Below are 72,089 nucleotides of genomic sequence, written 5' to 3'. Positions count from 1 at the left end.
CCTCTCCCAATTCGTATATATTTTCAAGGCAGGTCTTCCTTTAGTACCAGATCCACAGCCACATGGATGCCCTTCCGTATCAACCACCAACACCACATTTCCTAAACAGAACTATATCCTCTCCTAATTCCTTGTCCATCCTTCCCTTTGCTGCTCCTCACCACAGCCAGAAGCTCAGAGGCTTCCTAAACTGAGTCCCTCACAACACACACACATAATCCAGTTCATCACCAAAATGATAAAAAGCGCTTTGCTGGGTAGTCAGCTGCAGCCTCAGTCCGTTTGTTCTCAACCGTGCCAGTTTTCACCTTCTTCCTCCCCTCTCCCAGCCATCTGCTTCTCTGATAGAGTGGATTTGCCCAACTCAAATGGAGCCATGCCACTGACTTTTACAATCTGCATGAGGGGAGGCTGCGTCAGAGTGAGTGGGGTGGAAATGCCCCCCCCCCATCGTGCCCTCCACAGAGGGCACAGACCAGGTACCAGCATTGCTTTCCAGCTCTCATGGCCCATCACCAGCTAGTTCCTCAGCCCAGGCTCATGATGTCAGAGTCGTGTCTCAGGATTCTAAGTTAGTATCCTCCAGGTCTCAGATCACGCTAGGCTTCCCCATGGTGTGTGCTAGCTAGCCCTCTGCCTAGCCCCGAGGTACCTAGCCTAAGCTATTGACTAAATGTCCCTTGGGGAGTAGAATAGGGCCTTGTCTTGGAGCGTCCTAGTCTTCCTCCACCATAACTTATGTGACCGACTTCAGAAGTGACCAGTCTGTCAACCTCTTGTCTCTTCAGCCTTGTTAGCCTGCTGGCAACATAGTGATTTGGAGGGCTTCATCCTGGGAGCCACCTTGTCTGTCATCTGTGGTGAAGCATTCTTCCCGCCTAGGAAGGTCTTCGGTGTAACTCCTGTTCAGAAGTTGGTTTTGGATGAGGGAATCATTACTCTCATCCGATGACTCCTCTTCTAGAAGCAATCTCATAAAGCCCACACTGACCTCAAAGTCACTATGTAACCAAGGATGACCTCAAACTTCGGTTTTTCCTGCCTCGACCTCCTCAGCGCTAGAATTACAGGCTGGTACCACCACACATAGTTTATGGGGTACTAGGGGTCAATCCTAGGCTTCGTGCATTGCATGCTAGCCAGGCACTCTACCAGCCGAGCTCCACCTCTGTTCTTTCTGCCGAACTCTTAGTGTCCTAGTAAATCTCTTCTTTACCTCATAATCGTCTACACAGGACCCTACCCACCAGCACCCAGCATATCGTCTATCAGTGCCAGTCAAGTAACGACGTTTATAAATACCTGTTGGATAAAAGCATCCTTGCTTGCCAGGCAGTAGGTGCATGCCCTTAATCCCAGTACTCAGGTGTCAGAGGCAGGTAGATTTCTGTGAGTTTGAGGTCAGCCTGGTCTACAAGAACTAGTTCCAGGATAGGCTCCAAAATTACAGAGGAAAACAAAACATAAATGCTTGCTCTATCTTGAAGCTTCTTCTAGAATCAGAAGGATGAGGCTCAGGCCTGTGCCCAGGAATCTAGTGATCTAATTCACCCCCATGTAGTTCTATATATCAGCCCAGCTCTGTGTTCTCTCAACCATGTCTGCCATACCCACCCACTCAACAAGAGGTTGTCACTCAGAACTAGAGACAGATGAAAACTTACTTCTCTTCCAGTGTACCACTGCCTGCACTACCGATCTTGGGCACAGAATCCTGAGGTGGGTTAAGGACAAGGTGTTTTCTCCCCAGTCTCTCCCAGTACAGGAACTCACTATGCAGCATGCCTACGACTACGAGCTGAAATGTAAGCGTCATTTATTCATTAGGGGCAAAGATATTATTGGATCCAGAAGAAGTGTGCAAGCTCTGGTGAAGGGTACAGTGTTCAAGGAATGGGGTGGTTAATATGCATCCCTTAGTCCCGACAGCCTGGAGGAGAGGATGATGCTTAATTCATATTCACGTTGGACGGCCAACTCTCTGCTTGAATACCAGAGTAAGGACCCAGAGCTTGTGGTTTTTTCTTGTTGTTTCTTTTTTATTTTGTTTTTGTTTGTTTGTTTTTTCAAGACAGGGTCTCTCCATGTAACAGCCCTGGCTGTCCTGGCACTTCCTTTGTAGACCAGACTGGCCTCAAACTCACAGAGATCCTCCTACCTCTGCTTCCCAAGTGCTAGGACAGCCACCACCACAGCCACCACCTCCACCACGGCCTTCCCAGGGCTTGGTTTGAATAACCAAGCCAGGAGCAGAAAAGCACAGGGTCCAGATGCTCTGCGGAGGTCAGTGATGTTGAGAGACGATGAGCTGCTCTCCTCCAGCATCTTCCGTGGAAGCCCTGGACAGTAGACCTGGCCCCAAGCCTGTTTTCTCCACCAGAGTCAGGAAACAGTAGCAGCTGCAGTTGCCGCAGCAGAGCAGCCTCTGGGGAGCTGAGAGAGTCAGGAGGGGGCGGGGTGGCAGGAAGGAGGTCACGAAATTGACCTTGCTCCGGGGCTGCCGGTGTTTGGCTCGTCCAGAGAACTTCGGCAAAGGGTAACAGAGCAGGCTTTTTGTGACAGCCCTGACAAACATGAAGATGGCCAAAGGAGTCTGAAAAGCAACTGTTGTCATTTATTGAAGGAGAATTTGCCAGATTCCATGTTTTTTTCCTACAACTTTCCTAGTCCCATAACTTTGCCTCTGATAGTATACAGAGGGAGGGGCTTGGACTTTTTGAATTTATTGCCAAGCACATATATTGTTTGGAATTTCTTTGTTTTTGTTTGTTAACTTTTTAAATTTTTGAGAAATATGTCAGACAGAAAAACAGCTACACAGCAATAAAATGCTAGTGCAAACAAACTCTCCAAAAGGTTTTGACACAGGGGCTGGAAAGATGACTCCTCGATTAAAGGCCAAAAGACAAAAGGTAAGGAGGTTTTTCTTCATTCACAAAGAATTAAAGCATAGGTCGAAGAGGGGACATTCCATTTCCCTCCTCTTTCCTCTCTTCTCCCTTCCCTCCTTTCCTGTCCATCCTCTCCTTTCTCCTTCTCTCCCCTCTCTTCCTTTCTCCTTTTCTCTGCTCTTATGCATGCCAGACTAATTTCAAACTCACTGTATAGCAGAAGTTGCCCTTAAACTCCTGACCCTCTGTCTCTACTTCCCAGCTTCCACCACCACACTCAGCTGGGTATAGTGCTCAGTTTTGAGCCCAGACCTCTATCCATGCAAGGTGAGAACACTGCCAACTAAGCTACACTTTCAGACCCCAAACGAGCGCTTCTGAGGCATGAAACAGAGAGGAACTTTCAGAACAGCTCTCTTGCTGCCAGCCAAGGACCTTGGACTTGGATCCTGTTTGCTGACCCTTCTTCTAAGTTCCCCGGTCCATAACTCTGGTCCAAAGTCTAGAGGAACGGTGGCCTTCTAATTGCTCAATTCAGAGGACATTTTTTGAGTCTCTCTTTAGCAATGAGGGCTCCTCTTGTGAGTTTCCAGTGGTGTCCCTCTCTTCTGGTCATCTCCACCTTCTCATCTACTTTCTAGATCTTTCTGGGTGGTACCCTCTTTCTTCATTAGCCATGGAGCAGCTGCCTTGGCCAAGATTGTGTGGTTGTACAGGAGCTTTGTGTACCTGCCCTTTCCCAGCTGTCCTCTGTCACTCACAGAGGGCAAGCTTACTGACCCGTCCATCCAACCAAGGCCATGAATAATTAAGATACCCCACCCCACCCCCAAGGTCACAGAGAGTGTGAGAAGCAAGACTGGAATCCCAATTCAGGCCTCTGAATCTAAAACCAAGATTCAGCTATTCAGCTAGACCTTCTTAGGCGATGCTCCCTTGCACTGAAGTATTCTGTAGGGTCTGTGTGCTTGGCTCATTTTCCTTTTTTGCGCTTGAATTCCCATAGCTTAGCCACAGAGCTTGCCCTCAGTTATCTCTTGCATGATGTGTCATCGTGTCCTTATTTACTCCATTTCCATTTTTCTGTGCTTACGTGTGAACAACACCTTGTAGAAGTGGAGCCATAGACCCCAGGACTGTTGTTATATTCTTGATGACTCACATCTGACTCTTCCAGTAAGACACAGAGAGGAAATTTTTCGAAGACTGACTAGAGAAAGTTTTTCTCCTTCCTGAAAGGACACATGTCTCTTCAGGTATGTTCCTTGTGACAGAGGACTAGTGACACTGTTTACATCCTTAAATTGTCACAAACAAGAGAAGGATGGGATGGGGTTGTTGACGGCCAACACGTTAAATAAGGTATTTTCTCACGATTTGCATAGGGTTTTTGTAGTGATATTCTGTTTGTGATCTAACAAATAAAGCTTGCCTGAAAATCAGAGTGCAGAGTTAAGTCACTAGTTCCTCATAGAGGCCAGGTATGGTGGCACACCCCTTTAATCCCAGCACTCTGGGGACAGAGGCAGAGGGATTTCTGTGAGTTCAAGGCCACCCTGGGCTACACTAGATTGATCCAGTCTTAAAGAGAAACAGCCAGCCAGTAGTTTAATCCATTTAATCCCAGGATTTGGGAGTCACTTACCTTTAATCCTAACACCAGGGAGGTGGATGGATATATCCTAACACAGGAAAGGATATGGCTGAGGACTATGAGGCAGGAGGAGACAGGAGCTTAGATGCAGTCTGAGGCAGCAGTTTGGAGCAGTCAGTTGGAAGATGCAGTCTGAGGATTGATAGAGACAGGATTGGTCCTTTAGTCTGAGAATTCGGTAGGGTAGAGGTCAAAGGTCTCTCTAGTGGCTAGTTACACTGCTTCTCTGATCTCTCAGCTTTCACTCCCTAATATCTGACTCTGGGTTTTTATTTATTAAGCCCAATTAGAATTTGTGCTACAGGTTTTTTTGGTGGTGGGGGGGAGTGTCATTTTTATTATGTTATTATCATGCTGTTGTCGCTTGCTGTTGTCCTTCTAAACGACGACACATCAAACTGTGGTGTGGTGTGCCTTCCATTTGAACCCAGGGCTTATTGTGTTAAGCAAATGCTCTAGCACAGCCCCAAGGCCAAATCAAAGTTGCCATCCCAGCGATTCACCTCATAGTCTCCCTCTCTAACACCTTCTCCTCTGATTCTATTTCTGTTAATCCCACCATGACCCGCCCCGAAGTCACCCTTCTCCTCCCCTTGTGTTACCCCTGAAACTTAACCTTGAATCAATCTAAGAGATTTTCGGCATGAACCCGACATCCTCCTTTTCCGTTCTTTGCCTTTTTTTTTTTAACCGATTTTCTGTTTGCTTTTACACACTGACCCTCACACCGCTAGCATCTAGCCACATGCTATCAAAGAGACTTTGAAAACTCAGTGCGCACCTCCACCGATCTTAACTGTGAGTGGTCTGCCATCGCCCTCACCGTGGAATCGAGCCGATGTCATGGCTCATAGAACGTTCCGAGGCTGACTGCCCTGCTCACTCTTCCACGCCACACGACACGTGCCGGGTTCCTGCACACAGATCGCCTTGCACTGCCAAGCGACTGCTCTGTGTCACCACACTGTACATGCTGTGGGGCTGGCCTGCCCATGCTGACACGCCTCTGTGGGTCACTCCGCCTGGTCTTATTCGCATTCCTTTCCTCTGTTACAGCCCTAGTAGTTACGAAATCCCATTTGCTAGGGATATGTCTTCCCTTATCGGTCTCTTGATTTTTATTGTGACCTCAATTCCGATTCAGTCCCTGTGTGAGAGGAGTGTCTACCTGGTGTCAGGGCATCTGTTCATCACACACTGCCATAGAGGTTAAGGGTGAGTTTCTTGCCCCTTAAGAACCTGAGAGTGGTCTCAGCAGAGCCCACTCCCCCACTCCCTCTCCTCCCCACTCCCACCCCCCTATCCCGGGCAGAGCTTTTCTGCAAGCCTTTGTGTTCTTCTGGTACCCTGCTCCTGGGTCTCCTGGTTAGCTGACTGCCTCCCCTGGCTCCGCCTCTTGCGCTCCCTGCTTTACCCCCTTCCCTAGTCCCCGGGAGTTATTTTGTCTGCCAAAGGCCCTTCCTTCTTCTCAGCACTTGTTGGTTGTCCACCCCCCTCCTCTCTGTGGTGGTGATGGGGGAGGGGATGATGAACTGGACTTTAGAGTTACACAACCCTAGGGGTCAAGGCTGAAGCCTCCCTCCCCCCCCCCCACCATGCTGTTCTGTGACTGGGGAGAAGGCAATCGGCTAGGTGAGAGGGAAATTCCAGAGGCGCCGCCACCACCTTCAACTGGTGGCCACCCAGCTGTTTCTTTCAATCTGCCCACAGGCCAGTTTAGCTCACCCTGCTAGGTCCAGCTACCCTACCCGGGTCTGCTGCAGCACACTTTATCCAGGCGCTGTCAGCCCCTGGCGTGCGAGCATGCCGCGAAAGCTCGAACTAAAAGTGAGCAGGAAGTGAGTGCCACGGAGTCGTGGCCTGAGTGAGGCCCTGCTTGTGTGGTCTAGGGCTAGATTTTAAAGTCTCACCCTTGGCACGGAGTTCGATCGTAGGACCCATGTATGTTTCTTAGGGCCGTAGGGGATACAAGCAGCCAAGTGCTCTTCAAAGCCCTGTGCTTGGTGCCGTCTCCCCTTTCAAGCCTTCCCAGATTCAGGCTCAGTTGTCTCTTCTCCCCCTGTAAACCTGTCGAGGTTTACATGGATCTCTAGGTTGTGTGTGCGCGGGCACGTGTGCTCGTGAGTGCACACACACCCATGCATCTGTGTGTATGTGTGGCCCACATGTGGAGGTCAGAGGACAATTTTGTGGATTGTTTTCTCCTTCCCCCTTTAAGTGGGTTCTGGGGATTGAACTCTGGTCACCAGGCCTGAATAGCAAGCACCTTTACCCACTGAGCCATCTCTCCATCCCCTGGTTCAGGATTTTTGCTCTTGTTCCTCCTGTTGGGTCTTTCTCCTTCCTCCAACTAACCACAGGTAGCATTCTTGAGTTCCAGAGCTCTGGTGTGTAGTGACTTCAGAGAACTTGAAATTCTGGTTCCACCACACCCTGGTCGGCTGCAGGGATGTGGGACACCAGAGTCTGAGCCCTCCAGTTCCTCGTCTGAGTTATGAGCAGGGAAAGACCACAGTTAACTTACTAGAACCTCCAGAGCCCAGGCAACAGGGTTCAGCTCCCAGCCTAGTTACTTTCAGAATGTGTGAGCCAAGATAAGTGATCCTTTCTCCCTTCTTCCTCCCCACTCCCTCCATTTATTTTAGCCTTCGTTCATTTCCTTATTTATAACAAGGGCATCATAATAGAATCTGCCTCACAGGGTTATTGTTAGTATTCACTGTGCTAAAAACACCCTAAGTATGCTGGACTTGGTAGTGTGTTCCTGATTCCAGCTCTAGAGAGCCTGAGGCAGGGGGATCAAGGTTCTAAGTCCAGAGGCTGGAGAGTTGGTTCAGCAGCAGTTAAGAGCACTTACTGCTCCATCATGAGGACTAGATAGAGTTCAGACCCTAAGACCTAGGTCAGGTGGCTCGCAAATCCTATTAGTTCCAGTGCCGAGGGATCTGAAGTCCTCCTCTGATCTCTGAGGGTACCCAAACCGAACACCTATGCACAACATTCACATAGACACATACACATATACACGAAGATAAAATATAAAAAGATTTGACTCCCCGGGACCAGCTATACAGCCTGGTGGGTTTCCAGGTGTGGAGGCACACACCTTTAATCTCAGCATTTGGTAGACAGAGGCAGGCAGAGCTCTGTGAGTTCAAGTCAGCCGAGTTTACAGTTGGAGCTATACACAGAGAAACCCTGTCCTGAAATACAAAAAACAAAAACAAAACAAAACAGAAAAAGATAGCTCCGTGGGTGAAGACACTTGCTGACAAACCTGAAAACGTGAGATCCCTCCCCAGGAGGCAAGAACACATTCCGGCGAGTCGTCCTGTGACGCTTGCCCTAGCACACCTGTGCCCACACGCAGCTAACACAGACAAACACAGTTAATTTTTAAAAAGGATTTAAAGCCCAGCTTGGACTATACAGAGAGAATCTGCTAAAGTAAAACAAAAAACAAACACCGTGTGCTTAGTGCCTGGCTGAGCACCCTTATCACCTATGTGGGTTATTAACTCCAGGAGCATCTCTACCCACGAATGCAGAGCAGAGGTGCTAATTCGCTGGAATTACTGTAATAGAACACCACAGTCTAAATGCTAAGGAACAGAAATGGATTTTTTTTTTTCTCAGAATTGGAGTGGGAAGTCTAGGGTGAGGACGTTTGGCAGATCTGAGTTCTCATGGGCCGCTTTCCCAAACTTGTGGATGGCTGCCTCTGGTGAAAATGTCCTCACAAGGCCATTCCTTCATGCGTAGACTTTTAAGATCTCTGAGTGTGTTCAGATGTTTCCTCCTCATCCTCATTCTCTTCCCCTTTCATACAGTTCTCCTCCCCCTCCCCTTTCTCCTCCTCCTCCCCCCTCCTCCTCTTCCTTTTAGCCTCCACATCATCTTGCCTCTACAACTCCTCTTCCTTCCCATCTTCCTCCTCTTCCATGTCTTCCTCCTCAGTTTCTTCCTTCTCTCCCTCACCTTCCCTTTCTTTCTTTTTTGGTTTTATTTCCTTGAAACAGACTCTTGTTATGTTACCCAGACCTGGAGCTCACTATTGTTAGGAATAGTCTTAAGACAAGCCTCTCTACCTATGCAAATAATTCCAATCAGACCAAATTAGACCAAATCAATGCCCATGTTTACTGCAGTGTTCTCTAAAGAGAGACAGGGAGTACCCAGCAAAACCTGGAGACCACGTGTTCCTCCCCTGGGCAGCAGCCTAAATAGTTTGTGGGAGTGGTCCTGACCTTCCCTGGTGAGGGGTCAGCTCTTGGTGGGCTTTTCCAGAGATGGAGTCCGAACCAAGGCAACTCCCAGGGGTGATGCTTCCAATTATCCCAGGCTCCTTGGATATAGGGGTATCAGAGGGTTGGGGTCTCACTTTTTTTTTTTTTTTTTTTGGTTTTTTGAGATAGGGTTTCTCTGTGGCTTTGGAGCCTGTCCTGGAATTAGCTCTTGTAGACCAGGCTGGCCTCAATTCACAGATATCTGCCTGCCTCTGCCTCCCGAGTGTTGGGATTAAAGGCATGCGTCACCACCACCGGGCTTCACCTTTTTTTTTAACTTTATTTTATGTGCATTGGCATCAGATCTCCTGGAACTGGAGTTACAGACAGGTATGAGCTGCCATATGGATGCTGGGAATTGAACCCAGGTCCTCCGGAAGAGCAGCCAATGTTCTCAACCACTGGGCCATCTCTCCAGTCCCTGAGGTCTCACTTTTAATCAAACAACTATGTGCTGAGATTTTAGGCATGTGCTACCATGCCCGACTTTGAATTTTTTTAAGAGATACTGTATGTGTGTGTGTGTGTGTACACCTTTAATCCTAGCATTCAGTATAGCAGAGGCAGGCAGTTCTCAGTGAGTTTAAGGTCAGCATGTCTAGTTCTAGTCCAGACCAGTCAAGGCTATACAATGAGACTCTGGCTCAAAAAAATTTAAGAATGGGGAGGGTATTACGAGGGTATTACAGGTTCCACCTTATTGTCTCTGTTTTAATTTAGTCACCTCTAAAGATCCCATCTCCAAATACATAACATTCTGGGGTAGCAAGGGTGAGGTCTTCACCATAAGGATCTGGAGGAGATGAACACCCTGTGACATATAAACATATCCCAATATTAGATGTTTATAATTTTTTATTTATCATCGTGTATACATGTGCATATGTGTACCAGGAGCAGGCATGCTACAATGTACATGTGGAAACCAGTTCTTGGAGTCGGTTCTCCTTTCTATCTCTTGTTGGCTTCAAGGAACTGAACTCAGGTCACCAGATTTGAACAGAAAAGTCCCTTTGCTGGCTGAGTCATCTCAGCATCTCACTGATCCAACCTCAGCTGTTTTAATGAGCAAGATATGTTAGTGAATGGCAGGATGCTTGATTTATAGGGTTTCCATTCTGTTCCGGAAGAGTCAGCAACCAGAAAGCAGGATACCGTCAGCCTGGGTATAAACTCAGGCCAGTGGAGGTTTTCTTGTTTAAATTCACATACACTGTTCGAGCTAGCTGTCTTCAACCAGAGAGAGCACATTGGGTGTTCACAGAGGAGGTGACTGTGCGGATCAGGGTGATGTGAGCAACAGTCCCAACTCCTTTCTGCACACTGGCTTTTCCCTCCGAACTAAGAGAATTGTCCTCAGAGTATGGTGACTCTGATTCTAAGGTAAGGGAAATCAAGTGTCAGCGGGAGAAGGGAATGCTGGGGTTTGGGTCTTGGGACCAGGCACCCCTTCTGCACATCACAGGCCCAAACAAGTAGCACTAAGTGCCTTATTCATTCTGTGGGGTCCAGCACAAGTGGTTGCTCTTCACAGGCAAAAGCTAACATTCGGACAGGCTCACAAACCCAGGTCTACCAGGATCAGAAAACCTTAGTGTATATAAGATTTATTTTAAATAGTGCAATGCGCATGTCTGCATGTGGGTATTGGTCCTCTGCAAGAGCAATGCTTACTCTTAAACAGCCGAGCCAGCTCTTCTAGCCTCAATATTTGTGGTTTTACCCTGAAGAGGAGGACAGCTGAGACCTTGCATGGGTTAGAGACTGACCTAACTGGAGCATCAGGGAATGGAGAAATGACAAACTCACAGACACACATACAGGCTTCTCTGTCAGAAAGGGTCCACAGGACTTTGGCATGTGTCTATACCCGCTCAGGGACCCTTCAAAACAAGCTGGCTCTTTGTGATGCTTCTGAAGGGACAAGATAACAGAGCTGGGGATCAGAGGCTGTGTGGAATTTAGACTCTGTCCTGACTTGAAGCAAATTAGTTTGTTCAACTATCTAAGGAAGTGATGGGGCAGTTCTTATTTTCTTTTAAATTTTGGTATGAGAAGGGAAGGAGAAGAAGAGGCAGAGAGAAAGGGAGAGAGAGCGCGCAAGGGAAAGAGAAAAACAAAGAGAGAGAGACAGACAGACAGAGAGACACACACAGAGGGAGAGGGACAGACAGACACAGAGAGACAGATGGGGGAGGGAGGGGGAGAGAGAGAGAGAGAGAGAGAGAGAGAGAGAGAGAGAGAGAGCAGGAGAGTACAGAGACACTACAAACAAGCGGCCATCAGAGAACACTTTTTCAGGAATCCATTATCCATTATCTCCTTCCACATTGTTTTTGAGGCGGGTTCTCTCTTGTTATTTTCGAGCTAACACATGAGAGAACATCCAGCTGATTCTTTTATCTCCACCTCCCATCTCCATATGCTGGAGTGACTGATGGGAGCCATTATGTATGTCTTTTATGTGGGTTCTGGGGATCTACTTCAGATCCACAGACTGGCCAGGCAAGTGCTTTTGCCTGCTGAACCACCTCTATGGCTCCGTAATGGTGAGATTCTCTCATTGGATCATTTGAGGCTTTGAGAGGGGGATAGATGTAAACACGTTTTTGTCTTGACTTCAATTATTACTATCTACTGGCCATGGGGACCTTTTTGTTCTAGTCTAGACACTACCGATAGAGACTGAAGAAAGGAGAGCTGTTGCTCCCCTAGATATTAAGTCCTAGTCAATCCCCGGCAGACGGGCGGGCGGGCGGGCGGTCATCAATTTTGGTGGAAGTTGCTGTGCGAAGGCTCATGCTTAATCATCTAAGGGTGTTGGTGACTTGAGCTCACGCTATCGATGTAGGATGTTTAAGCACTTTTGAAGAGGGATGTTTAGCAGGCACTAGGATACCAGGTAGCTGGGAGCTATGGAGAGATCCATGGGCAAACAGGCAGAAGGGCCTTAGGAGGCCTGCGCTTGGCAGAAAACAAGGCACCTGCATGCCCAGAGTCATGCTAGGGGCTGAAGAAGCTGTATGAGTACGAAGATAAGGAGGCTGGAGGACCACAGACAAGATTCCGGGTCTTAAGCTAAGTGTCATAAGAAGTCCTAGTAGCATTCTGAGCAAGGCAGTGCCTGTCACAGACAGAAATAAGGATGCCCCTCAGCTTGTTTAAGCAGTACCCCCTGCCCCCCAGAGCCAGAAGGTGAACAGCCAAATGTTTCCTGCTGTTCATCTCTGAGGCACATGGGGATTGTCTTTCCCACTGATGGCTGTGGCTATGGAACTCTGGCCATTAAACTGGGAGTACGGGTCACCCACGTCACTTTAAGGTCCTCCAGAACGTCTTTTCAATAACCACCAGTCCTCAAAGAGAAGGCACCTCATAAAGCTGATCAATTGGCCTTCATCTGATCACTGAATCTTAAAGAAATCGTTTCGTTTTACCTTTTCCAGAAAAACCTCATCAAGTGGAACCACATGGTAAATCATCTTTGCAGACTGGCTTCTTGTCCTTAGAATAAAGCATTTGCTATTTGTCCTATTGCCTGGGCAGTAGCTTGCCCTTTTACCAGCCGAGTAGTATTCCACGCTGTAGATGTACCACAATGTGTTAATGATCCACCAGCTCAGGGCATTTGGAGTGCCGCCAGATTTCGGTGCCAATGAAAGAGCAGCTTTAAGTATCTAAATATAATGTTTTGTGTGAACATATGCCTCCCCGTCTCTTGGTAAATCTCTAGGAGTGGGATTGCTGGCTCACACGGCAAGTGTATGTTTAACTTGGTAAGAAACTGCCAATCTGTTTTTTCCAGAGGAAATGTACCATATTGCACTCCCACTGGTAATGGAGGAGGGTAGTGCCACATCCTCCCCTGCACTTGGCATTGTTAGATTTTTTTGACTTAAGCCACTCTGAGGCTGAGGGGTATACTGTGTGGGTTCCCTACTGAATCCTGATGTTGGACACGTGTGTTGTGCTATCTCTGGACCTCCTGGTGAAATGTCTGCCTGTATCTTCTGCTCATATTCTCATTAGCTGCATAAGGAAAAGTGAGCCATATTTTTGGATGCAAGTCCTTTACCATCTATATATTCTGTAAATATTAGCCCCTAATCTTTGACTTAGTTTTCAGGTCTGTCTTTTCCTTTTGTGTATGCACGATTTATTCTTCTTCTCCTCCTCCTCTTTTTGGACATAACATCTCATACAGCCCAGGCTGGCTTTGAACATAGTTGAAGAGGTCTTTGGATTTCTGATCCCCCTGCCTCACATCCACAGTGCTGGGTTTATAGGCTTGAGCCATTATGTCAGATCTATGCAATATAGGAGATTGAATCCAGGGCCCTAGGCAATCACACTACCAGCTGAGCTACGTTCCTGGTCTTCTTTTCATTTTCTCAACAGCACCTTTCAAAGAGAAGGTAACTTAATTTATTTATTGTTTAGAGACAGGGTCTCAAGTAGCACAGGCTGCCTTAGAATTCATTGTGTAGCTGGGGATGATCACTCTCCTCCACCTCTCGAATATTGGGGTTCCAGGTGTGCTACTGTGCCTGATTTACTCAGTATGGAGGATGGAACCTAGGGCTCCTGCATGCTGTGGGGGATGGAACCTAGAACTTACTGCATGCTGTGGGAGATAGAACCCAGGTCTCCTGCATGCTGTGGGGGATGGAACGTGGGGCTTGCTGCATGCTGTGGGGGATAGAACCCAGGATTCTTACATGCTGTGGGGGATAGAACCTAGGGCTCCTGCATGCTGTGGGGGATGGAACGTAGGGCTTGCTGCATGCTGTGGGGGATAGAACTCAGGGTTACTGCATGCTGTGGGGGATGGAACTCAGGATTTGATGCATGTTGTGAGGGATGGAGCCCAGGGCTACTGCATGCTGTGGGGGATAGAACTCAGGGTTACTGCATGCTGTTGGGGATAGAGCCCAGGATTCTTACATGCTGTGGGGGGATAGAACCTAGGGCTCCTGCATGCTGTAGGGGATGGAGCCCAGGGCTCCTGCATGCTGTGGGGGGTGGAAACCAGGACTTGCTGCATGCTGCAGGGGAGGGAGCCTAGGGCTATTACATGCTGTGGGGGATAGAACCCAAGGCTTCTGCGTGCTGGTGAACCACTCTACCAAACCAGTTGCAACTCCAAGTCCTGAACCCTTGTTTCCCACACATTGTGTAAAGAATCTTTATATACTGCTAGGAGACTTTCCTATTTATACTTTCTTCTGGATATTTTAGACATTTATTCTTTTTTGCTTGTTTTGTGTTGAGACAGAGGCTCTCTACATAGCCCTGGATTTCCTGGAACTTACTCTGTAGACTAAGTTGGCCTAAAATTCACGAAGCTCTGCCTGCCTTTGCCTCCATTCGAGGGCTGGGATTAAAGGCGTGCACCACCACTGCCAGGCTAGGAAGAACTATTTCTTTTTTTTTTATTTTATTTTATTTTTGTTTTTTTGTTTTTCGAGACAGGGTTTCTCTGTGGTTTTGGAGCCTGTCCTGGAATTAATTTTGAGACAGGGTTTCTCCGTAGCTTTTGGTTCCTGTCCTGAAACTAGCTGGAACTAGACCAGGCTGGCCTCGAACTCACAGAGATCTGCCTGCCTCTGCCTCCCGAGTGCTGGGATTAAAGGCGTGCGCCACCATCGCCCGGCTGGAAGAACTATTTTTTATTTGAGATTATTTTCTTGACATTTTTCTTTTCGTAGATGGTTAGTTCATTTCAGTATCCCTTCTTTGTTGTTTTGTCTTTGTTGAGTAGAGAGTGTTAGTTTGTTTTTCCAAGTAGGGTCTCATGTAGCTCAAGTTGGCCTAGAACTCATGGGCCTCCTAACACCATATCTCAACTGCTGAGATCATAGAGAGACATGTGCCCCACTCCTGCTTATCCTGACTTTAACAGACTAACGACAATAGTATATGGTACTAGTTTTCTTACAGTTTTCTTAAGAATGCACTCAGGTGCCCACCAGTTCCACCCAATGCTAGGTTCCTTTCCTAACTCCCCAGTGATTTTATCCGGGAAAGCTGCAGGGTACTGAGGTCTCAATGACTTTACTGAACCTTTCAGGGCCAGTGGGATTGAAGGGAAGAGGAGTGGGGGGTGGGGGAACAGCATCAACAGGTGACTGGAAAAGCCAACCAAGAAGGGCAGAGATTTGGGAGGTTAAGATTTCAGTTGTGACCTGGTGGTGCTAGCGCACGCCTTTGAGCCCAACACACCGAAGGCAGAGGCAGGCGTTTCTCTGTGAGTTCGAGTTTCTGTGGTCTACAGACTGAGTTCCAGCACAGCCTTCAAAGCTACACAGAGAAATTCTGTCTCGAGACCTGCTCCTCAAATAAAATAGATCTTCCTAAGAACCATCTATTGGCGGTAGTTTCCTGGGGCATAACAAAGTGTTTTCACATTTAGCCTGCACTACTCTCAGTTCACTGTAGACTGATGCAAACCCTAACCTAGACTGTAGCTGGAGACTCAGACCAGCAGAGTGATACGTGACGGCCTGGGGCAAGCCTGGAGGTACTTGGAGATGGCTTACCTCTCTCACGTTTACCACGTCTTTATTAGGCATTCCTCAGGTCCAAGGTTCCATTATTCATGAGCATTCAGGCTAAACCAGCTTGAGGGGAGCAGTAGCAAACTTAAAGATAGGAGCAAGCTATACTGACAACTTTCCAGACCCTTCTTTTGGCATATACCAGTGCTCTTTCTCCCTCTCCACTTCCTTTTCTTCTTTTCTTTTCTCTTCTCTCCTTCTTCTTCTTTTTTTGACAGGGTCTAGGTTGCCCTGGCTGCCTTGGAACTCACTATAGATCCTAGCTAGCTTTATTTCAAGACCCACACACCTCTGCTGCTGGGGTTAAACTTGAGCTGCACCACGCTCGCTTTCCCTCCTTTCTTTTTCTTTTTTCTTTTTGGTTTTTTGAGACAGAGTTTCTCTGTGGCTTTGGAGCCTGTCCTGGAACTAGCTCTGTAGACCAGGCTGGTCTCGAACTCACAGAGATCACAGAGATCCGCCTGCCTCTGCCTCCCAAGTGCTGGGATTAAAGGCGTGCGCCACCATCGCCCAGCTCCCTCCTTTCTTGAGCAAAAGTACAAGACAGGAACCAGATGACCAGGGAGGGCAGTTGCCTCACTTGCAACACTTGGAGGAAGGTCTGCCTGCCATCTAGCTCTAGTTGAAGTGCCTTCTGCCTAGAGCCATCCTGCCATGGGTCATGGCCTCCAAAATCTAGGGGTAGGGTGTCCCATGCACTCCTGACCAGAAAGACACTGGCAGCATCTCATTTCCCGCTACTGACTAAAATCAAAATTCCTGAACCTGCTGTCTCCGAGTAAGTTCCTAGAAACGAGCTCTTTATTCTGGAAACTCTCCTTTAAAACAAGCTTTCAAGAAACAGTCTCTCTCTCTCTCTTGAAAAGGTACCACTGGACAAATGCATATATGTGAAAAGACATCCTGGAAAATGTAAATGTCCTATGGATAAATGATTGTGTGGCTGCAATGGGAGTCTACAAGATTAAGCAAAGAAAGGAATGTGAACTTGGATGTAGGCAACAGAATGGACAATCAAAGATTGTCTGCTGAGTAAGAAGTGCCAGTCAGGGGCTTCCTAAGTCTATCACTCAGTAGCAGTACTTGCCTACCAACAAGGCCATGGGTTCCATCTCTACCAAGGGGAGGAAGAAGTTCCACCTCAGACGGACTATATGGCCCCAGGGGTAGTTCATGAAGAGTCCGAGCTAACCTTGGCTGACTTAAATTGAAGACCTGGGGTTGGGGCTGGGTTGCACAGAGCTGGTGAAAAACCTTGGCACACCTTCACCTCCGTGGTGCACCATGACTCTATTACTGAGGGGCAAAAAAGGTTTGCGACTTTCTTCTTCTACATAAATCTACCTACCTTCTCGATGTGGTTTGCAGAGGGATTGCTTATTCTTTTACCCATTCTTTGTGTATTTACGGAGTGCTTGGGGATCTAATCCAGGATCTTTTCTCTAGGCAGGAACTGAGCTGCAGCCCTTCAGCGGTTCCCTGCCTCCCCCTCCATAGGGACTTGTTTTTTTAATGCACCAGGGGCAGAGTGCTGGAAGCGTGCCAGGCCGACCCTAGAGGCCAGATCTTCTGGCCCTGGGCCATGCCTTAACATGCACATTCCTTGGCTATCTTTGGCCTCTCTGACCCTGGGATCCTTCCTACTTCAACTACAAAAAAGTAGTAAGTGGCCCAGTTCTGGGAGGTTGTTGACCCTTGATGACGGGTGTAGCTTGGCCCTTCTGAGTGTGCCTGTATGGAGGACATCTAGCGCTGATCAAGCTTATCTTGGTCACAGAGCCTCCCTCTTATTCTCTCCCTTCAGATCCCAAGACTTCCTGCTTCCCGCTCTCCTGTAGCTTCAGCGGGTTTCCAGCTCTGCTCTTCTCCCAAGAACCAGGCCTGATAAGAACCTACTTTGAGTTTGCGCATCTTATCTGTCCTCCACACCCCAGCCCTGCCCCCACCTTTTAGCATCACCCACTGATACAGTCCCTCCCCGACCTGGGGCTTACTTTAACCTTCAGACATTGCCCCCCCCCCTTGGTTCCTTGCCAGTGCCGGGGGGGGGGGGGCAGGACGGACGGATAGAGGGCCAGAACACACAACAAAAGCACTCTTGGAACAGGGCAGAAAGTGAGGGGTACCGATCTTTCCCACCTCCCAACCACTGACGCCGGAGGGAATGGAGTCGGGCCCTGGCACTTCCTAAGTGCAGGGTACAGGACAGCGTCCTTTCCATCCACGGTGCCCTTCCTGGGAAGAGCGTTAGGAGCCTCATTTCTCGGGGGCAGGAGCCGCGGCACGAGGTTGGAAAGCAGGCACGTGGTCGCCTGGATCTGAACAGCAACTTCCCGGGGGAAACGCCCTAATTCGGCTGCGGGGGCCCGCGGCTCCGCCACACCCTCTCCAGAGTTCCCTCCGGCGCCCGGGCCCAGAAGGGTGCGGGGCTGGCTGTCGCCGGGGAGGGTCACTCGGGGGAGGAGACCACAAAGCCCCGCACGGCAAAAGCGGCAGTGCCAGAGACGCGGGCCTCGAGGCGCAGCCCCCCGCGGCGCGCGCAAACTGCGCGGAACTACTTCAGCGGAGCGTTTGCGGGGCGAGAGTCCCAGCAGCGGCCGCACAGGGCTCCGAAGCGAGTAGGGGCCGCCACAGAGCCGCGGGGACCCGCAGCCACGGCCACGTGCTCCCCGCCGGGATCGCACGCTCAGACGCGCCGGGGCCGCGGGGGCCACCGGCAGGCACGCGCGCCCCCCGCGCGCACACACTCCCGGGCACGCACGCCGGCCGCCCCGCCCCCCGCCGCGCCCCGCCCTCCCGCGCGCCCCGCCCCGCCCCCACGGCGCCGGTCGTCGCCCTCCTATTGGCTGACTGGCGCATGACGCGCGGCGCCCGGCCCCGCCCCTCGTCAGTCACTCGGCGGAGGCGGCGCTGGCGGGGACTAGTCTCGTCCGGAGACTGGCGGCGGCAGCGGCGGCGGCGGCGGCCAGAGCTCAAGCCCATCGGCGGAGGGCGGGCGGGCGGCGCGGGAGGGCGGGGGCCGCTCCGCGACGCTGCGGACCGCGCTTCTCCTCTGAGCGGCGGCGCGCGCAGCTGTGGGGCGCCGGGGGCCAGCCCGTCCATGACCATGGGCGACAAGAAGAGCCCGACCAGGTACCTGCCGGGCGCCGAGGGGGCGGAAGGGGAGGGCGGCCGCGGCGGGCGGGGACGCCGGCGACTAGGCCGGAGCGGCCGCGCGGGGGAGGCGCGCTAAGATGGAGACCCGGGGGCGGAGGGAGGCGGTGTCGCTCCGCTCGGGCCGGCGGCCGTGCGCGCCGCAACCATGGCGGCTCCTCCTCAGCCGCCCTCCGCCGTCGCCGCTCCGCCCAGACAAAGGGAGATTTAACCAGGTGGGGCGGGCGGGAGGGCGCGAGCAGGGGCGGGCAGCGCGCGGCGCCGGCCCCCTCCGCGCCGCCGCCCGGCCGTCCCGGCTGCCCGCCGCCTTCGGGATCCGGCCCGTGGCCCGCGCCGCGCCCCCCGCCGCCCCGCGCTCGCGCCCACGAGTCGGCCCGCTTCCTGCGCCCGGCGCGGTCCCGCGTGAGCCGTCGCCGCCAGGCGCTCGGTTCCCGGGGCCGGAGGGGGCGCACGGCTCCGCGCTGCCCGCCGGCCTCCTGCCCCGGTGCCCGCCAGTGGGGTGGTTGGGTGGTCGCCGCGAGAAGTTTCCAGCGTCGGATTCCTGTGAAATGACGACGGCTCACCAGCGCCTGTTTCTCTCCTCTCTCCATCCTCCCTTCGGTTCCTCGCTCCTCGGTAGGCCAAAAAGACAAGCGAAACCTGCCGCAGACGAAGGCTTTTGGGATTGTAGCGTCTGCACCTTCAGGAACAGCGCCGAAGCCTTTAAATGCAGCATCTGCGATGTGCGGAAAGGCACCTCCACCAGGTACTGGAAGACGTGCGTTTGTTAGCTTTTGCGGAAGGATTTGTTTTGGCTTTATTTATCAATTTGTGCTGAGGAGAGGGAAGTCGTACTTTTATTATTGATCGCCCTCTTGCCAACTTGTTGATTACGCCCCCTTTTTATTTGCATTTGGGAATGAGGGATTTGGTTGGGGTTGCTTGCCATTTCCAGTTGGGTGCAGTGCCTCGTGCTTAAATAGAGGATTTATGGGAGGGAATTTCCCCAGGTTTTCGTCGTCTTTCAGACAGACACTGGATTTATTTGACATTGCATCCTTTGGCTTGTTGGTATTGGCTCCCAGAGGGGAGAGAGGAAGTGGGCATACTGCCGTGGATTGTAGGACATTAGACCTTTTTGTTTTTGCCATGTGCAGAGGGGTTTTAATTTGTCTCTCCGGAATTAGTTTTTTCCTGAGTTTAATGGTGGTATGGAAGTACAATAAGACTGGGTTGTGCCTTTTTCTTCCTTGTAAATGCCTCTTTTTTGCACTTGAAGATTAAATATTGGAGAGTTGGGAAAGTGCATGGGGGTGCTGATTTGTCTGGTTTTTTAATAGCTTATGCAGATTGGTGAAGTAGTGTGAAATGTTGAGGTGCAACATTGAAAGCGTTTCTTTGGTATTGATGAGTGATTGACTGCATGTGATAGCAAATGAGTTGGAGCTACTTCTAGAGGTAACGTTAAAATGTAAAAACTGGTTTTATAGTCTTCCAGGTGTCTTCATTTTTATCTGGGGTTTCTGTTCCTAAGAGTTCAATCTCCTTTAAGTAGACTGTCTTTAGAAGACGTCCGAAAGTGAATGAGGTTGTTGGCCAAAAGTTTCATTTCAGCAAGTGCTTGCTTTGAGTTGGTGTCATGTCGGTGTGACTGTAGTTCCACCTGGATGTTCTGTCCGGGTCTCTGCTTTACTTTCACTTGGGATTAAGGAGGCTGAGCTGCAAATCTGTAACTAGAATGACTTGCCCCAGATGCTGGTGGACTGTTTTAGAATTTCGCTAACTCTTAAGAAATGAGACTTTTGAATCAAAACTCAAGAACTGAAATTTATTTACCCGTAAGTAGTTTTTCTCTACTAAGATAGCATCTCATCATTTTGGAGCTAGTCTGGAACTGCAATCCTGTTGCCTCAGCCTCCTGAGTGCTGGCATTGTAGACAGTTGTCACCACACCCAGCTAGTAGGTTGTTGTTGGGTTTTGTTTTTTTATTTAAATAAAATTCATGTCAAATTTTTGTGTCATAATAAATAGATTTAGTTAAATGGAAAACCCATTTCTGTGTGGTTTGTTCTGCTGTCCAAAATCGGGGATTCCATCAAGCAGCATGAAAGTTTAGAAACATATTTGTTACTTAAATCAATAGTAACTGTATATTATTTATGAGTAATGTTTTTTACATGTAGAATCCCTCTGAGGCCAAAGCTCTTTATTGTGGTTTTGCTTTGAGTGTTCCTGTAGATGATGTTCAAGTAAATGACCAGGAAACTAGTAAGAACTTGAAAACCGTGCTGGTGAAGAGAAACTTCAGCCAGATTCAAAAGTTTACATATGATGTATTGCTGGGAAAGATTATCTCATATCGCAATGATTTTCAATTTCTACTTTAATTGAAAAACCTGACTCACCAATTTTTTGGAAACACATGAAAGGTGTTGATTTAAGATTCTGTCTACAGTTTTCAGAACCACAGATGATGACAGTGAAATTTTAGGACATTTGAGAGCCTGTCAATTCAGAAAAATTGTGTTATCTTTCAGGGCTGTCATCCATTGAGTCATTCAGTAGGCTTGGATACAGATTTCACAGGTAGAAGACCAGTGAAATGACCCGGTATTTAAAGTACCAGTCATGATACTCTTTGGACAGAGGTTGTTTGTTTATTAATACTTAAGTGTTTTAGATATGTTCAGATGTCAGCATTAAGTAGAATACAAGTAACATTTGTGTGTGTGTTATTCATTGATTTCATGATTTCATTGATTACACTGCTCTCCTAGCTAGTGTATCCTTTGATTTCTCTGGGATATTGCCGATTACAGTATTTTCTCTTGAGCCTTTTTCTTGTAAATAGTTTTGCACTTTTGGGATCTTGCCATTTTCTCTCTTTCATAGTATTTTAATCAGGTAGCAATAGAAAACATAATTTGGTTTTTGGTTTGTTTTTGCTGTGTTGGGCCTTAAAGTCAGGTCTTAGGAACTTCAACCTAGCTTCGTGGTGGGGGTTGGATGGTGGGTAATAGATGAAAATTGGCGATTTTGAAATAGTGTATTTGCTGACACACATGGTTTTGCTATGAGCTAGTGTTTAAGCAGCCTTATCTGGTTAGCTGGCCAGTAGTTACTGAGTTGTTGTTGATTACTCTTGTTTTTATTGCTGCTGGCATCAACCAGTCAACCTAGGAAAAAACAGCTATAAGTACTGGTAGTCCAATAGGACACAGAGCTATTTGCCCTTTGCTGATGGGATTGATATCCCTCATTTAAGAAGGGAAATAATAGCCATCATCTAAAGAGCATTTATGAAGTTCCTAGGGTGTGAAAGAAGCAGCTGAAGGGAAAGGGAGGTGTTAAAGGGTGGCAGAGCATGTACTCAGGTAAAGTAATCCAAACTGTAAAGGCTGCGAAACGTGTGTAAAGTGGGATTGGAACAGTCTGGCTTCAGAAGGAACTAGAAGGAACCCTTATCCCATTTCTTTTGGAAAAGGAAAATGATTTCTGCAAAACCAGCTGCCAGCTTTTGACTTCTATTGCGATGTGTTGTAGTATTTTTAAGTCTACAGGTAGCTGCAGGTAGTGAATTAATTTATAATATGAACTTTGTGGAATGGCAAAGAACAGTGAAAGGGGCAGTTAGAAAAGCCCCAAAGGGAAAGGAGTGGACACTTAACTAATAATAGTGGGATTCTTTCGAGGCAGACCTCTTTATACATTTGTTCATTTATTACGAATGAGCCTGCTGGGCTAAGATCTGTATTTTAGAGATAATTATGAAGTACATGTTGGGTCTGTAATTTTTTTCTTTTTTTAATTATTCAAAAAAATAATTTAGTTTTACTTTCCGTGTACTAGTGTTTTGCCTACATGTATGTCTGTGTGAGGGTGTCAGATCCCCTAGATACAGGTTACAGACAATTGTGAGCTGCTGTGTGGGTGCTGGGAATTGAACCCTGGTCCTTTCAGTGTTAAACCAGTGCTTAACAATGAGCCATCTCTCCGGCTTCTTGGGTCTGTTATTCTTTTGAGATAGGATTCAGAATGGCCTGTAATTGACATAGACTCAACTGGTTTTGAACTCCGGGTCCTTGCCAGTCTCTAATTTGAGTATTACAGGTTTAAGGCCATTAAATCTGGCCTTCCCTAGTCTGTCATTTCTTTGTTAACCATTCTTTGTCAGTCTTTCGCTGTTTTTTTTTTTAAGAAATTTTTTTAATTTTCATTTATGTGTGTTGTGCAGGTACGCATATGCTGGTGAGCAAAGGTATCAGTTTCTCTGGTGGTTGTTAGCTGCCTGGTATAGATGCTGGGAATGAACTCTGGTCCTCTGAAAACCTCAAGTGCTATTAACCTCTGAGCAATCTCTCCAGCCTGTCATTTTTTTAAAGAGCTTTATTGGGGGGGGGGATGACACATCATAACATTCACTCATCATTGAGTGCAATGAAGTGATTTTTCTTAAGTCATTTGAAAGAATGCAGCTGTCACCACATTCCAAGTTTTAGAACATTGCCATAATGTCAGTTGATTTCCTCTTTCACATTCATTGATACATAGCTAAGTTAACAGTGGAGCCTAAAGTAGTTGTGGACTGCTGGACGGTTGCCGCAATGGTGGTACACCCAGCTTTTGCAAGATGGGGAAATAAAAGAGCATTTTTGTATGTATAAGATGGTAGGTGGGTGGGAGAGAAACATAATGCCTTTCCTAGGTGGTAGCCTGTAGTATTTCTTCTGATCCTGCTCCATTCATAAAAGAGGAAAGAAAAAGTAAAGCATTACAAATGCATGAACTCACATAATTCTTTGTACTGCTGAAGTTTGTAAATGGACAAAATAACTTCTTAGATTTGGTGATTTTTTTTTTTTTGTGACTCTGTCTTTTCTCTGAGTAAACTATTCTCTTTTAAAATAGAACTTACTGGAACATTGGTATGTAGTCATTCTTGTCAGTGTTTGTTTCTTTGCTAGTAGTAGTACATCTTTTTCTCTATTACTTGAAAGTCTCTTGAGCAATTGGAAATGTGTTTGGGTCAGTCACTATAGATTTGGAGCTTTATTGTTTTCATCTCCAGATTTTGCTTTTTTGTTTTTGAGACAGGGTTTCTCTATGTAACAGCCCTAGCTGTCCTGGAACTCACTTTTCAGACCAGGCTGGCTTTGAACTCTCAGAAAACCTCTTGCCTCTGCCTTCTGATTGCTAGAATTAAAGGCACTATCAGATTTTGCTTTTTTTTTTTAACATTTCTTTTTTATGTGTGTGCACTCATTTCATGTGTGTGTGGAGGACAGAGGACACCTTGGACAATTGGATTCTCTCTTCTATCTACCCTGCCTGTCCTAGCTAGCCATCCTTACATCTGCAGAGTTTATACATGCCCCTGTCATCCTTTTGTTAGTTGTTCCCCCCCTACACACACACACACACACACACACACAGTTTCCCTGTGTAGCCCCTTGGCTGTCCTGGAACTCTGTAGACCAGACTGCTCTGCCTCTGCCTCTGTCTCCCGAGCATCCCTGTCATCTTTATCTGCTTATTTTATCTCAACGTTGAATTGAAAGTCTTATTTAATTCCTGATTATTTAAGTACTACCAATGTGAAAAGTTTACTGTTTTTAGAACTTTGTGGACAGTAGAAAAAAAGTAAAATTTTAGCTGTTGTACAGAAATAACTATCTTTACAGAAAGAGGTACTCAGGATATTGAATTGGAAGAATCTTGAAGTGACTTGTGTATCTAAAGTATTCCTTCTTTGAGAGCTTCAGGAGTTTGGGGTTTGTAATTTTGGACTTTCCTTATGATACCTGACCAAGTGAGAAGTCATTAAGCACTAAAGTTTGGTGGAAAAACCACAATATAGTTATGATCTTTGCTGGAACCAAAGTGCATCTGTCAGTACATTTCAGATAGCAAGACTTCCAGGCCTCTTACCCATATTTCCTGAGAATCCACAACTGTGGTTTTGCACCTTGAGTCACATTGGCTTCTTTCTAATGTTTGTCTTTCATAAAAATACTTTGTAAAATACATTTTAAAAATTCCCTGTGTTCCAAATTATCAAACCTTACCAAACCTTTCTAACTGAATGCTTCTTTCAAAACTGGGAGTTTTCAAGATGACTCTTAACAGAAGTTGAGTAATAATTTATTTTGTATTGTTTTTGTATTGAACTTAACTGATTAATTGGTACTAACTTGATGATCTTAGGTATATTTGGTGACGTTAAATTACTTGGGTGGGTAATTTACCTGATCATTTGACAAATTTTTATTGTGCATAGAGCTGTCTGGGCTCTGTGTGTATGCCCAGAGGTGCAAAGACAGGCAAAATTCCCGTTCTCATAAACTTGAAGTAGGATGGAGAGAGAAGAGAAAATACATAAACAGAAAACTGAGATCATTTCAACTATTGATGGGTGCCCTTAATAGTGTAATAGTGAACATAGAGGAGTGAGGACTGATGGAGGTCTGTACAGACAGATGGACAGTGCTGCCACTGCATTTCCCTGTTTAGGTGTGGTGATGCCAGGCCGCTCTTAGGGCTAGAGGAGAGTAAACAAGCTGATATATGTGTGCTGGTTAGCCTTTTTAGTTCAGATGATGTTTACATTGCCAGCTTTTGGGGGTCCTAGGGTACTCAATTTAGTTGTATGTTGTATATTAAATGCAGGCCAGTTAATATCCTTTGGCTTTTTGATTGATTGATTGATTGAACACCAGGATAGGAGATTATACACTGCTGTATTTTTGGACTGTTTATGTGGCATTCATTTATTATGCACTTCAATAGGTACTGAAGAACTCCAGGATTTAGAAACCTTACAGTCACTGTAGCTGTCAGAACCAGCTCTTATACTAAGTGCTCATAATAGTAGGTGGGTCTAGACTTGAGCCGATAACATTCTGTATCTGTCTGGACTGTTTTCTCTTTGTTCCTTCATCAGTACCTTTTCTCTTTGTTAGTATTGTCTTTGCTCCCCTAAAGTAGTACCTGCTTTACCTGTTGGTAGTATACAAGTTTAAAGGCTTGATGAGCTACAAAGTAAGTACATGTTTGTTTATTTTAGGCAGAATCTATTATGTACACCAGGATCTCAGAGATCCTCTTGTCTTTGCTTAAAGGTATGGGCCACCACAACAAGCCAGAGTTTTATACTTTTTTAAAAAAATATTTATTTATTATGTATACATTATTCTGTCTGTGTGTATATCTGTAGGTCAGAAGAGGGCACCAGACCTATTACAGATGGTTGTAAGCCACCATGTGGTTGCTGGGAATTGAACTCAGGACCTTTGGAAGAGCAGGCAATGCTCTTAACCACTGACCCATTTCTCCAGCCCCCAGAGTTTTATACTTTTGTGTGACTGGACTGAAGGATGCGAAAGAGTTGATTGTCACCTCTCTTTGACTGTATTGTTTAGCAGTCTTTTTTTATTTGTATTTTTGAGTCTCAACTAGTCCAGGCTGGCCTTGAACAATTTCTTTCCCCTTGGCCTTCCAAATGCTTCAGTCTCTGGTATGTGCCACTATGCCTCCTGTCTGGGCTCAGTAGTCACTGCTATTTCAAAATATTGATTAATAAGTAAATGGAGAATGCCAGCTTCCCAAAAACAATAGCCAGTGAGAACCAAGTGCTGTAACTGCGATGATAGGTTTGGTGTGAGGGATCACATAAGAATTGGTGATTGTTTAAAGTGGAAACAGTCTTTTCCTTGAAGGCTTAATTGTTTTTTTTTTTTGTTTGTTTGTTTGTTTGTTTTCGAGACAGGGTTTCTCTGTAGTTTTTGGTTCCTGTCCTGGAACTAGCTCTTGTAGACCAGGCTGGCCTCGAACTCACAGAGATCCACCTGCCTCTGCCTCCCGAGTGCTGGGATTAAAGGGCCCGGCTGGCTTCATTGTTTTTTGAATGTAAAATTGATTGTATAGATTGGTTCATGCTGGCCTTGAACTCAGAACTCCTTTCCTGGATTAATGAACCACAACCGAATTGTGCTACTACATACCCTACCCTGTTTCTCTTAACCCTTTTTAACTCTTTAGGTGCTTAGGATAGAATCCAGGCATCTGTCATCTAGATAGGTGCTTTGCCATTGACCAACATCCCAGTCCATCTTCTACATTCTTTTTTTATTTATTTATTTATTTATTTTTATTATGTATACAATATTCTGTCTGTGTGTATGTCTGCAGGCCAGAAGAGGGCACCAGACCCCATTACAGATGGTTGTGAGCCACCATGTGGTTGCTGGGAATTGAACTCAGGACCTTTGGAAGAGCAGGCAATGCTCTTAACCACTGAGCCATCTCTCCAGCCCCCCATCTTCTACATTCTTTTACTTTCTCTTCCAAATGCTTTGAATTCCTGGAGACTGTTTATTATTAGTCTCCAGTCATAATCATCATTAACCTCTCATCATTAACTCCATGCTTGTGTACATAAGATAAATAAACCTGCTTCCTGGACTGCTTCTCCATTTGAGCATGTTAAAGGCAGTTGAGTCCATAGGTTGAAAAGCTGAATTCTGAGAGTGTTTCCCAAAGGTGCCACACAGATCACTCAAAAATACTACTTTTATCTCTTGGTTCACATTATTTTAGGAGGAAATCTAAGTTCTGAGTATGTCAAAGATTTTGTGGTTTGATCTTTTCCTTTTGTCTTCAGGAAGCAGCTTGCAACCACCCTATCTGCCCTCTATACAGAGCATGTTTGTTCCATACCAAACTAGTGTCTTTTGAGTGTGGACCATGATTTCTTACTTCATACGTCCATGTGATAGGAATCCTTTTTCTTTTTTTTTAAGGTAAAAGAGTACTCCGCACACGAGTGCAAAGTGATTTTTATTGTTGAGCCCTTGAAGGGAGCCTGCCGCTGGAATCCCGCAGAAACGGGAGCCCCTCCATTTTCTTTTAAGGGCTTTTCTATTCGTGTTCTAGTTGATGTTTATCCTCCTGGATGTCCTTCCACGAAGCCATTTTGCACCGATCTTATCATGCATATATATTGTTGTAATAAGAAGGCTGCTTGTTTTTTTTCCTGGCCGTCCTGCAGCTCAGACCCAAAATAATCACACAGAAACTTTATTTTTTTTTTTTTTTTTGGTTTTTCGAGGCAGGGTTTCTCTGTGGTTTTGGAGCCTGTCCTGGAACTAGCTCTTGTAGACCAGGCTGGTCTCGAACTCACAGAGATCCGCCTGCCTCTGCCTCCCGAGTGCTGGGATTAAAGGCGTGCGCCACCACCGCCCGGCGAAACTTTATTATTTAAAACACTGCTTGTCCCAGTATCTCTAGCTTCTTATTGGCTAACATTTATATCTTAACCCATATCTAGTAATCTGTGTTATCACCATGCCAAGTGGCTGTGGCTTACCAGGTAAAGTTCTGGTGTCTCCTCCGGCAGGGCTACATGGATTCTCCTTGACCCTTCTTCCTCCCAGCATTCAGCTTAGTGGTGTGTCATGTCTATGTGTCGCACCCCAGCCCCCCACTAAATTCTGCCGTGCTATGGGTCCAAAGCAGTTTCTTTATTCATTAATGGTAATCACAGCATACAAAGAGGAATCCCACATCATTCACACATACGCACACACGCGCGCGCTGTATGTATATTTCAGCTGTATATATGATTTACCAGTCTTCCTCTGTTGTCACCTTGTTGGAGTAGAGGTTGTTGGTTTTTATAATTTTATTTTCTTTGTTTATTATACAGCTTGGCACATTCTAGGGGTTCACAGATGTCTGCTCTATAGAGACTTGGAGAAATAGTTATAGTTCTTTTGGTTGTTTGTAGTTCTGAAGATCAAAAACCATTGGCTAATGTTTGCTAGAGCAACACTCCCACCCAGCCTTCATTTTGAGTAATAGTAAATGTTCTTTTTCACATATGAGGGCTTTCCTCTTGTGTGTTTAATGTTACTGAGTTAGGCAAACATTGTCTCCCTGAAGTGTGCCCCTAGGAGTAATAGTCCTGTTTTTCTGGTTTTGTTCTCTAAACAGGCTCTGAGACTTAAATGTAAGACCTAGAAGCCTTGGAGGCTGGAAGCCAGTACATTTAAAGTAGTAGTTCCTGGAGTGTTTTTGAGCAGCCGTGCTTTGTGGTGGCACACTTGAATATCATCTGTCCTAAGTATTATCTTAGTAGCCCAGGTGGTAATTTTAGCAGCCAGAAGTCATTGGAAAGTCTGGAAATAAAGCAAGGCATTGATTGTATGGGATAAACTGATTTTGAAGAGGCAGATTGCTTGTTTGTAAACTGCTTACAGATCGTTAGAGTACTCAGTGTTGCACGCCCTCTGTCCATTGTGCCATTTTAGCTTGCCTGTAAACTTGACATTACACCTCCTACATATGGTAGTTTCACCTTTTACTTTGTTCTGTTTTGTTGAGTAATTTGGAGTAATTGCTTGTATTCTGCTGAGTTCTTGACTCATTCACTTCATTTATTTATCTATATTTTTATTTCCATGCAGTGCTTGACACTGGTGGCCAAAATGATCTCAGTAAAGGCAATTGTGGATATGCGATAGTGTTAACTCAGAAATCCAGAGTTTGGGATCATGAGGTACACAGGTAAAAATTGTTTAAGCAGGGTTAGATACTGCTTTGTTTTTTCCTTTTAGCCAATTTAGAATATCTGTTATCTTTTGGTTGGACCAAAACAAACAAAAAACCCCAACAACCTAAAAACAGTGGGAAGGATTTAGGGATATGAAAAACAAAAACAAAACCCTCAAGTTTTTAGGTATTAAAAATACTTAATGTATTTTCTGGACAATTGAAGAACACAAATACAGATAAGGGACTTTGGCCTTTGGTAGGACAAGAGATTAAAGGAATGCCCATGATGAATCTTACAACCTGGTGGTTAGTCATAGAGAGAAAACAAACTTGGTGACTGCTTTCTAAGAACAGCTCAGCTGTCATATGTAGGCTGTGAGGTTTGCTCACTCTTCTCTCTTTTACACAATAATCTGTTACAAGAAGCCAGATTCTTGGTTCAAGATGCTCTAAGTCCCCAAACCCAAAACCATTTAGTGTGGGCCACATAACCTGTAAGGAAAAGGGTATCATTTAGACAGATTGTAAGATTCAGATTTCTTGATCAATTCCTGGGTGGTTGTTGTCTAATGATTGGCCAAGCTTAGTGAATCTGTTACTAAGTAAAAGGTGAATAAAATTGAACTCATGCTCAGTTCTACTTTTAAGCTCCTTAAATAAACATGGTAGCTTTGCACTCCATGCAGTGTTACTTGAGCACTTTGTAAATTATTTGGAAATTGTTTTTATTTTTTTAATTTTGTGACTGTGTGGACATATGCACATACAAGTGCCTGCAGAGGTTAGATGTGTGAGTCACCTGGGAATGGAGATACAGTAGATTCTGGGAACCAAAATCAGGTCCTCTGGAAGAGCAGTACTTGAATTTTTTTTTTTAATGTGTAGGTGTTTTGTATTGCTTATATGTGTGCACCACATGCATGTCTGGTGCCTGTGGAGGCCAGAAGAGGGTGCTGTATCCCCAGAACTGGAGTTAGAGAGATGGTTGTGAGCTACTGTGTGGGAATCAAACTTAGGTCCTCCGGAAGAGCATCCAGCGCTCCTGACAGCTGAGCCATGTATACAGTCCATTATTACTAAATTTTCACTGTGAGTGAAAAAAAGAATGATAATCTCTGGAACCCATCCTTGTCCTAATTAGGAAGAAATATGTTAGAGGATATTTAGTGGCCAAACAAAAATAGAAACTTTCTCATTGTCAGCAATAGTTGGTTTTGAGGAGTTTATTCATTGGACCACAAATATTTGAGTACACTCCCCTTGGTGCTAAATTGTAATATAAGGTTTTTTGATAAGACAAAATGGAGTAGGTAGTAGTGCAATGTAGGAATGGGAAGGTAAAGCTGTATGAATGAAAGATTTCAAAGCTTTGATGCAGTTCACTTTGGATGCTTTTAAGGAAGAAGTTTTGTGAACTTTTCATGTTTTTGAATTCCTTATTTGTAGAGAGTAAAATGAAAATCCTGCTTTGTTGTAGATTGTATTCTAGAAGAACCGTGACACTGAAATTTTTTTTTAATCAATACTTCACCCAAGCCCTCCACGGAAGAACAGATTTGTATGCACGAGAACGCTGTTATGTTTATTCTGAATTTGCGTAGGTTGATGGTTTCAGACCATAGCATGTGGAAACCACCTGTAAGACTTGTTTAACACATTGCTGGGTCTTATTCCCAGAGTCTTCATAAGCAGTTGTGAAGTAGACCTGAGAACTTGTATTTCTCATGGGTTCTCAGGCAATTTCATGCTGCTGGTCTGTGTAGTGCATCTTGGAATTGGATCTTGGAATTGCTTGTTCAAATTGGGGCTTCTTCAGCTTTTTCTGCTTTGGACCTCAGAGCATAAAGGCTTGTAAATGAGGCATACAAATCAAATACTTGAATTTTAGAAATCTTAAGTTTATTTTAAAATTCTTTGAACATGTGATTTTACCATTTATTAGAGACAAGCTAATTTGCACACTAATCAGATAAACTTAGTTTTATGCGTATAATTAAATCTTGGCTTAATATTGGATATGTGGAACATAAAGCATTTTCGGTGTGTTTTCAGAGTTGATAGTTTGTTGTTTTTTTTTTTTTTGGATTTTTTGAGACAGGGTTTCTCTGTAGCTTTTGGTTCCTGTCCTGGAACTAGCTCTTATAGACCAGGCTGGCCTATAACTCACAGAGATCCGTCTGCCTCTGCCTCCCGAGTGCTGGGATTAAAGGCGTGCGCCACCACCCGTTTGGTTTTATAATCAACTCTGAGAATGCTGCCTCTCGTAAATGCTACCTTACATACATGCATAATACAAACAGGTAGAAGGATGTTTAGATAGAGTCTTTTCTTTTTAAAATTGCAACTCAGATTGTAAAAGATCTATCATTTTTAAAAATTTCTGAATTATGTATATTTGCTTGTATGTGCACATGAGGAATGCGGGTGCCCATAGAAACTAGAAGAGATTGGATCTTTTGAGCTAGAGTACTTTGTCATGTGCTAATCAATCTGATCACTGTGAGCCAAACTCCGGTCTTCTGCTGCACAGAAAAATAACTCTGGATTTCATGTTCAGTAGGACAGAGGAAAGGTTATTAAAAGTTAAATGGACCAGTTAGCATGTACAAACCCTGCATTTTCACAACATTCCATCCTTTTCTAGGACTATTTCAATAAGAAGAGAGCAATAGAATAAGGCATGTTCAGAATTCTAGAAAAAGGCCTAATCACAGAGCCTGTAATATGCAGTTAAGACTGTGAATATACTAAGATTTATTTTTACTAATTCTAATGTTTCTTTTGCTTATCAGTGTTTCTTTTCCTTCTCATCCTGACTTTTGGAGAAATAATAATATCTTTAAAAACAGGCTGAGAGTGTACAGTAGTTTCTGCCTTGAAATCAAAAATGTTCACTTGACGTTGAAAGGACTTATCATACTATCATTAAAATCACCAGCAAGAAGCATTGAGTTTGTGAATGATTTACCCTGCAGGAAAGTGGTTCAATGGAAAGCGCTTGTTGCCTGGGCAGAGTCAGATGGACAAGCTCTGTGCCCGTTGTATAAGTTCTACTTTCACTGTGTACTCTGGCTCTGTGTCCATTTCCTTCAGTTACGTTACTGTGGAAGTCAAGGTAATATGCAGCTTGTCGTTGGCTTTTCGAGGATATAATAAATTGATCATGTGTTGGCAAATGCCTCCTTTTATGTCCTCCTATCTTATTCTAGATAGAACCTGAACCTTTCTTAAACATGACACCTATCACATCTTATACAAAGAATTTACTGCTACTGTTCTTGATTGTGAAATTTTGCCAATTTTGTTCCCCTCACCCCACACACACATTGAAGACTTTGGAACATGCTCTTCCTAATTGACTTTTGGGGTAAAATGTGATGTGGGGGGATTTTGTGTAACTCTGTGTTTTCTGATTTACTCTGGAATTATTTGTTTAAAATTATGTAGGGAAGGTGGTCTGTTACAAACATTGGAGTTTTTAGTTTATATGTAACTGAATAGTTACTAAATTCTTCATTTATATGTCCTTCCTGATTTTTTATAAACTCAGTGTAGACTGATAGAAACCGAGGATGAAGACAATGGTATTCAAATGTCTGAATTTCTTGAAGCTAGGGCTTGTGGTACATACCTTTACCCCCAGTACTTGGGAGGTAGAGGCTGGTGGATCTATGTAAGTTTGGGACCAGCCAGGTCTACATAGTTATAGGATGTCTAGGGCCACATGTAGACTCTGTCTCAAACAAACAACAGCAAAGCAAAATACCTAAAAAGAATGTTTGAAATTTTGGAATCACTACAGAACACCAGGTACAGAAGATAAGTGTGTTTTTAAGTATTTGTTGTACTGCAGCCCTGGGGTGACACATCCGTACACGTTTGGGGTCTAGTGACTAACATATATGGAACATCAGATGTGTATTGAATGTACTAGGTGCTGTGTATGGAGGCATAGCCTTGTCCAAGGCTCTACAGCGTGACAAGACATAGTGGTGTTAGCCAAGCCCTGAATAGCATGGTATATGACCTTATTTTTGTTTTTAAAGCTTTAGTCCACCCAGTGCTGACAAGGGCCAACATTTTTTAACAGGGATTTAATTTACAGTAGGAGTTACTTTAAGTTCATTTCATGCTTTTTCTAATTTAATCCTTAAAAGGGAAGGTGTACATAGAGGTCCCTTAACAGATAAGGAAGTGAGGCTTAGAGTTTAACATTTCTAAACCCTTTTTTTTTTTTTTTTTTTTTTTTTGGTTTTTCGAGACAGGGTTTCTCTGTATCTTTGGAGACTGTCCTGGAACTCCCTTTGTAGACCAGGCTGGCATCGAACTCACAGAGATCCGCCTGCCTCTCCTAAACCAATTTTTTTTAGTAGAATTGCACTTGATCTTTTTTGTTTCATAGAAATAGCCTATTTATATAGTCTTTCTATCATCTGAAATCACAGTTTAGAAACATTAGATACCCACACACCATGACAGTCAACACACTAAATCCTCATTCTAGTTCTCTAATATTCTGCTGCCTTAATGTCTATTACAGTTTTTCAGTGTATTTTGCAAGAACCACTCTCTACCTGTATAAATTCAGTGACCTTGAAACTTTTGTTTTTTGCCAAGTCTAGTCTTGGAGATTACTTCAGAAAATACAGAGAGTACATAATTTGTCTACTCAACAACTGGTTGTCTTTTGCTCTTCAAGGCTCTCTTGCCCTTAGTATGCATTTCCTGGTCACATTGATCAGTCTTCATTGAACCAAGTTCTTTTATGTTACCTGCCCTGTCAAAGTTTGTGGTTCAGGGCAGACTCCATCATTGAGAGACATTCCTGGTCCATTTATACTTACTTGCATAATGATCCAGAGACTTAACTCTTATCCTACCTGATAAACTCCAGCTTCTGGCGCAAGACCCAGCTAATGATAACCTTGTGGGAAACTATTTTGATTCTTGTGTGATCATTGAAACAGCTTTAGTCAACAGCAGACCATTTTGTATTGGGTTTTTTTTTCTTCACATTTGTTTCTCTGTATTTAGGCTTGAAGCCTAGACAGACAGTTGTTAAATCTTCCAAAGCAGGCTACTAACTGGCTTTTGTATTCTGCTCTGTACATTCTCATCTCTTGTTTAAATGCGTTCTCCCTTAAGGACAGTTATGTCATATGTTGGTTAAATATCGATGTAAATTGATATTTTCAGTTAAACTTGGGAGTTGGGTGTGGTAGCACACTCCCCAGCATTCAGGAAGTTGAGTTAGGAAGATGAGTTGGAGGCCAGCCTGGGCTACCTTCAAAGGCAGCTGATAACTGAGAGCTTGTGTGATAAAACTAAGGGCCGATAATGCAGCCCAGCACTTGTTTGTATTGTATGTGCAAGGTTTGAGTTTAATCTCAGATAAATACACACTAGCACAGCACACATCCTGCAGCACAAACAAGAAACTAGTTGAATGGTTTGGAAATAATGCCTTACTGGGGTTTTGGTTTGATTTCTCAAGACAGGGTTTCTCTCTGTAGCCCTGGCTGTCCTGGAACACTATAGACCAGGCTATTCTTGAACTCAGAGATTCTCCTCTCCTGCCTCTGTGCTGGAATTGAAGATACGACCACCATGCCAGGGTGCCGTTGTTTTTGTTTCTGGTTTTACTTTTCACTTACACTGTATTAATTTTAGGATGTTTCCTGTGATCACACTTCCCTTTCAAGTTTATACCTGCTTTTCTGCTCACAGCTGACCTAACAGTTAATTGCAAAATAGGCTTCATATGAAACCGTTTGCTTTAAGAAGGCAAGCCCCTCCCAGGAAGGTGCCTCAGAATTTCTCTCAGCTTGTTGGATACAAATTGCTTAAGAAGGGACTGGGTGGTCTGGATCCTGAAAATGGCTTAGGGTGGCAGTAAAGGTAGATTAAATTCAACAAGATCTCGAAATCTGCTTTTCTTCAGAGATTTTGCAGTTGAGTAGCACTTAGACTGGTTGTAGTTCTTTTAAGAAGGGATTTTTCAAGAGATGGACTAGAGCTCTTAAACCAAGTAGTGATTTAGGTACTATCATTTTCTGCCAGCAGGAGAAATTCTAGGTCTTCTTTCAGCTCTTTGGCATTGTTTTATAAATGAAGTCTTGAAATCGTTTATTAATGCTTTTAGAATTCTTTGACCTAATGTGAATTTCATGAGTGGAACAGACATTTTTCCCAACGTTTTACAATGTTTTGGTAAAAAGATTTGTTGCATTTTAAATTTATGCATCAGTTATCAATTTGCAAATTAACTTTCTAAATAATAGTAGTAGACATTTATGCAAAACTGCAGAGTTGATCTCTCCTTAGATAGAAATTTGTATAATGTTTATAAAGGCAGGGCCTCACTCTAGTCCAGGCTGGTTTAGTGAGAACTCAGAGCAGCTTACCGCAACTCTCCAAGTGCTGGCCAGGGTCTTGAGTGAGCTGACACCACTGGCTTGAGACTGGTAATCTGAGACAGAATCACCATCTTTTCTTTAAATTCCCACCTACTGGATTGCAAGTTGTGTAAACCTTGTCTGGGTTATAAATTTTTCTTTTAAGAAACTAAAATACGCTGGGCAGTGATGGCGCACACCTTTAATCCCAGCACTTGGGAGACAGAGGCAGGCGGATCTCTGGTCTGCAGGGCGAGTTCCAGGACAGGCACCAAAGCTACACAGGGAAACCCTTTCTTGGAAAACAAATAAGTAAATAATTTTTTTTTTTTAAAGAAAGAAGCTAAAATACACTGTAGTGTTGCTATGGCATTGGCATTTTCTCAAAAAGATCTTTGGGCAGATGGGCTGGAGTGAGCATCTGTAGTGTGTAGACTTGTGTTCCCCCTTTAGATAGCAGGCTTGGTTGGTTGTGTTCTTGGTGTGAATGAGCACAGCCTTAATCCTTGTTGAGTTCTCTTTCCATTCATCGTTAGCACAGCAGAGATAGAAGAGTGAGCAAAGTGATGAACACAGAACAGCAGCCAGTTTCCACTTGCAGATCTGGAATTTCCTCAGATTCATTTTAACCATCAGGTTTAGTCTTAGTCCTCTACTTTTCTCAAACCCCTTAAGAAAACAACTTGGAATTGTGCAAAGTCTTTTGGCAAAGAACATTGACTTTTCTTTCCTTACATCTGGCATTTCAAGATTGAACAGAAGTGAAAACCATCATACACCTTTACACCTTTTCCTCCATGCCCTGTCCGAGGAAACTCAGATGACAGACAACAAGAAATTTTTCAGGGTTTTGTTTCGTTTTGAGACACAGGGTCTTACTATGTATGCCAAGCTGATCTCCAACTCTTGTCTTTCTGCCTCAGACTCTTCCTAGAGCTAGAATTACAGTCATGTACTTCCATGCCAAGCCCAACAGTTGACATTTGAATAAACCCAGACTGGCTGTGTTTGTTTGCTTTTCATTTTCTTGTGCTTAGAAAACCATTTGGACCAAATATTGGTGTGAAGAAGAGTGGGAAGATAAAGTTCTGCACTGTTGAATATGGAAAGTTGCATGGTGACCCTCCAAATGCATGACGCTTTAGTGTTGCCAGACGAGAATGATCTCTTCCAAACATCACTGAGGTTTTGCCTCCGTGAAAACTTTGTAGTGTAGATCACTTCTGAAACGATAGGTACACAGTCTACAGGGTGTGTGTGCGTGTGTGTGTGTGTGATGGTCATGATGGTTTTGACACTAAATTGAAAGCTTAAATGTTAAACTGTGTTGCTAATAATAATTAGTCAGGAAAGAAAATACATTTTAAAAATACTTAGCAAGCTAATGAGAAAAAACTTTGCTGTAATGTTTTTAGTATGCATCTTCAAATTATGATTTTTATTGTAATTTGTTCATTCATAAATTTCTTTTACTAATAGCTCACATAATAGACCAGGCTGATACATACAATTTACTTTGTAGCCCAGTCTGGCTTTTTGAGAGCTGGGATCACAACGTGAGTCATCATGCCTAATTTAAGCTTCAGATTTTAAGAGATGATAAATAGTAAAACTCGTCTATGGGAAGTTTTGTGGTTTAATGTGTGATTTCAATATTAGTCCTGTAACAAAACCAAGCATACTGTAATCAGACAAAACACAGACCATTTGCCATCTTTGTTTAATATAAAGAAGTTCACACCTAAAATGCAGTCTGAGAAATCACCATGTTGAAGGTAACGATCATGTATGTATTCCCTCCTTCAAGTTTTCTTCCCTGTTCTTATCAGTCCCCGCTCTAGCTATTAGCTTGTGTAAATTCATTTGTATTTTCTTTTATTTTATGTGAATGAATCCTCCACCCATTAGTCCTAGCCCCTTTGACTCAATGCATATTTGAAGATTCATATTTTTGTTTGTTTGTTTTTTCCAAGACAGAATTTCTCTATATAGCCTTGGCTGTCCTGGAACTCAGTTCTGTAGGCAATGGTGGTCTTGAACTCACAGAGATACACCTGCCTCTGCCTCCTGAATACTGGGATTAAAGGTGTGTACCACCACTTTTCAGTTTAATTGCTAAATAACAATCCATTGTATGGATAACCTGCAAATCAATTTACTATATGATGGTCATTTTAATTGTTTTCAGTTTCTGGCCCTTAACAGTAAAAATCTGTTGTGTATTACCCCAGACGAATTATTATTATTTTTCTTCCTTTTTTGGTTTTTGTTTTTTCAAGACAGGATTTCTCCATATACCTTTGGTGCCTGTCCAAGAACTAGCTCTTATAGACCAGGCTGGCCTCTAATTTACAGAGTTCCACCTGCCTCTGCCTCTGGGATTAAAGGTGTGCACCATCACCGCCTGACCTGACAAGTTTTTCTATAGCCTTATGCTTTTCTTTTCTCTTGAATAAATACTAGAAATGGAATCTTTAGGCTAGGTTTAACTTAAAGCATCATCAGCAACAACCAAAAAAGCTACCTGCTAATTATTTCCCAAAGTGACTAAAATATATTTTAAATTTCCAGCAGCACATGTGATAGTTCTAAGCTGTTTTAACATCCTCTTTGGCCTTGGCAAAAATCTCTTTTAGCTGTAGACTTTTCATGGTATTTTAGCTGTTAATGTGGGTTTTTTAAAAATATTTATTTATTATGTATACAACATTCTGTCCGTGTGTATGCCTGCAGTCCAGAAGAGGGCACCAGACCCCATTACAGATGGTTGTAGCCACCATGTGGTTGCTGGAAATTGAACTCAGGACCTTTGGAAGAGCAGGCAATGCTCTTAACCTCTGAGCCATCTCTCCAGCCCTGTTAATGTGGTTTTAACCTTTGTCTCCAAGAGCAGCTAGGGTACTGAGTGTGGCGCATACTTTTTTGTTGTTGTTTTGGTGTGTTTTGTGACCTGCCCTCCCTCCCTCCCTCCGCTCCCCTCCTCCCTCCCTCCCTCCCCTCCTCCCTCTCTCCCTCCCTTCCTCCCTCCCTCCCTCCCTCCCTCTCTCTCACCCTTTCTTCTATCTGCATGTTCAAGTATCTGTTCATATCATTGATTTCTTTTGAATGTTTTTTTAAAATAATGTTTTGTTGATTGGTCTGTCTTTATTAATTTAACTTTAATTCATATAACATCTTGAAATCAAAAAATAAATATGGCCTTTCCACCTTGGTTCATTTTCAGTTAATTTGGTTTGTTCTCAGTTTTGACTATGTTTCAATCTTTGTAATTCCATAATAAATTTTAGAATCAACCTGAGAGATCCTACCAAAAGGACATACTAGAACTTGTTTTACAATACATGAGTGTGTGTGTGTTTGTATATGTATGTGTATATATATACATATATATATATATATATACTCAACACAGAATGGAAGAAAGTAGGTATTTCATTGTTCTAATCCATGAACAATTTTTCTTTTCATTTATTTAGGTTGTCCTTGAATTCTTGATCCTTCTAACTTTGCCTCCCAAGTGCTGGGATTACAGGCATGGTCCACTATGTCCAGTTTTCCTCCTCCCCCTCCCCTTTCCCCTTCCTCTCGTTAACTTCCTAGCTGTGTCACATTTAATTTGTTGGTTTATTGATATGTATTTTTATCACAGTTTACCTTCAAGTGATATACTTTTTCACATGTACTCTGAAGACTACATAGTACTCCTTTTTGGCCTTGTGCTATTATGCCATGTATTTACTTGGATGTATGTTTAATCACCAAGATCAAACTTTTTTGCTTAAGTAGTTTATTATTTTAAGAAATATTTCAATATATGACAATAAGTCACTTTTCCTACATTTATTGTGCCCACTTTTCTCCCCTTGTATAGATCTATCTAGTGATGTCTTTGGTCTACCTGAGGGGTTTCCTTTTATTCCTTACCAGATAGATCTGTTGGTAATTAATTTTATTTTTTAAAGTTTTATTTATATTTGTGCATGTTTGCTTGAGTTTGTGTGTACCACACACATGCAAGAGCCTTCTAAGGTCACCACATACCCTGGAGCTGGAGATAAAAGTGGTTATGAACTGTCAGGTGGGTACTGGGAACAGAATTCTAGTCTCGTACAAGAGTAGTGTTTTTAACTACTGGATGAGCCATTGTCTTCCAGACTTTAATTTTTGCTTTTCCTACAATAGCATTATTAAGATAGAGTTCACTTGCCATGCCTTTTAAGTACTTCATTCCCGTTCCTGGCTAAATGATATATATATATATATATAGTAAAATTGTTGTAGATAATACCCATGTATGCATTGTAGCTTTTAACCTAGGAATGATGCTTCAGGAAACATTTCTAAACACAGTTTTGTATGGAGATACGCTTTCATGTCTCTTGGGTATTTAGCTAGAAATGAGATTGCTGGGTCAGACAGTGTCCTTGTTTAAAATCTAAAGAAACTAACCCCAACTCATCAAAGTTTCTGTACCATCTTTCACAATAGTGTATGAAGCTTCTACTTTCCTGTCTCTTTCTTCTCCTGTTTTGGAGAATGTGTTAATAGAGGTTGGCCTTAATAGTTTACTCCTCTATAATAAAAGTCTTGTTTTCTCTGGCAGCCTTTTGGTGGGGAAGACAGGGTCTCACTATGAAGCTCTCTGGGTGTCCTGGGCCTCACTTTGTAGACCAGGCTGACCTTGATACACACAGAGAACTACCTGCCTCTGTCTCAGTGCTGGAATTAAAGGCATGTGACACTAAGTCCAGCTCTGTCTTTGCTTCTTTTGAGATTTCTTATTACCTAACTTCAGCAATTGATTATAATGGGCCTTGGTATAGGTTTCTTGTTCTCAGCACTTATTTATCCATTTCTTTCTTTCTTTATTGCCTAAAGTTTGTGCTTTACCAGGAAATACATGTGGACTCATTTAGTAAATGAGTGAGTCAACGCCTCATGCTGTAGTAAGAATTAGCCCATCTAATCCACGGACAGGATTGCTTTAGTTGTGGTTTAAATGAGAATGGCCCCCAGTATGCTCTTATATTTGAATATTTTGTTCCCAATCGGACTGTCTTGGGAAGATTAGAAGGTATGTTTTTGTTGGAAACCCCGTGCCCCCCTGCAACTTGCAGATTAGGATGTAAGTTACTGCTCCTGCTGCCATTTTCCTTCCAATGATGGTCAAGAACTATCTGTAATCCTGTCTACCTTAAGCAAATGCTTTCTTATATAAGCTGCAATAGAACAATAACTATGACTGATTAAGTTGCCTGTGGTTATGTTGTTTCTTAAACGATCCCTAGAAGTTGTTTACCCAACAATTATTTACAAGGAAACTGAAATCCACTGAGATTTAAGGACCCTACTGTCTTCACTTAAGGTGATGGAGGAACTGAATTGAGTTGCATCTGGATCAGACCACTGCTTGCCTCCCCATGAAGTGACAGTGTGGCAAACCAGGCATTAGGAACATGACTAGAAGAATTGTTCTTGACTCTTCCATGCTGTCAGTATTCTCTGTGCTTTAGAATATTTTACTCCTTGGACAGGCAGAAATGAAGTAATGTGCCTTATTTCCCCTCATCATTTTCTATTTTCCTTGTCTTAGAACCATAACCACAAATGGCATGCATTTCGTAATGAATAAGGACTGTCTCTCAGTTTCCACATCTCATGGTTCTCCAGATGATCACTCCTGTGAGATATTTCCAATTACAGTATATAAACAATGGCAGCTCTCAGATTTCTAGTACTTACATGCTACTTTATTTAGCATGCCTGCAATTTGGTTTTGCTCGCGCTTCTTGAACAGATAAACCTTATTTGATATGAGGTATGAGGGACTTCAAGGTGTGAACTGTTTCTCTTGAGATGCGTTTCTCTTGTCTGCCCTTCTAATTTCCTCCAATGGGAAGTGTATGTGACTTTTTTTTATTACCATCTGTACCGCACTAGTAGTAATTCTTTTCTCTTTGTAAGAATTTCGTTTATAGTCTACTTTCATATTGGTCGTGTTACTTGATGACTTTGAGATAATTGTGGGCCACCTGGAGCATTTTGGCAGCATGGAAATGCTCTGCTTGTCTTTATCCCTCTTGGAGCTTAGCTTTTTGGTTGTATATTATCATGTATCAAAAAACAGACATCCATTACTTACCTTGAAGACTGCAGGTTTGATGTAACTGTTTTACTCAAAGCTCTCAGAAGGCCATATAGCAGTCTAAGGGGAGAAGAGTTTATTTTTAAAGGTTTTTATTACATTTATTTGCACGTGTGCATGCATGCATATATGTATATGCTTGCCTTTGTGCCTATGAAGGTCAGCGTACAAGGTGACAGAGTTAATTCTCCCAGCCACCATTTGGGTCCTAGGAATTAAACTCAGGTCAGCAAGCTTGGCAGTAAGTGCCTTTACCCACTGAGCCATCTCACTGTCCTGAAAGTAGTTTTTTTTTTTTTAAATAATAAAAGCTGTTAAAATTTTACACAAAATGTTTTTAAATGTCAAAAAAGTAAGATTGAGGTATTCAGATTTGGTCTGAATTTTGGCTGTTTAAATCTTAGTAAGAAAAAAAATATTTTCGTCTTCTCAGAAATCCCATCCCCCCCCAACAGTGTGAATTACTGTGTCTTTACATCTCCCTTTAGTACTTTATTTCATTTTATTTATGAAAAAAATTAGGTGACTGTAGCATATCCAATTATAGCTTTTATCTTCTGACAAATGATTAACTTTTTCTATGCTTATCTCCTCAATGTCTTTGAAATGAGTTTCACTTTTAAAAAAAATTTACTAATACCCTATAAGTTCATTTTATCAGTCATGCTGATATGCTAGATAGCAAGTAGGGTTTTTTCTTGTTTTTGTTTTTCTGTAGACAGAGACCACTTAATATAGCCCAGACTTCTGACCTTCCTTCTGCCTCAGCCTCCCAAATACTAGGAGTAGAGAGAGATGTACCACCACACTTGGCTGGATAAACAGGATGCTTTAGGGGCTATACTTTAAATGATGTCATCTTCACTATTACGAGCTGCCAAAATTATTTTAAAAGTGTGGCTGACAACAGAGCTTCCCTTTTCCTACTGACATTTGAGTCTGTCCAAGTTATGTGCTGAGGTGGGAGAACTAAAGGACAGGAAGTATTTCATTGTTGTTTAACCTTCTTGGTGAGATAGATTGCAAATTTTTGGTTGTTTAATAACTTGCTTGAGATCAATTCAAAGTTATTAACTATATTATTGGAAATTTGAGCCTTGAAAGGATTTTTTGTGGTTGTTGTTTTGTTTTGCTTTGGTTTGGTTTTTGAGGCAGGGTACAGCCTTGTCTGTCCTGGCACTCACTTTGTAGACCAGGCTGGCCTTGAACTCGGAGATCCGCCAGCATCTGCCTCTCAAGTGCTGGAATTAAAGGTGTGTGCCACCACTGCCCAACTAGGATTTTAGTCTTGTAGAGTAAAACTCCCTGGCTTTTCAGTCTTGCTTTTTAAAGTCTTCCATAGTCTCCTTGGGCTCCTCCTAGCCGTGTGCTTTTAAAACAGTTCAACTCTGTAATTGAGAGCAAAATACCTATACTGTGCTTTGTCCGTTGTCATTGCTCTTTTAAAGCTAGCCACTCCTTTCTTAGAGGAAGGACGGTTTCCCTTTAACTGGTAGCTTGGTCGCATCACTATTAGGAAATTGAACTCCCAACAAACTGAACTGTAAGTAAATAACCCCTTTGATAGATGTCGGTCAAGGTTTTAAGAAGCCTAATTAGTCACCAGAAATAAATGTAGAATTCAGAAGGAAGGATATATGTATCTGTCTTAAAAGGCTCCTTAGGATGGCAAGTTCCTGATTGAGATTTTGTCCTATGAGAATTGTTGATGCTGAGTGTACCTACCACCTCTACCCTCTCTTAGTCCATATTTAGTTATTTTTTTCTAGCACATTTCTTTGGTCTTCTATTGTTCAGGAAAAATTGTTTGTTTATAAGAAGATTAACTTGTTGTGGCACTTAAACCTAATTCAGCCTCAGAATATACCACATGTTGGTATTCCCTAGAGGTACAAAACGAAGTGTCTTCATAATGGAAGAAAAAGTCTTTATCTTGCAAATTGTAATTCCACACTGCATTTGTGAGAACCACTGCAGAAAAGTCTCATACCATTTCTTAGTGTTACTATCTTATACAACCGACATGACTTCTGTTTCCCCTGGTTTTGTGTATAATACTCACATGGTATGTGTATTTCTATGTGTTACAGTGTGTGGTTTGTTTTGCTATAAAGTCAGATCACAAGAATTCTTTTAGTAGCAACTTACTAGACAGTATATTTTCGTTGTTTTTTTTTTTTGTCTTTTTATATGACCTATTGAGAAGGATTTTCTATTGCCTAACTGGGCATTCTACTGCATCATTAATGATGTCATGACTGATGGCCATCTACATTGCAGCTAGTAACACGTAAGACTGTGCAGTACCCTGGGTCTCTTTAATAGTTGTAGAAAGTTTTCTAGCTGTGCAGTGTTGACAGTCTCACCAAAAGTTTTATTTCCATTGTATTTAATGTTCTGCTTCTTTTGTCTCTTGGTGGCTCTTCAAGGGCTTTGATAAGGGCAGGGGCAGAAGGTACTACCTTAGTAATACCTCAGAGGCTGTTAGTTCTGAATGGTGAGACCTTTTCCCAGTCACTGGTTGCCTTAGTGATGTCATCACTAACCTCTTTGTGGAGACACTTGATTTCATTTTCAGTCCACCTTGGGCACATGATCTTGCATGATCTTGTTGGGGTTGAATTTGGGTAGCATGCTGGAAGGAGCTGGTGTTGGATAAACCCAGATTTTTGATGACTGAAGAAAGTTGCACTGCAGTCTCCTGAGCAGAAAGCTTAAAGGCTTGTTTATTTTTTTGAAGGTTCTTTTTTTTAACTATCATTGGAGGAGGCACAAGTGCATGCCTTTGTACAACTCTGTGGAGTCACTTGTCTCTTGACACCACTGTGGCTTCTTACAATCAGGCTTTTGAAAGAAGTGCTCTTAACCTGCTGAGCCATCTTGCTGGTCACCTGTCCATGGGTTTTCTTGGACCTTACTAAAAGACTGAAACAGGCATACTATGTGACAGTGTTGTAAACCTCATGCTTTATACAAGAAAAAGCTAGTCTCTGAAATTGCCTTTAATCTTCCCTGTAATTTGTATCTGGAAATGTAACCTGTTGTATACAAATAAATATAGAATGAGATACAAGAATATTTGAAAATTAAGTTGACTTCTGTATTAAAATCTTCTAGAAGATTGAGGTGCTACATTTCCATTTAGCAGACTTTAAATAGAATAATTTATAGTACATGCAAATTGTGTTAAATAGCCCCCCCTTTTAGTGGTTTTTTTATATAGCTGTGCAAGCCTCACCTTAGTCTTGTTTTGTCCTAAAACACCGCCCCCCCCCCCCCAAAGTTCCCTTGTACCTGTTAGTATTCCTCTTGCCCTGGGGCAACTGTTGACTTCTTACTCTCCATAGAAATAAATACCCAGTGTAATCAAACATACAGTTGTTAAGCATATTGATGAGGGTTGTTTTCTTTGTTGTATTATGTCAATACTTTGTTTCTTTACTGCTGTGTAAATTGTTATTTGGATAAACTGCATTTTCTGCAGTCATAAGTAGATGGATTTGGGATTGTTTCTGATTTTATTGCTTTTTGTGAATAATCTTGTAAACATTTAGATAGGGCCATGGATATGTGTTTTTTTGCATTTCCTTAGTAGATGCTTATGAGTAGGTAGCAGAATGTAAAATTAACTTTAAAAGAAGCTTAACTGCTTACAAACTTTTCTGAAGTAGTTGTGCTACTTTCACATTACTGCTCTCAGCACAGGAGGCTTCTGGTTTCCTTTTCTTCATCAGGTATATTGTCATTTATATTGAAGTCTTTTGAGTGGGTGTATTGTGAAACCTTGTGGTTTGAATTTTATGTCTTGAAAGATTAATGATTAGCATTTTGCTTGCTGTCCCTTTGTAGCCTTTGGTCTAGTTTCTATTCTAGTTTTTAGCTCAGTTAAGAATTAGGATTATTTTTATTGCATTGTAAAGCATTTTTCTGTATTTTGAATATATGTCTTATTACTTAGGCCTTTTCAGCTTCTTTCTTGGTGTATTTTGAAGAGAAGTCATTACTGTTGTTAGCCTCTACTCTGCTGTGACTGTTTATATCTCTCAAAATCCAGATGTTGCTATTTAATCTTCAATATGTTGTCGAGAATGAGTATTTGGAGGGTGATGCAGTCATCAAGACCTACTCTCATGGTGGGATTTCATGTCCTTATGTCCTAAAAGATCTTTCTCTCTTTTTTCTTCCTTTTCTCATGTGAAGACATACAGATAGGACTGTCTTTGAGAAATTAGCTTTCATCAGACACTGCATCTGCTAATTTCTTGAGTTAGGGGTTTGAGTCTTTTTTTTTTAATATTTATTTATTTATTATGTATACAATATTCTGTCTGTGTGCATGTCTGCAGGCCAGAAGAGGGCACCAGACCTCTTTACAGATGGTTGTGAGCCACCATGTGGTTGCTGGGAATTGAACTCAGGACCTTTGGAAGAGCAGGCAGTGCTCTTAACCACTGAGCTATCTCTCCAGCCCCGGGTTTGAGTCTTTTTATAAACTACTCAATCTGAGGTATTTTGTCATGGTTGGGCAAATGGACTGAGTCTCACACATTATTAGTTTGCCCTCAAGGAGAAGCATACACACTTACTTGCTTCATACATAGTTGTGCTTGTTTTTGTTTGAGGGTTTTTGTTTTTGAAGACAGGGTTTCTCTGTGTAACAGCTCTGGCTGTCCTAGAACTTGCCGTGTAAACCACGCTGGCCTCAAACTCACAGATCCGCCTGCTTCTGTTTCTCCGGTGCTGGGATTAAAGGTGTGCGCCAACACAGCTCACCTGTACTTCTTTTTTTTGTTTTTGTTTTTTTTAAAAACCTATTTATGGGGAAGGCATTGTGTGTCACAGGAGGTCAGAAAGCAACTTGGATAATAGCTTATTCTCTGTTATGAACTTGTCATGAATTAACTCATTACTTTGAGGTGAGACTCCTGTGATGCGATCACCTGTCAACAGTGTCGTCATCTGGGGGTGTACCATAAGCCAAGGAGGAACACTTCATATTAAAATTATAACAATTACCAAAGTGTAAAATAAGTTTTGAATAATGCTGTTAAAAAGGAGACCAAAAATCAGTTAAGTAGAAAATTTGCAGTTAGAATGCCAGAGTTGAGTTTCTTACATATTTTTATTCTGTGTATTTGCAGCAGGCAGCATAGTGATAACAATTGATTTTGTGTGAGTGTGTATTCATTCTCTGCACTGCATACTCCAGAGTCGATGGCCCTTGAGTTTCCAGGTGATTCTTTTGTCTATTTCCTGTTTTACCACGGGGGTGCTGGGTTATACATAGGGACTATCATCACATCAGGCTTTTGTGAATTATGGGGGGGGGTCAAATTCTGATCATCAGGTTTAGGTGGCTAGTACTTTTTCCTGCTGAGCCCTTTTCCCAGCAAAATGATGACTTAATGGAAAGTCAACCTGTAAGTAAACTATAGAATGCATGCAAGTTAAGGTCACCCAGATCTCACATCCTTATCATTTAGATGCATTCCTAGTCTTCTGTGAGCTCACCTTTGCAGAAGTCATCTTTGGGCACTGTGTGCACATGTACAGATCATGCCATAGTAGTGGTTCTGATCATGAAGATCAGATGTAGGAAGTCTCAGATTACTTGACATGATAGTGTGAACTGCTGGAGTCGCCGTGTTTGTGTTGTGAAATACCCCAAGACCAGGGAATTGAAAGAGACTCATTTTCTGAGTTCTGGAGACTAAATTTTAGTTGTTTGCACTTGATATTTAGTACTGTTTGTTGTTTGCTTCCATCTTTGTTATTTCATATTATTATTATTATTATTATTATTATTATTATTATTATTATTATTATTTGGTTTTTTTTGAGACAAGGTTTCTCTGTAGTTTTGGTGCCTGTCCCGGAACTAGCTCTTGTAGATCAGGCTGGCCTCGAACTCCAGAGAGCCACCTGCCTCTGTCTCCTGAGTGCTGGGATTAAAGGCGTGCGCCACCACCGCCCGGCTTCCTTTTTTCTTTTTACTTGCAGGAGTTGAATTTTTTTTTTTTTAAAACAGTCCAGAGAGATGGCTCAGTGGTTAAAAAGTGTTTACTGCTCTTGCAGAGAACTAGGGTTCAGTGGGGTGGGATTGCAACCCGTAACTTCAGTCCCAGGGAGCACTTCCATTCACGCGGTACATGTAAACTCACAGGCATATGTATATAAACGTAAATAAGCCTTTAAAAATGAATTTGGAAAATGTCATAGAAGCCTAGTTAGTCTTCTATAGTTTACTTAACTTTTAAATAATTATTACTAAAAATTTATGTTTTGGGTCCATACCCAGGATATACCAACCAATGTAGACTGGGTTCTTTTTTATGGGTTTGCTCATCCCTCCCTCCCTCCCTCCCTCCCTCCCTCCCTCCCTCCCTCCGTCCCTCCCTCCCTCCGTCCCTCCCTCCGTCCCTCCCTCCCTCCGTCCCTCCCTCCGTCCCTCCCTCCCTCCCTCGAACATGAAGTGGAGTGTGAGGAACTGGGAGGCATTGGTAGAATGTGTATGAAATTCTCAGCATCAATAAAAATATTACTTTAAAATTTATATGTTCATAGCTGGGCAGTGGTGACTATAATCCCAGCACTTGGAAGGTGGGTGTATCTCTTAGTGTGAGACTGGAGTCTCTCAGCAGCAGGAATGTGAAGACTATAGTGTTTGAGGAAGGGTGTGAGAAACAATAGGCTGGCTGTTCCTGAGAATCAGTTCCCACCAGACTTTGCTACAGAAATTCCAGGCTTCCTATCAGAATCCCCTGAGTGAGAACTACTTATCAATAAATAACCTTCCAAACGCCCCCTCCCCCCCATCTTGAATGCTTGAAGAAGACAGTCAGTAGATGAGTATGGCATTGTGGCATTTAGGCCTGGTTGAAAGAGCCTACTCACTAAATGGTAGAGAGTCCTATGGGAAACTGGTTGGAGGGGAAATGACCAGTGTTTATGAAGAGTGGTTATTTTTCAAAGCAGTTGTTATCAAATGATCATTAATGCTTACCACAGCAATTTTATTGACATGAGTAATAGAGCCAAGATTTTTAGTTGTTATTTTTAAGAGGTGGAAATCATCTAAATGTTAAAATTTCTAAACTGACTGGTAGACCACTTATTTTTTGTCTGATGCTTGTTTATTAATGGCACATGAGTTTCAGGATTCATCTCTAGCCTTTAGCAGTATGTTTTTACCCGTGAGTACTACTTTTAAGAAAATCAAGTGAGCACTAAAGGAAGTTAGTGTAATCATAAGGAATTAGAGCAAGGCCACTGCACCTAAAAGATTAAACACACTAAAATTAAGGACTTAGAAACTCTATAAAGTGATTGGTCTCTCTGCCCCTCACCCCTATCTGGACATGGTATTTACTCCTGTAAAGCCAGTGTTCTGGACTGGAGGTTGAGGCACACAAGATTGTGTATTTGAAGCCAACCTGATGCATGGGGCAAGATTTTGTGTACACACACACACACACACACACACACACACACACACACTTCCCCCAAAAGCAAGGCCTTAGAGTTCGTTTTTGTTACAGAATATAGATTGGACTGATTTTTTTTTTTAAGCAGAAAAAGAAAACCAAAACGTGGTTAATCTCACAACTTAGAAAACATATCCTAATAAACAGGAGAGAAGGTAGTCATGTTTGGTCTTTTGCCCATTAATTGTCCGTGGTTTTAATTGTTGTGGGAATTAAATGCACAGGGATAGTCAGTGTTCTTTGCTTTTGCCTTGTGGAAAGCCTAAGCTGTTTGGTTGGTAAACTTCAAAAAGCGTTATCTAAGCTAGAATCTCTGTAGTGGCTTTGCCTGATCTTCCATGCCGTAAATTAAGTAATTTGTGAGTGTGAATTTTGAGGACAAAGTTTTAGTTATATGTGCTGGGGTGACTATCCAAGTCACCACAAGTGTAGTGGAAGCTTTCCCTGCATCTCTCTGTACTTGAGAGCTTGACTGCACTTGAACATCTACCACCATATCTGGTTTCTACTATCAAGACCCTCAGAAAATGCCCCCTCTATCTTCTGTTCAGCAGCATCTTCATGACTGCTCCAAAGACAAGGGACCAAGGTGACTTGTGTTCTTCAGGCAACAAGTAGAGCTACCCAGCCAGAGTGTTTCTAGCATATGGAGAGATGAATCTTCCCCTAATCGATATCAGCTGCTGTGCTAAAATCCACCCTTTCATTGTCTTTTTGATAACGACTTTCACTATGTTTTATTCATTTAGTGTGTGTGTATGTGTGCATCAGTGCTTGGAGGTTAGAGAACTTGTAGAATCAGTTTTTACCTTACACCATGTTGGGTCCTGGGAATCAAACTTACACCAGGCTTAATGGCAAAACACCTTTACCTACTGAGCCATTCATTTCTCACCATGGTAATGATTTTTTAATATTGAAATCCCCCCCGTGTGTGTTTGTCTGTCCATGTTCACACACATGCCATTTTACCCTTTGCAGAAAAGAAAATGGAGTTGAATTATTAATTAAGCTCATTAAATACTAGTTTCATTTCTTTGTTTTAAACCTGTAGTCTTCACACTATCACTTTTTCACTTCTTTAAAGTACTTTATAGGGAAGTTTTATTAGAAGTTTTGAAAATAAAGTTTCTTGTAATATTGACTTAAGCATATATAGACTTCATTCAGTTTTAGGTTTGTGTCAGCAGGGACTCTGATGTACATGCAAATTGTGTATCGGAAATGCTGATGATTAAAGGTTTCTTTGTATTATTGTTGGTATGCAAGAATCTGGCTTGACACTTTCACTCTAGCAGATGATTCACTAAAGTCAGGTCTTCCCTCAATGTCCTCAGTCACCAAGCAGGAGACCTTGTACCCCAGTGACAGCAAGACAGTTAGATTTCACAGTGAGCACCCACCTTTCCCATTTGTGGCTGATGTAGCCTGATCCTGTTATTTTTCCTGTGGGGAAGTTGATTGGTCCACCAGACTGATTTCAAGTGCCTGCAGTGATATTTTCACTTGAGAAAAGACATTTAATGGGGAGCTTTTATTAAGGAAAAGAATTCTACCTAGGAGATTAATGTGTCTAATTTTAGAAACTGAGACAAAATACTGTCTTAAGGCAAATTAAATAAGGAGAGTGGAGTTTCCTCTAGAAAATATTTCAATGGCTTCTTGGAATTGTTCTAAGATGAAGACCTCACCTCCTTCATGAGTACTCTGCTCTTTGACAAGCTAAGCTACATTAAGGATTAAGCTTTTAATGGTCTACTTAAGTGTTGATTTTTTTTTTTTCTCATTGCTGTATTTGAGTTTGCCTGGCTTGTTACAGAAAAAGTTTGCTGATTCCAGGTTTAAAGAAATAAAGTAAATACTGACTTTTGTTGTTGTTGTTGTTGTTGAGAGACAGGGTTTCTTTGTAGCTTTGGAGCCTGTCCTGGAACTTGCTCAGTATACCAGGATGACCTCAAACTCAGAGATCCCTCAGTGGTGGGATTAAAGGCGTACACCACCACTGCCTGACAACTGACAAATTTTGATTGAATATTTGAAGAGACTGTGGACTAGCTAGGTTACTAAGTTAGGTGCCACATGATGACATTTTGGTCAATTACAGGCCAAAAATACAATGATGGTCCCATGATGTTATCAAGGAACTGAACCAGTCCTCCTACCTGGTAACATCCTAGCCACCACACTGGAAATTCATGTAAAGTACTGTGTGTGGTAACCTAGTTACCTAGTAAGCAAGCCTACTACTACTGCATTGCTGGTGATGAAAAATATGCCATTCACACCTGGACACAATGCTTAAGGCTTGACAATGAATGAATAATTGAAGTGTGTTAACAGGGTAGCCTCAAACTGGCCCCAGCCTTCTTGTCCTGGACCTCCTGCCTCAACTTCTGAAGTCTTGATTTTACAGGTGTGTTCCACCACATCTGACTTGGCTTAAATATTTACTGTAATTTTTGTTTTCATGTATACTCATACTCTTTCACTGTAAAACAGTTTACTATGTTATGCCAGCAGCAGCTTCACATTCACCTAGTACATCTTGATTGTATCATTTGTGTTGAATTTAATGCCGTGGTTTTTGTTCCTTTTGGGGCTGTGAGGATTAGGCTATAATGCCTAATACCACCACTGTACAGCATATAGTATGCAGACTATTTAGGTTTATGTAAATGTAGTGTGATGCTCTTGGAACAGTGAATTGCCTAACACATTTCTCTGAACATAGAGACATGGTCATAAAGATCCACTTCTGGGTTTACTTAGATATGCCATTATTCTCTCTAGAGTAGATTTGATCATAATGTATAAGTTAGATATTTATTGTCTCTCCAAGACACCATCACTTGATAAAGTTATTGTACATTTGGGAGGTAATAGGTGTTTTTCTATGTATTCTGTCTGTATTGTTGTGTTGATGAATGTATTACCCCCAAGTCAGTAATTGCAAGATATGTACAGCCTTCTGTAAGGTGTCTGGGAGGGGCTTATCCTTGATGAAGTTCCAGTAGTATCATCTGCTGCCTCCTTCCTCATCTGAAGGCTTGGTAAGGGCTGGAGAAAGTATGTTGTTACTGAAGACTTGGGTACTTGATGGCTGTTGGCAGGTACAGGTTTTAGTTGCTCACCATGTAAGCTGTCATTAAGGCTTCCAGAGGGTCTTTGTGGTTTGGCGGCCACATTCCTGCACATAGTCTCTTAATCAGTAATCCTGCTTCTTGTTTTAGGAAAATGGATGAATTCTGGACACAGCCTGAACAATATGGATGGGGTCCACAGATCACACCTTCTGTTGTGCAGTTTATTGTCTGAGTTAATAGTTGTCGTACTATATGCTAAGATTTCCAAAAGAGACTTTACTCAGCCAGCTTAAGAACCAGCAGAGGCTGGGCAGTGGTGGCCCATCTTCTTTAATTCCAGGGGTCTCAGAACGCGAGGCCAGCCTGTTCTAAAGAGTTTCTGGAAAGCCAAGACCATGCAGACAAACCCGGGGTGGCGGGATAGAAATTTGATTTGTGATAGTGTTCGTTTTTTCCTCCCTATTTGGTTAACTCATAGCACAGAGAGTAGATATGTTCCAAGGATGTGAGTCTGATGATCTTTTTCTGGGAAAGATTCTACATGTTTTTCCAAGGTGACTGAGAAACAAAGTCCACCTCAAAACCTAATACAATAGGTATTAACTTTAAGGGATGTGTTCCAATTCCCTTCAGCACTGTCCCTCCCCCCATCCCCCAAAGCATCCGGCACAAACCACACCCCCACACAATATTTTTCTTTTATCCATTTGGTTATTTTTACATACTTAGGATGAAGTTTAAATTTTAAGTTAGGCACAATAAAATTAAAAAAAAATAATACAGATGACAACAGTTACACCATAGTAAAAGTTACTTAAAACTTGTGAATTGATCATTTCTGGAACTTCCTTTGTAGTGTTTTTAGATTATGACTAGCTGATATATTAGAAAGCAGTATTGGAATCCCAGCACTTGGGAGGCAGAGGCAGGTGGATCTGTGTGAGTTCGAGACCAGCCTGGTCTACAGGGGCTAGTTCCAGGACAGGCTCCAAAACCACAGAGAAACCCTGTCTCGAACCCCCCCCCCCCAAAAAAAAAGAAAGAAAAGAAAAGAAAGCAATGTTGGCTAAGGGGAGACTGCCCAGTAGTATTATGGGCCTTTTGTTTGCTTAGAGTTTATTCAGCAGCCGTTGAGGCTGATGAATGTTTCATTGCTCAGTCTGCAGCTCCTATAAGGATCATGAGCTCTAAAATTAAATTTGTTCCAACAGATCCAAGATCTACTTCTCTGATTTTTAGAAACATGCTTTTCTCACCTGCCCACCAAAATACTTCCCATTCAGATCATCAATGACTTCAATTGCTGATTCATCTCTCAGATTCTGAAAATGTTTGTTCTGATGCATTATCAGGGGCACCAAGAATCTTACATTACACTTTCCCCAACTTTAACTTATTTTTTGCATTAGTCTTGGTTTCAGTTTCCAAGTCTTTAATCCCTACTTTAGTGTAGGACACTTTAAGTATTTCAGTTAATGGATTTGAATCTGCTTCCTTGCATCCTGAGGCTAACCCTTTTCTTTTGTGTCACAAATCTTGCTGCTGCCACGCCACACTTGGTGGTTGTCTCCACTGACAGTACACTACTTAGTGAACCCTTGCTCTTCCCAGCCCTTGACCTTCCCAGAAGCCTTGGCTTACATGCAGCTCCTGTTAGGAAGGAACTGGTGCCTGTTGGAGATCTTGGTCTAGGTGATTGAAGTCTTGGGTCTCCTTCATAAGGAGAATCTTAGTGTAGCTTATCTTTTTTCTACAAGGGAGGTAGGTGGGGTGATGACAGCTCCTTCCATATTTTCCCTTCCCTCTCTCATAATCTAAATCAGAATCTCGATCTGTTTTGCCTTGAAAACACACTGACTTCATGCCTGTTTTTTACACCTTTTTCTCTATTCCTTCTGCTTTTCCACCTCCCACTGCCTCTGTTGATCTTCTCATAATCATTAGAAAACATAGGCTCAGCTATATAAACCAGAGTGAACTCATGCCTGTGGCAGTCTTGCCTCAGCCTTCTCAATGGTAGGGATGCCTAAACATCATAGGCTTGTCTTTTGCATAATTGGAATATTTTTTCCTGTAACATCAACCTTCTTAGACATTTCTCTGAAACTTGGAGGAATATATAGTTGGTTAACTATATATTCATTAACTCTGGTTTAACTCATTAACTCATTAAACCAGAGTTAAAAACTTGATAATGCTTTATGAACAAACCTAAAGTGTATGTGGGAAAGTTCTTTGTTTACTTAGGACATTTGTTTCGGCATTGTGTTCTCAGCTCTGCTGGAATAATTTAAGGCAAGTGTGTTTTCGTTTTTAACATCGGAAGAAACTGAAACCGAGGGGCTGTAGTTCCTTGTCTGTAAACTGATAGATAGACTTGGACTGCTGTTTGGTTTTTCTGATAACTGTTATTGTTCTCAATAGAACATTTATAGCCAAAGCTAATGGGTAGCCTTATGTAATCCTAGTATGCCAGCAGAAGAGGTAGAATTGTGAGACACTATAAAGAACTACATCAATCAAGCAGATTGCTGTCCTTTAGGTTTATCAAGACAGGCTTTGGGGGCCTGTCCTGGAACTCTTGTAGACCAGGCTGGCCTCAAACTCACAGAGATCCCCCTGCTTCTGCCTCCTGACTGCTGGGATTAAAGGTGTGAGCTACCACCGCCTGGCCTTTTTTTAAAGATTTATTTATTTTGTACACAATATTCTGCCTGCATATATATGCCTGCAGGCCAGAAGAGTGCGCCAGATATGTGGGTGCTTTGAATTGTACTCAGGACCTTTGGAAGAATAGAATAGCCAATGCTCTTAACTGCTAAGCCATCTCTCCAGTTAACTGATCCCTTTGGATTTTGATTCTGTCATCTGATGTGCTATTTCTTGCTATCTCTTTTGTCCTTGTCAGCTATCTTCATCTATTTGACTGATTTAGCAAACCTCTATATAAAATAAACACTTCTTCATTTAGTTAGTTGCTTAACTTTCAAGTGTTGGGTAAATAATAGTAGATCTTGTAAAACTGTAATGTTCAAAGTTATGTTTTTAAGTTTTCTTTTGTTCTGTGCCTAAATTAGTCATGCTCCCCACCCCCCTTTTTTAAAGAAACTTGCTTTCTATGTGCTTGAACTTCAGTTAAATTCTTTAGGCATATAATTCAGTAGACTTCTGATTTACTTTCAGCCCACAAAAAGTCTGATGTATCAGTGCATGACTGAAATGTCAGTCCTAGGAGACAGACAGGAAGATCCAGGGGAGGTGCTGGTCAACCAGTAGCAAAGTTAGTAAGAGAGCCTGCCTGTGTCAGAAAATAAGGTGGAGAGCAATGGAACGTGGCACTGAGCGCGACCTGCCTCTTTATACATGTAACACGATTGTGTATGTGTGTGATGTAATTGAAACATAAAGGTAGAAAAGCAGCACTTAATTGCTTATCGCCGGCTTTAAGCATTAAATTGGTAGACATCTTGATCTTCACAAGTGCCATACTGTTTCTGTGGAGTTATAATACTCAAAAACACAGTACCTATCGGAGGATTGCAGGTTAAAGTTAGATTGAAGCTGCCTGTGGAGATGAGAGGATGAGAGGGGTTTAGGGCTGGTCTGGGCTGCATGAGACCATATCTCCAAAACTAAAACAAATCCTACTTGGAAGTGGTACTGTGCTTGTAAATGACTTAAATGAAAAAGACTGCTAGTACCCAGTGTTGCTGATTGAGAACCATCACAAATGTTCAGTGCTGAGAGAGTGTGTGAAATGGTATAATCATGTTGAAAAAAAAAATTGGCAGCTTCTCAAAAAACTGGATGTAGGCTTGCCATAGATCTCTAGCTTAGGAGAAATGAAAACATATGTCCACACAAAGATTTATAGTTGGTGCTCATTTCATCTTTCTTCATTTTAGCTGAAACATGGAAAAAGCATAAATGTCTATCAAAGGTGATTAGATAAAAAACAGACACACAGCGAGAACAAAGCTCAGAGACCAAACTCTGTTCGAGTAGATGTGCACTTAAGAAGTATATACTATGTCATTCATGTGCAACAAATTGGAGAAAAGATGGATCTGATCTGTATTTCAGAAATCCTATGTGGTCTCATGGAGCTGGGAGGAAACCTGCCTGGGAAAGAGGTACAACAGATGGGAGATGGTAATCACTCTATGTGTCCATGATACAATTTTCTAGGCTGAATACTTAAAACCTGAACTCATGGCCAGCTTGGACAACATAGAAAGATTCCTTTCTCAGCCAACCTGTGGAGGTGCACCCTTTTTAAGGGAGGCAGAGGCAGGCAGATCTCCAAGTTTAAGGACAGCCATGGCTGTTACACAGAGAAACCCTATCTCGAAAAGCGGCAATAAAAAATGCCTCTCTTAACAAAGCTCAGAAAATGGTGACCATGTTCTACTGTCTTTTGCCTTCTTGGCTGCTTTTTGAGTGTGTGTCAGCTGTTTAGAAATGGGATGGGCAAGCCGGGCGGTGGTGGTGCACGCCTTTAATCCCAGCACTCGGGAGGCAGAGGCAGGTGGATCTCTGTGAGTTCAAGACCAGCCTGGTCTACAAGAGCTAGTCCAGGACAGGCTCCAAAACCACAGAGAAACCCTGTCTCGAAAAACCAAAAAAATAAAAAAAAAAAACATAGAAATGGGATGGGCAATTTTGGAGCTGTTGCTGTCTGTACAGCACTGAGCTGTAGAGAGACTGGAGAACCCTGGGTTCTCTTTTTCACAGCAGATTGTTTGCTTTGCTAGGCACATGAACTAAGTCTTGGCTTTTGAGTCATTATTCCTGAGGGGAAAGCTCCACTTTTTGAGAGTTTCTTTTTTCTCTTTCTAGAAAGCATTTGTATATATTTTAGAGACCAGTACATACAACTGAAATCTATCCTTAGTTCTTTTGATATTTCTATCTTTAGCTGCATATTGTTTGATCAAGTGTGCCCTTGGAACATAGTATTCTTATGTACTAAAGCATAAGCATTTTGTCAGTGCTGTAGATCAGTGCCTGTGATAGGCATTCAAATTCAAGCTCCTTGTTACACACACACACCCCACAACGCGCGCATGAGTCAGCCTTCTTCTGTTCGAGCTCATCTACCTGGAGGGGAATGCTTATTTATTTATCACCTTGTACCCTAGCTTAGTGAGGGCTTACTTCTTTCTTCTTTGAATGTATTGCTTTAAAACGTTAGATGATCCAATGAGCATTTAGTATTTATTAACTTGTAGACTTTGGAACCCATTCTGAAGGATGGGGTTTGTCAAATGGATACAAGGCAATAGCTAGGACAGTTATAGGGAAAAAGCCTGTAATGATAATGTGAGATTTAAAACAGTAAATTCTATACCTGTGTGATTAAAAGAGTCATACTAGTAGAAATAATAGAACAAATAAGTATATGGGAAAGAATTCCAGGTGATAAAAGTGGAAGGATCCAGGTCTAGAGCTGTATATATAGGTCTGCAATCCCAGTATTCTAGAGACTGTGGCAGGTAGATTTTACCCAAATCCCAAATCAGCCGGGTCTCTGTAGCAATTTGAGGGGACTCCATATTTGGATACTGAAGTCGCAGAAAGTTTATAGGAGAAACAGCTTATTTATAAAGTCCAGACTTTGTCCACCAAAGATGCAGCAAGTGCTCTTAACCATTGGGACATCTCTCCAGCCCTGACCCAGTGATATTTCTAGAAAGCAACTCTGTAAATTTCATGGTCATAAAAGACTAAAGCTACCATAGGCAGGCAGAAGGAAAGAAGTGAAAGCAAAATGTGATGTGAGGGCTTCATCTGGACCCCAAACAGAAAGGGAGGGGGGACTTGCGTAAGGAGATTGGAGATACTTAACATATTTTAGCAGTTTTTACAGAAAGTTTGTTGGCAGTTTTTAAGAGGGTGGGAGAGATCTTTTCATATAGACTCCAGTCATTTGTGGAGCATGGAAAATCCAAAGTCTGTTACACACTTGATCATGAATGAAAGTGGAGTTACTTTGCTGTTAGAAAGAAGCAGGTACTTGATTAGAAGTAAATACTGAATTGAAATGTATCTATATGATTATAGCCAGTTGTGCAATAAAAGATCACAATTTTGTCTACACGTCCCTTTTATATGCGTGAAGGGTTTAGCTAACATTGTGCAATCGGCGATCATGCTGGTGATTTAGGAATCCCGCTTGAAACCAGAGTACTTAACTTGTGATGGTGTGGTTTCTCTAGTTAATAAATAAGCAGACTTACTCATTGCACAGTGTGTTTTTTAAGTCTGTAGATCTTTTTTTACTCTACCAGAGAAACAAAAGACAACATTTCTGAAGGACTTGTTTCCTAAGTTTTTGTCCTATGGCCCTAGATACTTATAAACTACAGTGCGTAGAACTGATTGCACAAATCTTCTCTAGTCGCGTAAGCAAAAGTGAGAATGTCCTTGAGTAGTTGGCATATTCGAAATGGGTGGTAAGGTGGAGGATTAGAGCTTGTACTCACCTAGTACAAAACTGGATTAGAAGCACTTGAGGATACCACTGGGATTCCTGGAAACATTTTGCCTCTCTTTAAAATGGTGTGCAATTCTTTGTCCCCCCCCCCCCCCCTTTGGTTTTGTGTAGTGGAATTTCAAATGTAAAGACCGCCTGAAGATCTGAAAGTAAAACAGTCCCACTGGTCACCCTTACAGACTAGATTATGGTAGTGCACATACCTTTAATCCCAGTAGCCACAGTAGTTGCCATAGGAACTAGGCAGTGCACACACCTTTAATCCCAGCCCTAGAGAGGAATATAAAAGACAGGGTGAGACAGCTCTAAAAAACAGTCTCCTGAGATTCCAGGAGGCAGGATCACCAATTCAGACTGAGGTGCTTTTCGGAGTTTCTCTGCATAGCCATGGTTGTCCTGGAACTTGCTGTCCTCAAACTCAAAATCCTCCTGTGTGCTTGGAATAAAGGCACGTGCACCACTGCCTGGCTTCTTCACCTTTCCCTTGCATCTGTTCACTCATTCTCAAGTTAATATGGTTTAGTGGAAAAGCATAAAAGTTATGTTTTGAGTTAAAGTCTACTTGAACCTGCCCCATAATTTTTTGGTGTTTGGTTCCTTAATGTCTTCTGAAAACTGAGAATACTGAAACATGGTGTATAAACAGCTCAGCACTGCACACACCCTTCTCATGAAATGTACTTTTCCTTGAGAAACCACAGCCTTAAAGAGGTCTGTTCTGAGACCCAAACAGTTAAGTATAGCATTATAATGAAAAGATAGGCCTCATGATGGTGTAACATCTACTTCTACACCACTTTCTAGAGGACACACACCTATTCTTGAATACACACTGAGCTACTGTCAGGAAGCTATCACTTCAAAGCCATTTTAGAGGTGTAATGCAAAATTGAAGAGGTTGGTACTGCTTTATAATTATTCATAATCTAGTAGAGAAACAAAAAGTAGTAAATTATGTTCTAACTGTTAGGCAGCAGATACATAATGGATTGAAGCTTCCTAAACCTGGCTACAGATAATTTGGCTAGAGAGATGGGGAAACAAGTAGCCTTGATCTTGGGTGTATCTCAAGCTAAGGGATAGAAGGCTAACAAATACATAGTTGAGGGTATCTTCAGAAAAATACAACATCCAGTGTAGTTTGACCTTGTGTGAATGAGCATTCTGGGATAAGGCAGGTGGAGTTAAACAAACCCTCGTGTCAAGCCCAGGAGTTAAGATTCCCTTCTATAAGCACCCAGCCATAGCAGAATGCTAATTACCAGTGATTTAGAAATTATTATAGCATGAGCCTTTTTGATCATATTACCTTCTCGCAGCTGTTGTTTCCTTGTACTTAATTTTGGGGATAATTTTAAGGGCTAGATTTGAGGGGAAACGTTCAAAAAGATTTTAATAAGTCCAATTTGGCTCTTCTCTTAAGCATCACCTTCAGCAGGTAGTTGGGTATTATACCTGGAATTGTCAAATAGCTTTTTATATTTGTTTGAAGAATTACAGATTCTCAGTGTTCCATAAGTATTTTAGAGAAATGGTTACATAGATTTTAAATAGGGTCTTTGACAGCTATGAAGTAATTTGGGCCACAGATTGGATCACTTTAATGTCTTTTTTTCTTGGAGGGAGACTTGATTTATTAAGTTTATTTGCACCTAAAACTGTATTTGCCTAGGGAGTTGTTGTCTTTGTGGTTCATAAGTTGGTTTTGCATGCCTTTTGGAAGATGATGATTCTGGTCACATCCAACTCACTGTAAAATGTTTGTAAGATGATATAGCTGACTGTAAACAGGCTAAATGAGTTGCTGACAATGTAAGCTACAAACCTGCCTGCACTTCACTAAGATGTGTTTATTAAATATTGAATGCAAAAATGTAAGGGTGGTTTGAAGCTTCCTAAAATCATTTACTCCAGTGCTTTCATCATTGAGGCAACAGAAGTTTGGCCAGATAATGTAACTTAGCCAAAATCACACAGTACACTGCATTAGAAAGTAGACCTCGATGCTGCTGCAGGCCCTCTTTTCTGTTAGGGCAGGGGGGAGTGAAGCCAGTCCTCTTCCCGTCCAGTCCGGGAGTTCCAGTTTGGGCTGTAATTAGGGTACTTGGGCTGCCTTGGAGGGCATGATCCTGACACCACTCAGACCAGAGAATAAAACTGCCAAAGAAACCCATTGAGCTTCAGAGAAAGGTTCTAGATGGCTTGTAAGACAGCTCAGTCAGTAAGGACACTTGCCACCAAGCCTAACAACCTGAGTTTGATCCCCTCGACCCACATAGTGGGAAGAAACAACCAATTCCCTCAAACTGTCCTCTGACCTCCACATACACTCCATAGTACAAACCACACACACGCGTGCGCTCAGACTCACACACAGTTCTTCCGCATGAGACATCCTAGAACTCACTCTGTAGACCAATCTGGCTTCAAACTCACAGAGATCTGTCTGCCTCTGCCTCCTGAGTGCTGGGATTAAAGGCTGTGCCATCACTGCCTGGCTCAGGAGAAAAAAGTTTTCATTATACAGTAGTTGGAGTTAGAATTGGGAGGAAGGTTTTTACAGAGCACAGTGGTTCTCTTGAGTCTGGTATATACTGATGAGAAAGAATAGCTTAGAATGGGATTACAATTTCTTTAGGTCACTAGTGGCGAATTTGAAGGATTGTTTGTGAGAGAAGGAACAGCTCTATATTTAATACTAAAAGAAAGATTTCTTAAGCGTCAAAGCAGAGAAATTAATGATACCTTACAAAGTATGGCCACAGTCAGATATGGTGGTTTTAAATTGTCTTTGTGTGAAAGTAGCTGGTTTTAATACAACCTATGAATCATATAGGTTACTTGTTCAGGAATTAGGATTAAATCAGCACAAGTTGCACTGGTTAAGAAGCCAGGGCCATTCATGTATGGTGGGTGATACTGTTGGGATGGACAGTTTAGTACATTGCCTTAGAGGTAAATTGAGGAACCATCCTGAAAATGTAGTCATGCCTTAGCTGTTCACAACTTAAAACCTAAATTCTTTTTTTGTTTGTTTTGTTGTTGTTTCTCTGTAGTTTTGGAGCCTGTCCTTGGAACGAACTCACTCTGTACACCAGGCTGGCCTCGAACTCACAGAGATTGGCCTGCCTCTGCCTCCCGAGTGCTAGGATTAAAGGCGTGCGCTACCATTTGCCCGGCTGAATTTAAATTCTTTTACAGAGACTTTTTTTTTCCAAAGAAAAGTAACTTTGATTTATAAAATTGTATTTATAAAAGCATATTTGGTCTGTCTAGGGCCTTGATGTTGGATGTACTACAATTCCTATCTTCTGCTAAGGCTTTTACATGTACAAGAGATGGGAAGAATAGCTGCACATAAATGCTTTTGTGTCTTTAAACCTGGCATATGCATGTTTTTGGAGTTAGCACTAAAAAAATTAGGTGCTTTTCACGGGGATACCTTAATATAAGAAACCATTCTAGACTTTCATTTTCCTTAGGTCATGAAATTGCTCCTTAACACAGAAATACTGAGGTGGGTATGAGGGATGGTTATTCTGTAGCAAGTCTTTGAATTTAAGAAAATAAATTGCCACTGTGCAGGGTTTAGGTGGGGAAGAGCTGGTGGGTTGCTTATAAGGTAACTGTCAATTAAGGATATCATTGAGCCATACATACAACATTTAGAACACAGCAGTTATTTCCAAATAACACAGTGCTTTTAGAATGCTGAGTCAATTTTCATGGTTAATAATTGAATACTATGCTAATTAGTCCTAATTCCTTTTGGCTTGTGTAACACAGCACATCACTTGTCTGCCCACACACTGTTGTTGTGCCTGTGCTAGGATGAATGGGCCATCGTTTATTCCCTGTATATATGAATTTCATCCTGTCTATAATGAAACTTGTGGTCTGTGCTGAAGAATTAGCATATTTGCTGATGTGTGAGTGCCTAACATGGTCACAAGTGTTTAGACATCTTACCTGTTGAGTGCAGCTTGTGAGTTGTGCAGCTAGCTGACCTTGTCAGGAGTCCTGCATCCTGGAGAAGCCAAAGAGCTGTGATAGGGAGCTGGAGGCTGTGTTGTTAGGTGCTCTACCAACAGCCAGACCTTCACAGGTGCTTTGAGATGCAAGAACTCTCCTCTCTTTGTCTCTGTCCTGCTACCCCCACCCCCCACAGAGGGTTTCTCTGTACAACAGTGTGGGACTCTCTTGGTAGACCAAGCTGGCCTTGAATTTACAGAAATTCACCTGTTTCTGTCTCCCAATTGCTGGGATTAAAAGGCACGCACCACCATTGTCCAGTTTATTTGTCCAGCTTATCTGGCATTGAAGTATAAAGTGTAGCCTGGCAGAGGAGGAGGGGGAGACTTAAAGCCACAAGGAAAGAAGACAAAATTGAGTAATTCCTTCCATCCCAATCTTTCCCAATTTATTTTAAAGGACTCTGGGGTTTTACACTGTTACTTTTGTTAAAAATGATAGAGCCTTCTAAGGACATTTCAACAGTCTTTTTCTTTTTTGCGTTGGGGGTTGTAAAAGAATGTTTATCTTTTTTTTTTTTTCTTTTTTGCTTCAGTGACTTTAGGACAAATTAACAGTCCTAAACTTTGGGGGTAAAAATAAAGTGTAGCCTGGTAAAGGACACTACAAAACTTTACTGGGGTTCTAGCATGAGGCCCCTGGGCACCTTTTTGGTTCTATCTCTATATGAAGTGCTCTGCAGGTGCCTTCTCTTTATCTTGGGTTCATTTTGTTTGCAGTGGGCTTAATTGAAAGGTACTTTTCTGTACGTATTAAAGCCTCATGTAGCTCAGGCTAGCCTCAAATTTGTTAGGTTTAACAGCAGGATCAAACTCAGGACTTTGTAGTATGCAAGGATAACACTACACCCAAGCACCAAAATTCCTTTTGACATCCAAGTGTAGGTTAAACTATATGACAGCTTGTTACAAGTCTGATTTACAGTGCTTGGTAATCTTGTAAACAGCTGGTTCTCGTTCCTTTGGTGCCTATGAAATCTTTGTATTTGCAGCTATATTCCTCTTTGAAGGAACATGTTAGGTAGGGCTGCTTCATTGTTAAAACTGATGGCACCTTTTCACATAAAGGTGAAGTTCTATGAGTGTTTGGAGGCAAGGGCTTAGACTCAATAGTCATCTAGAGCAACCTGTGGGTTGAGACCCTTTTGAGGTTTGAATGGGTAGCATATCAGGTTTTTACATTACAGTTCATAACAGTAGCAAAATTACAGTTATGAAGTAGCAATGAAAATAATTTTACGGGCCGGGCAGTGGTGGCGCACGCCTTTAATCCCAGCACTCGGGAGGCAGAGGCAGGCGGATCTCTGTGAGTTCGAGGCCACCTGGTCTAGAAGAGCTAGTTCCAGGACAGGAACCAAAAGCTACAGAGAAACCTTCTCAAAAATCCAAAACAAGAGAGAGAGAGAGAGAGAGAGAGAGAGAGAGAGAGAGAGAGAGAAAATAATTTTACGGTTGGGGTCAACACAATATGAACTTCATTAAAGGGTCACAGCATTAGGAAGTTTGAGAACCACATATAAATCTTATGACTTAATAACTTCACTTAGAGAACTTTACTTTGAGCTAACTGGTTTCCTGATCAACGCCTTTGTTGCTGGAGGCTGATAGAGTTGACATTTGTCGAGATTGTGTCTTTACTGGAATTGTAAGCATTGTCCCCTACATTGTTTTTTCAAGGGGTACTCCATTAACCTTGTTTGCTCAACAGTCCTGTGTGAGGACTAGCTGAACTATGTGAGGAGGCAGTGCTGTGTAGGACTGACTGTGTTCCAGGTCCTTTGCTTGGGGCTTTTGCTCTGGTGTACTAGGCTATGTTCTAGCAGCCCAGTTGTTTCACTTTGCTAAGAGCCCATTTGAATATTCCCATTTGGGGTTTAGAACTTTGATTACTCTTGACTGTCTAGCTGGGGAAATTTTATATTAGTATTATAGGAGTCCTGTCTCACCCAACCTTCAGCGGTCAATTATGGTCAATAGCATTTCATCCCAACCATCTCTACCTGTATTCCCATGCTCGAGGGCCACTTGCCTTGCAGTAGCTCGGGGACCTCACTTATGAGACCTGTTATGTGACTGTAGAGGAGGGGTTGTTGTATATAGAAACATTGGCTAGCATCCCCCCCCCCCCCCCCCCCCCCCCGTTTTGGGTCTGTGAATAGTCCTGCATTGTGAGAATGTTTGGTACTCCTTAGAAGCTACACACACAACAGTGATGAGAGAGCCTGTGTCAGCTGGAGATTGGTGCGGGCATAACTGTTATGACACAATCAATGTATCACTTGTCTGAGGTTTTTTTCACAGTGACTTCATCCCTTGGGAGTTTGTATGAACCACAGTTACCTTTTATTGCCCAGTATGTGTTGTCTGTGCCAATCACAGCTGCAGGGGAGCAGGCCTAGTTGGAATAATTAGATTGAGGAGTGAATGTCACACTTCTAATTTCATTCTCTTTTCAAGGGATTACCAGTGTCCCTTTAATAAAACGAGATTAGCCTTCTGCAGCAGCAATATTTGAAAGCTGTCAGTATAATCATGACAGCTCAAAAGACTGTGTCTTTAGCACTCCTGTAACTTGTTGGATGATTGCACAGGGCTGTGTGCATATGTACCAAAAGGACATGTGATGTCTCCTTTTGAAGACAACATTGAAACAGTGTGGAATAATGGATAGTTGAATTGTTAAGAAAATACTCCCAGCCAGACACTAATGCTGTATCTTGTGTTGAATGTTGCAGGAAACCTCGCATCAATTCTCAGCTGGTGGCACAGCAGGTGGCACAGCAGTATGCCACTCCACCTCCCCCTAAGAAGGAGAAGAAGGAGAAAGTGGAAAAACCTGACAAAGAGAAACCTGAGAAAGACAAGGACATTAGCCCCAGTGTCACCAAGAAAAACACCAACAAGAAAACAAAGTAAGTATCTGGGTACTGATTACTATGTACTAATTTGCACTTGGGTCAGAGATTTCAAATGATGACTTATTTTTGTTTTCCTGGGTCTTTGCTTTTACCCTTAGACCAAAGTCTGATATTCTGAAAGATCCTCCTAGTGAAGCTAACAGTATACAGTCGGCTAACGCTACAACAAAGACCAGCGAAACGAATCACACCTCAAGGTACTATGAAACTAGAGTGAAATACTAAGTTGTTGATTTAATCATAATCAAAAACCCAAGATTCCTATATACTTAAGAGATTTTAGGCCAAGGGAGGTGGAGTGAGGAACTAAGATAAGGTTCCTGACCTTTTAGATCATCTTGGCCAGAACAAAAAGAACAGAAGTGGTTTGTCAACTATGATCAAAAGTTCTGCTAGCTGATGGTCATTTCTCCTATTGTTAAATGTGGTCAGAATGCCTACAGTACATGGGCACAAGCTTTTGGGAAGGCTCGTGTAGATGTTGTCATTCCCTAAATGTCTCCCTTGATGTGTTTCAGACCCCGGCTGAAGAACGTGGACAGGAGCACCGCACAGCAGTTGGCCGTAACTGTGGGCAACGTCACAGTCATTATCACAGACTTTAAGGAAAAGACTCGATCCTCCTCTACATCCTCCTCCACAGTGACCTCCAGTGCAGGGTCAGAACAGCAGAACCAGAGCAGCTCGGGGTCAGAGAGCACAGACAAAGGCTCCTCCCGCTCCTCCACGCCAAAGGGCGATATGTCAGCAGTAAATGATGAATCTTTCTGAAATTGCACATGGAATTGTGAAACTATGAATCAGGGTATGAGATTCAAACCCTCCACCTGCCCATGCTGCTTGCACCCTGGAGAGTCTTCTGTGGACGACCTTGTAGTGATGCTACCAGGAGAGGTTCTGCTTGCCGTGGGCATCTGGCTACCAAGGAATTTCGTACCCTGACAGTTACTCTTGACACTTTTATGTATTCCATTGTTTTATATGATTTTCCTAACAATCATTTATAATTGGATGTGCTCCTGAATCTACTTTTTATATAAAAAAAATCTGCTGTGCACAATTTTCCATGTACATTACAACTGGTTTTCTGTTTCTGTTTTGTTGAAGAGGGTTGGGAGGGGGGAGGGAACTTTTATTTATTGTGTTCACAGACTCCATCCTGTCAGCATATCCTCTTAAATTTAGTTCTTTCTTCCAGCTATACTCTGTACTATCAGTTTTGATATAACTATATATATAAATATAAAATTATATATAAAGGGTTATTTGAAACCAATCCATGGCAACGCTGGTGCTTGATACACTGTGAAGTGAATACAACATTGAACAGTTGACACAGATCTGGGACAGTCCCTTCTATGAAAGTGCTGAAATATAATTAAAATCAGTCTTACATGAAGTATGTTCCAACCTACATGGGAACTTGACTCTCTCATCTGTCTTTAAAAGTACTGGATGATATAAAAAATATATTTTTTAAACAATGTGATCTCAAATTTAAAGACTGCTCCAGATAGCCTGCATTTGCGATGGTATAATTGACAAATCACAGGTGGTTCAGTTGGAGGGCTTTGACCATTGGAAGTAACAAAACTAGCTCCAGAATGCCAAGTATTCGTGTAAATTACGGTCACATGTTAACATTACTGTTCTTAAGCACTCATGAAAATGTGGTGTTCTGTATCTTGAATTCCGGCCTTTCCCAGACCTCTGCTCATGCCTGAGGCACATCTAGCAACTGTCTGTTAGTCCTAGGGTTTGCAGTAGGTGCGTTTTTAACCCACACCATCAGGGAGGCGGTCTACTTCCCCTGTGACATTGCAGTGGTGGGTTTTGTGATTGTGTTCTGTTTGCCACCCCTACCCCCAGCCCCCAAACCTTCACCCTACCAATGCAGTTGTTTTCTTCTTAAAATCCTGCTATTACTCATTTTACTTAACAATGGTTGTCAACCACACATCCAGTTTCTGGTGTTGTTTCTCAGCTCCTTGTGTGGGAAAGGACCGCAGGGGTGCATGGACAAGTCACGGGGCAAACGCTCCCGCCCCAGGAGAGTGACCAGGCGTCTTTGTCTTCTCAACAGAGTGACATGACTGAACCCTGAGAGTTTCTCTTCACTTTTCCGTTGTAGGGGCGGGGAGAATCAGAGACCACTAATAACCCCATCTCACCCCTAGTTTGGGTGGGTCTGCTTTGTACTTAGATTCAGGGTATCTCTCCTATCTGACTTTACCTTCATATCCACTCTTTGTAGTACTTAAGTCACTTTAAGCATGAGAACGTGGTGTTAACCTTCCTTTATTGGATCACACTCGAAGGACTCACGGGAGAGTGTGTGTGTAAGGAAACACCACATCTTGGTGTTAACCTGGTTTGCTTAATAATAGAACTGATTTCGATCTGTGGAGGCAACAAGTTAAGAACATTAACAGCTTGAATTGAGTAGCCAACGGGAATGGTTCCATTCACATTTACATTAAAACCAGTCCAGTCATTCTGCGCTGTAGTGTATGTTCTGTCCCAAAGGCAGTGCTATTTGTCACTGGGCTCCTGTTCTCAGAAGCATGGACAATGCTCCCCTCTTTTTAAAACAGTGCTTGTATCTGGGATGCAAGCTGTACTTACCTTTTTAAATATCTTTTTAAAGTATTTATTAATGAACCAAAGGAAATCAGGTGCTTTCTGTAAGCATCAGAATATATAATACATAGTGATTTGACTATGAATTTTAAATCCACATTTTAATATTAGTGGGGTATTGCAAAGACATTCCTTCTAAAGTTTTAATATTCCTTTTATTAAGGGTCTCAGGGAGGGTTAATTAGTCAGCCATATTTATTTTCCAGAGGTGTAAGGAATTGCTAAGTTTTTTAATTAACTTTTTAAAAAAAAATTTAAATGCCACCAAATTCATGTGGATTGCACTGCTCTTTGAACCAATAAGTGTTGGTATGCACTTTGTTCAGAAACACTGTGTACTTTTTCCAAACGAGTTTCATGTAAAGTGATTGGACCCCCTAGATTAGCGGGAAAGGCTGATTTACCAGCTCCTCATAGGCTACTAATCCATTCATCGCCCATGTCTTGGTTTTTGAGTTTTGCCTCCGTGATAAATTAATGAGGAGAGGTGAAGGGAGGAAAGGCTTCAGAACGAGTGGAGTGAACTTGCCGTGAGGTAGAAACTGCAGCTGACAGTAGCGGAGTCTAAGCAGTCTGATGTCCCTGGCCGCCCTGTCGCTGCTGTCACAGGCTCTGTTGGGGTGAAGAGGTGGTAGGTGCTACACAATGACATCCTCAGGCATGCATTCTGGAAATGGAATTCTTATTAGCTCCCTGCATTTACAGTTTGCCCTACTATAGTACTCAGTAGGTAAAAACACTAGTGTAGCTTACAAAGAGACATTAAGAGGACCAGAAATACTTGGTATTCAGTGGCACAGAAAGCATATTAAAACAAAAAGCACAGTGTTAAGGCTTGCAAGTTTCCTGTATGTTTAGTACATGATCTTTCTTCACACTCGTATGTACACGCACAGAGCTGACCTGACTTGCTCTGCCCGAGTCATGCAATTGGGAGGGGAAGAAAAAGACATCTTGATAACCACGAAAATATTTTAATCAAAACCTTTCAGTTTGGATCTGGGTACTTCGGAACATTGGCAGAAGCTTCTGTGAGTTTAGCTCCACTGAGATGTCTCGCCTGCCTTATCAAGATCATTCTCAGTCTACATTTTTAAGCTACCGTATCTTAAATTATTGAGAAATTATTAATTGCTGAATATATAATAACCTTTGCTTGTATGTTACCGAAAATGGTTTAAGAGCCAACATTTAGAGTGTGACAATGGAGCTGAACAGTTTCTAACGCGCAAGCAGTTCTGTTCTTGTGTATGACTTGTAACCTTAATTTACTGTGTAAAGATGGTTACATTATTTCCTTAGCTTTGTTTGTTGGAGACAGATAGCGAATGCTTGTTAAGTATGTCAGAACATAATCTTCCCTTGTGAACTTTTGTTAATGTCTTATACGAGCTCTATTTTCCATTTGCCCAGAAAGATGGCTTGTATAATGCTTTGGAAGTTTCTGCTCCGTCCGTCTTAGAGCTGACAGTCTGTTAGGTTTGTTTTCTCTTCATGCTAAAGTGTCAGTGGTTTTGTGAACTGGTCAGAAATTCACAGGTCTTAAATGTTTGGGGGAAATTTATATTGGACACTGCTCTTTGTCTAGCAAATAAAAGATGTTAATATATTCCTGTTATTGGCATGTGCACGACTATGTTATTAGAAGCCACTTTATCATTTTCCTGCTTTAAATAGAAATGTCTATTTATGAATTCTGCTTGTAGTTTTTTCACAAATAAAATAGTAAAATTTATATTGGAGATGATTATTTTGTTGTTCCATAGACCTTAGCTCTTAGAAAAGCCTAGTTTCGCCCCCTGCCCCACCCACTTGTGGGATGTTTCCAGTGGGGATAGAAAGCATAGTTCCTTATGTACGTGTGCTACCACAAGCTGAAGGTTATTTTCAGCGTCTTAGTGTGTAGATCACAAATGTACAAGAAAGAATTGAGTCAAAGAGCCATCAGGATTTGGAAGAAAGTGGTTGTGTTTATGCTCCTTTCAGATAGGCTGTTGTGATCTAAAGGAACTGGAGGTGTCTTCCAGTGTTTGAAAGCCCTCTGGCCAGAGTACATTAAGCCTGTTGTGACCAGATGGTGTGAAACATCTTGCCTGGCCCACAAGCCCCGCAGGAAGCCTGGCTTCTTACCTGCTGCTGCTTGTGGCCTGCCTTGGAGGATTCATGCTGAGGACTGTGTCTGGTTCTGTGCTTGAGCTCGCACCGAAGGGAAGGTCTTGCCTTGAAGAAACGCTTACCAAATATTTCGTGTTTGTATTTCATCACTGTTCGATTCTTCAAGAAGTATTGGGAAGGTCTCAAGGGCACGGAATAAATGGTGTCTGTGTTGCTGCTGTTTGTGCTGGGACATCTTAGGTGCAGAAACATTCTCTGCTCTCCCTCCCATGCTTGTACTTGTAGCCCCTTTGTGGGGTCCCACTGATAGTGGTACTGGGAACCCTTGGGAGGATGGAACCTCCCATGTGACATGTGCGACCACAAGACATCAGGAAGAAGAGATTATTAACCTCACTGTCCAAGAGGCCAAAGCTAAATACTGTCCAGATCTGAGAACTGCTTGCAGGTGTGACCTCAGTGTGCTAATTGGTGCTTGCTGAAGGAATTGCACAAGGGCCAGAGTGATGTTAAAGGCTTGGCAGTGCCTGGACAGCCAGCTCTTGAGTGAAGCAGAGGAAGCCTGTTGGACCTTGACACTCTGAACATGGAAGGAAAAGCGGGACAGCTTTAGAGCTTTCTTGAGGCAGGCTGGAAACTTTGGGCAAGTCCTGATTGCTAGTCATGGACAGTAGCTATGGCTTAATCTGCCTGCACAGTGGAAGGGGGCAATTGGTCTTACAGCAAATGCTCTGGTTTTCCTAGGAAAAGCACAGGCTGTAGGTGGGAATACAAGTCACTGCGGGTCTAGGCAGACAGTGGCGTGGAAGGTATGCATGTGATGTTCTGCTGTTAGCCAAAGTGGGGGTGGGGGTTGGCCGGCTCTAAGGCATCCAGGCTGTCAGGCTTCAGTTTTGACCATGTATTCAGAGGTTGCTAGGGGTGAACAGTGAGGTGGAGGAGACAGTTGGCTTGGGAGAGGCTTATTGTGCAGCTGCCCCCACTCAGCCCTGTGTTTGCTGCTGGGGCTTGAACATAAATAGGGCCTTGCCTCTACTACTACTGCCCCCAGACTTTTTTAAAAGTTTTATCTTTGAGATGGCCTCCGTAGGATTTCCAGGCAAATCTTGAACGTTTGGTCCTTCTTCCCTGGCCTCCAGAGGAACTAGGATTGCAGGCCTGCACAACCAGACCCAGCTATACAGGTGCCTCTGCCCTAGACCTGCAGGGCAAGCATGCAGGCTGCTGCAGCTTTACACCATGGGCTCATACCAGACATCCCTAATACAGACGTTGATAATCCTTGCTCCCCTGACATAGAACCCATGTGTTACCCCTGCCCACGACAGAATTCACTTAAAACTTTGGAATTAACATCTGAGGAACTGAAGCTAGGCATCCAAGGAGGCCAGCTGAGAGGCTTGGAGGAGGAGAGAAGAAACCACCTAGAACCTCACTGGCTCCCTGCAGAACATAGCCAGATGGAAGATTCCCAGTCAGTCCTGCCAGGTCTGAGCCCTACAGCCTGAAGAACAGCCCAACCCCAGATTCCTGACCCTAAGGACCGCGGAGTTCCGAGTGTACCATGTAGTCCAGTCCAGGATCTGTCTACCCAGGCTACACCCCCAGTTCTGTTCTCAGCTATAAATCACAAGCAGATGAACAAGTGGATGCTACTCCTAGAAGTGACAGGATACACTCAATGGAGTAGATGGAGCAGCGAGAGACTCA

General features: G+C 42.7%; 1 protein-coding gene across 1 annotated transcript; it reads left to right on the top strand.

The window, feature by feature from the left end:
- The first annotated feature begins 18,401 nt into the window (after window positions 1–18,401).
- Window positions 18,402–67,505, top strand: LOC121439359 (RING1 and YY1 binding protein). Its single transcript, XM_041639877.1, has 5 exons — window positions 18,402–18,520; window positions 19,161–19,286; window positions 65,442–65,618; window positions 65,723–65,821; window positions 66,143–67,505. The coding sequence occupies exons 1-5, from the start codon at window positions 18,489–18,491 to the stop codon at window positions 66,393–66,395; spliced, it is 687 nt and encodes a 228-aa protein (XP_041495811.1). The 5' UTR covers window positions 18,402–18,488; the 3' UTR covers window positions 66,396–67,505.
- The last annotated feature ends 4,584 nt before the right edge of the window (window positions 67,506–72,089 follow it).

This window comes from Microtus oregoni, unplaced genomic scaffold (assembly GCF_018167655.1).
Source record: "Microtus oregoni isolate MIOR12 unplaced genomic scaffold, Mior012 000002F_ref0000024, whole genome shotgun sequence".
NCBI classification, from domain to species: Eukaryota; Metazoa; Chordata; class Mammalia; order Rodentia; family Cricetidae; genus Microtus; species Microtus oregoni.
The sequence above is the reverse complement of the archived record's forward strand: the minus strand, read 5'-3'. Positions and strand labels throughout refer to the sequence as shown.

What these genes read in the sequence shown, in the direction of transcription:
- LOC121439359 (XM_041639877.1), top strand. Translation starts at nt 18,489, where the DNA reads ATGACCATGGGCGACAAGAAGAGCCCGACCAG. An exon ending in CGGAAAGGCACCTCCACCAG is followed by an intron (nt 19,287 to 65,441) that starts GTACTGGAAGAC and finishes TGAATGTTGCAG; the next exon opens with GAAACCTCGCATCAATTCTC. An exon ending in GAAACGAATCACACCTCAAG is followed by an intron (nt 65,822 to 66,142) that starts GTACTATGAAAC and finishes GATGTGTTTCAG; the next exon opens with ACCCCGGCTGAAGAACGTGG.